Source organism: Spermophilus citellus (assembly GCF_964194105.1).
Source record: "Spermophilus citellus genome assembly, chromosome: 2".
NCBI lineage: Eukaryota > Metazoa > Chordata > Mammalia > Rodentia > Sciuridae > Spermophilus > Spermophilus citellus.
The window spans coordinates 33,382,009-33,442,956 of NC_138183.1; the positions used below are offsets into that span (position 1 = coordinate 33,382,009).

Sequence of the window (60,948 nt, forward strand, 5' to 3'; positions counted from 1 at the left end):
AGATTTTTAGGGTCTGTAATGATTTTCATGGAAACACCTCAATGGGATTGCTTGAGTTGAGGACTGTGCATTCCCAGCACCAAACATGGATCATCTGTTTGGCTGTGATGGTGTGCAGGTTTACACTTACCTGGGCTTAAATAAGGAAGGCCTGTTGCTGCGCTAGTCAAGGCTAGGGGATGCTCACTGGTCTCGAGGTCTGCGCTCTCATTCTGCATCTGCCACTTCCCCATCTGTGACTGCAAGCTATAAGCCTCAGTCTTCTCATCTGAAAAATGGGGGTCTTTAACTTATCTCTGAGAATTCTTCTAGCTCCATCCTGGTAATTCTGATGTTGCAAAATCCTGAATCCCATTGTGGGGTGGGAGAGGGGAATGATTCAGATGTATAAATTCACCCTGTGACCTCTGAGACCCTTCCCTGTCCATGTCAATGTCTCTCAGATGACTTTTCTCTAGTTTCTCAGGCTGTCAACTCAGAACTTCCAGAGCCCCTGGGAGCCACCAAGTTAAGGGTCTCAGAAGAGGTCTGCAATGACCTCTGTCTCAAGCTGTGCAAAGGTTACTACCCACCCATCCGTGTGATTGCGGATGTCACGGCAACATACCCGAACTTCATCAAACAGTTCCAACAGCCTGCAAGCAGGTGCTGGCTTGTTAAGAGAAATAATTTCTGTGGTTCTCCACTCTGACCACATTAGTCATTCAAGTGTTGAGGAACAATATAAATTCCTGACATTCCAGTTTATGTGACCGCTAAGATTTATTCCAAGCGACAGGTCATTAAGGTTTCTTCTCTTTATTTCTTCTCAGATCCACTGAGAACTCATATTTCTGCTCCATGTTATGGACTGCTAACAGCTCTGTTTTTGGACAGGGAGTCAGCAATAAATCTGAATTTAATAAACTGACAAAAGATCACTATCCCAGAGACAGTCTGAGCCCCTATTCCTCATCTCCTTTGATACAAGGGCTTTTGTACTGAGACATCTTCCACATAAAAGCCAAATTTGCCATCTAAATACTCACCTCCTGCCCCATGGATGCTATGCTGTCCTGAGGCTGACCATACAACTATTGATTTTCAGACTGAAGGCCCCATAACAATTGTGGTTATGGGGAGATACCTGAACTCCAGGCTTGGCCATTTGAGACCTTAGACATGTCACCCACTCATAGCTTCAGTTTCTTCATCCGTAGAGTGAAAATCAGAAACCAGTCCTCTATACTTCCTCAGCAATACTGTGAATATTAGATTCAAGTGAGGACAGGATGGGAATCACGAAGCTATACGCGACTGGGGAAAACTTGACTACTTCATGAGTTTTGAATTTCTAGCATGTTAGAGTTGGCAGCAATTTGGGGGATTCTTCTTTACAAGAGAAAACTGAGCTAGCAATAAATGGACAGCCACCTGCAGGGCACCTGGCTCCCCTTTTTGGTGTCCTTTCAGCCAACCACACCTCTCCCCCAAATCTCACCTGCTTGTTATTCTTGGAGGAAGGCTTGGGAGTTCTTTGAGGTTCCCTGGGGAAGCCTCATCCCACTACAGAGGCTGGCTTGGGAGGCTCTACCAACTTTCTGGCTGGGACTAGAGAATCATCAACATGGCCTTGTCCACCTTCACCAGCTGTGAGAACCTTGGGACAATTTGAGCATGGCTATTTGAGTGTCTACAGAGTAGACATTTGAGTGTGGCTATCTGAGTGACTTCCAAGTTAATTCAAGGAGGCCCCTGTTCTGGCTAAATCACAGACCGCATTCTGGGTAGTTGGGAAGCACCTATCCTGAGATCCTAGCACCCCTTCCAAGGCAGCAAGCCTATCCTAGAAGATAGAAGTCCAACCCCTTCCTTCCAAGGCTTTCAGATGTATCCTAAGAACATCAACAACCCCACTCCCCAAAATTGTGGAGCAGAATGAAAACTTTTGGAAAATTAGCATGCAAACAAACGCATGAAGATTTCTATAAACTTTTACCTTCAAACCCTCTATAAACTCCTGTCTGGCTTTATAAAACTACCATATATGAATTTTCCCAGTAAACATTGGAAGCAGAAATGTATAGACGTCTCTGAGAGCCTGTTTCTGGGTAGCTGAGATGAGCCTATAAAAGTTAGGCTATGTACTCTGCCTTCCTTTTTACTGGTCCATAATATTACCCATAAACCAGAACAGTTCTTATTTACCATCTTTCTTCCTGCAGATTTCTGCAGTCTCCAACCAAAACTGGATATACAGGTAGAAAAATGAATCAGAACCTGCAGCCCATGCCCAGCTCCTGCTGGCTGTCCTCCCTCAGCTTCCCTGACCCGGGGTGAGCTGAGTGCTCTGCTCCATGAGGAAAGACACAATTTCTGCCAATCATGCCATCATCCAAGTTGTAGCCATAGATGAAGTGAGAGAACAGAGTGGATTCCAGCCCATTCCCTGGTTGGAGCCAGTCCTTGCAGGCTCCAGTTTATCCTTGATGCCCACTTCCTGTCCATTGTTGCAGCCCAGCTGCCTGCCCTGATGACTTTAAGCTCTGGCACCAGAGGCGGAAGTAACAGCTCACAGACCCATTCCTACAATTAGATAAGGCCAAAACCTTAATGAACCCCCTAATGTATATCTCTCACCAAGTGGCTTTGCTCTCCAATTAAACCCCCCAAAATATAAGGAAGACCAGCATTACAGCTTGGATGTGAGATGTCTCCCAAAAGCTTGTGTGTGAGACAGTGCAAGAAGGGTTAGAGGAGAAATGATTGGGTTATGAGAATCTTAACCCAATCAGTGATCAATCCCCTTGATGGGATTACTGGGTAGTGACTGAAGGTGGATAGGGTGTGGCTGGAGGAGGTGGATCCCTAGGAGGAGGTGGATCCCTAAGGGTGTTCCTTTGGGGTATATTTTGTACCTGGCTATTGGGGTCTCTCTCTCTCTCTGCTTCCTGATCATCACATGAGCTGCTTCCCTCTGCTACTTCCTTCCATCATGATGTTCTGCCTCACCTTGAGCCCCAAGGAATGGAGCCTGCTGTCTATGGACTGAGCCCTCTGAAACTGTGAACCCTCAAACTTTTTATCCTCTACAGTTATTCTTGTCAGGTTTTTTAGTCACAGCAGTAAAAAAGCTGACTAAAACAGCCAGGTAGAAGGAAAACGAGGTCCAGCCATGAAGGGCCTGAGGGAGACACAGACTTGATGCCAGATCACAGCAGAAGGCAGGTGGTGAGACATAGGACTGGAGGCAGCCTTTGAGCTTCTGACTGTGCACTAACCAGCGCCTCATGAAACTGTTAACCTCAGAACCTGAAGAATATGGGACCAGTCAACAAACACGTGGCTTCCCATTATGGAAGACTGGCATATGCTGGCGTCACATGTACATGCACTTTGGATACCAGACACACAGCATCTCTCATCAGGAAGAACTTTAGTGACTTTCTTTTACTCCTTTTTCTGCCTTCCCTTAGAGGTGATGCTGGAAATTTCAAGGACTTTGCTATCCTAAAACATAATTTATATTGAGACTGAGATTCTCAGGAGGTGGCCCCTTAATGAAGGTCTCTAGCTCCATCTCTCAATTCCCTCTCTGGAGAAAAACAAGAGCTAGAATTTGGAGATTATACTTGAGACCAGTGGTTCACAAGGGAAGACAGCTCATGAGCCTGAAGGAGCCCACTCATTTGTGGTCCTGGAAAGGCCAGCCAAGTTCCCTGAAGACCTTCAAGGGAACAGGCTATAGGATGACTACTCTTGTCCATGAGATGGAGAGAGCCTGCTCCTTGGACCCAGACCGAAGCTTCCTCCCTCTGCTCTACAGGAGACCATGGTAGACCACAGTTGTTCACCAACCCTTAAGACCAGAGTTGCCAAGGGCTCACCTGCACTGGACAGATCCAAGAGATTTTACCTAACAGTGGACCTGACAGAATCATGAGCAGGCTGAGGAGAATAGCATTTCACCATTTCATTCTGTAACCAGAACAACGGAGACAGGTCACAGGATGACAAGCAGTGGCCCCACTAGAATGAGCTCATGGAAGACTCAGGTGAGAATGTCAAACAGCAGCAAGAAAACTTCCAAGGATCCAATCAGACAATTTTTAAAAACCACTTTCTAATCTAAACAATATAGCATTTTCATTGAAACTTCTACTACATAAACTGAAGGAGAAGAGAGTTGCTTCTGAAAATAGTAACTTATACAAGAAATACCTCACAACACAGCAACAAATACAAACAGATAAAAATCAAAAAGGGAAAAGACAGAAGATACTTGGAGGACAAAAGCAGGATACCTAAGTTGCAAGTGATGAGAAGAATAATTAAATGATCATAAAATCTAAAACCTAAAGGAGTTTCTAAAAAGTAAGGTAAGTTTTAATATTAAGAAAGTTTTTCCTAGCCGGGCGCAGTGGCGCATGCCTGTAATCACAGCGGCTCAGGAGGCTAAAGCAGGAGGATCGTGAGTTCAAAGCCAGCCTCAGCTAAAGCAATAGTGCTAAGCAACTCAGTGAGAACCTGTCTCTAAATAAAATACAAAATAGAGCTGGAAATGTGGCTCAGTGGTTCCCATTCCAAATAGGACTGATTAAAGAGAGAACTAAATACCTTGACAGAACCTAATCTTTTAAAAAGTCCCAAATGTCTCCACTCTGCAATCACTATTGTTTGCCTCTCAACTTACAGAAAGAAGAAATTAGTCACAAAAAAGGAAAGAAAGCTCAAATCAGACTAGCATCGAACATCCAATTTTTCAATTGCAATACAACAAGTTAGAATAACACCTGCAAGGAACAATAAATATATCTGGAGATATGCAAGGATTCTGACATTAGAAATATACCCATATGCCCTAGCTGAGGAGCACACTGGAGAAAGCGCTTGAACCTGTTCAAGCAGGAAGACGGATCAGAGCAAAAGCACCAGCAGGCAGCACCGAGGTCCTAGGTCACAGCTGGCAAGCACTGTGATGGGTTGGTGCTAGTTCTATCTTGATGGGTAAATGGTTCAATACCACCTGTATGTATGTTTGCATGTGTGTGTGCAGGCATGTGTGCAAATGGGAGTAATATGCATGGAGATTTTTATTTAAGGTTTTAAAGAAGAAATCTTAGAACAGAGAAAAGGGAAAAGCTAAACCTAGTAATAGACTAAATATTTAAACTAAATGTTTTAAACTATTTGAGCAAGATCTGGAAATAGAAAATAGGAGGGTTGAGAGTGAAGGAATAAAACATTTCTAATTATTTCCTTTCATCTTGCTCTTAGTAGAGATGGATGGGTTATAAAAAACAAGTTGGTGGAAGCAAGTTGATAATTGCTGTCATAATCAGACATAAGATGTAAGATGTTCAAGGATGATTCTTGGGACTAAAAAATAACCACTTGCCAAACTGAAAAGCTGAGAAATACTTCAAAATTAGTAAGAGGAAAAGGAAATGAATAATAATTCAAGCTAGCAAATTAATTATTTGATTGACTGATTAAAAGAAAAAAGACGAGACAATAACAAAGAAAAACATAGAAAACATAAAATTATATGGAAGAGTATATATTACCCTAACTGTAGATGCACTGAATTCCTCTATGAAAGCACAGTATGCTGAATGAAAATAAGATGCACACCTACAGAGACACCTTGCAAATTCAAACAAAATGGAAGCAAAAGCTTAAACATGTCACACAAAATGTAGGGAAAGTCAAAACAGCAAGCAGGAAAAAAGAAGGTAAAAAATAACAAAACTTCCTAGCCCCCCAAAAAGGTCATAGTTAAACATAAGACCCAAACTCATATAAATAAAAGGAGAATTTGATTTAAGAATATGTAGGGGAGACTGCTGGGGTTGTGGCTCAATGATGAGCATTCGCCTAGCAAGCGTGAGGCACTGGGTTTGATCCTCAGCACCACATAAAAATAAATAAATATATTCAGCACCACATAAAAATAAATAAATAAAATAAAGGTATTGTGTCATCTACAACTAAAACATCTTTTAAAAATTAAAAAAACTGTGGGGAATTTTAATATGCCATTTTCAGAACTGGATAAACCTAGGAGTAAACAAAACAAAGCATATTAAGAAAGGGAAGGCCCTAAAGCTAGACGTAACCACAGACAGCAATAACCACCATCCTAATTAATAAACAAACAGAAAACTTGGGTTTCTACAAATACAAAGAACATGTTTGCTTCTTGAACAATAAAGTAGTTACAAAAATCAGTTGTGCAATTGACCAAAAACAATCTTGATAAAATTTTAAAAGCAGAAATTTGATAAGCCACATTCTTTGCCTACCAATATGAGCAAAATAAAAATGACTACTTGGAAACTACAAAATGTCCTCCTATATAATGACTGTACCAAAGAAAGTATAAATTATCTAGAAAGTGACAAAAATAACACTTCTTATGAAATTTAACTAAAGCTATAGTATGACTAAAATACATAGACTTAAGTACCTATAATATATTCTGTATCATTTAAGAAGGTATGATAAAGCATTTTTCTCTGTCTGAAATTTCTTTTAAATCTACAATTACTTAGGTAATATATATAATAATGTATTATTATTCCAAATGCAAATATCTTTGAATAATTATACATTTGGGTGGCTATAACAAAATAACTTCAGACTGGTTAGTTTATGAATAACAAAAATTTGTTTCTCACAGTTCTCAAGGTGGAAGTCCAAGATCAAGTCACCACCAGATTCATTGTCTGGCAAGGGCCTGTTTCTCATAGACAAGCCTTCTTGCTATGTCCCAACATGGCAAAAAGGGGCAGGCAGAGTGCACCAAACCCTTTATAAGGGCACTAACCCCATTTATGAGGAAGGGGTCCTTATGACCAGATTGCCTCCCCAAGTCTCCATCTCTCCCCCATCACCTTGGGGGATGGGTTTCAACATATAAATTTAGGAGGGACACCAATAGCAATGATATACTTTCTGAGAACTTTTATACATCATAATATTTCCAATTGCCTCACGCTTGGAATTTTGGCTGAGTTTAATTTGGGGGTCACAAATTTTCTTTCAAGCTCTGTATGTATTAGCTCATGTGCTATATTGAAAATTACAGTAGTCAAACATTTAGCACAAACACAAAAGGCCTGAGAACCACTGACCAGAACATTATTACCAGGAAATCCTCACCTTTTGGGGTGCATCACACCTCCACCACCAGTCTTTCTACCTCTAACTAACTGTCATTAGACTATAATTAGATTAAAAGTAAGGAAATTCCAGAAAGTGTCTGAGTCTATCCTGTGTACCTTGTTTTGGATTTCCCATCTCTCAGGCCAGAGAGATTCTATCTTGGGTAAAAGCATGTACACACCAGAAACTACTGGCAGAATCTCTGGCGAAAATGATACTATAAGTGCTTGAAATATAATATGATGAAAATGAATTTGGCTTAAACAACTCAAATTTCAGTTTCAACATATTGAAATTTTCAAATTTATCTCACAAATAAATATACCAAATTCTTCTAGGAGTTTAATCACTTAAAATAAACACAGTCTTTACTCTGGAATTTCAAAAAAAGGGCATCAGGACACTTCAAGTAAACTGCCCCTTGACAGTCAATAAACCCTTACATAGAACAGAAGAACTTCGCTATCTATACTTAAATGTTCATAGAGCAAAGCAAATAATTTTATGATTTTTTTATTTATTTGTGTTTTTTTAAATAAAAATTACTATCTGGATAGCAAGGTTGCACTTTGCTTGTCAGTAAAGTTACCATATAACCTAAAAAAATAGATGAAAGTTTACAACTTTTTCCATTAAAAAGCACTCTTTTCAGATCCCGCATTGTTTGATCACCATCAGGAAACACTATCAATACTTTTTTCCAATTCAGTTCATTGACTTCAAATAATGTTGGCATAGCTTCAAAGACATCATCAGCTTCGATGATAGTCTCCAAGGCTTTGAAAAGCATCACTTTTTATTCCAATATCTCTCTAACCACAAATCACACATAAATAAATAATGGTGCCCAATTCCTGTCCTCTGTGGATTTGTCACAACTAAAAGCAAAATGAGCGATGATTGGCTCTTTTGCCAAACTTGAAGCCTGATATCTTTAACACATCAATTTGACACTTGACTATAGAAATAAACAGAAAAGAAAAGCCATTTTCTAGTATTTTAGCTCAATTTTATCTCCAAGTAAATTTTGGCAGTATTGCAAATGCAATACTTGAGGAGAATGATTCCATTTGTGGAACATTTTTAAAAATTATCCTTTGTGCTTCAAGGGGCAATTTCAGGTAACAGTTTTACTTTTAAATATTCCCCCTCCAAAGTTATGTATTGCAGGGCAAAACAATTTGTGTGAAAATGCACTGTCTTTTTAGTAAAAGCAGTATGATTTCATTTTAATATTATTCAATTTAAGAAACTTTTAATATATGCTTGCTCTTCATGTTTAAATCACTGTTATATAGGAAGTTGAACTTCTTACTTTGCAATGTATATGTACCACTGTGTATTGGTTATCTATTGCTGCTTACAAAGTCATAATTATAATTATCTTGCCCTTGTGAGTCATTTGATCTTTGGTATTATTTTTAAAGTCAAACAGCTATTGAACCACATCATGAAGTTGATATATACTGACATTTCTAGAAAGTCTTCTTGAATTACACTTTAAAATATTAATTTTGCTTCATTGTCTGGTTGGTGTCACAGACTCCAGTTATACGTATGTTGGTTCTTCTTTGCCTGCTATTTATACCATTTCAATTGCATTCTCTCTGGCCTTTCGTTCCTTACTTTATTTTCATTCTCTTTATTGTGTTCTGATTTTTCCTCAGTTCACCCTATTAAATTTTTATTTTAGTCCATTCTCTCTTGGGTACCTTATAATTTAGACTTGAATTCTGATATTATTTTGTCTTTAACTTACATTTCCTTCCTGAATTCAATCAATACTTTTTGATTTCTTAATTCAAAGGTTCTCTTTTATGTCCACATATCAATGTGAAGTTTCTTTAAAGGATGGTGCTTGTTTGTTTGTTTTTAGGTTGGAGAAAGAATCTGTCCTCAATTTTGTGTGTGTCTCTTTATCTTTTGAGACTCCTTTCCCCTTTCTCCTTTTCCCTTTCACCATCAAATTTCCAAAAAGCACCTTTTGTTACCTTTTTACATTTTCTTCCCTCAGAAGCAATGCCTTTTGAAAACTGCCACCTTACATATCATGAATTTTTAAGGTCCTTCCTTGTGGCTGTACCTTCAGTAGTTTCCAACTCAGAGTAGATTTTCCCTTTCTGGCGGTGAATTTAGATCAATCACAAGCCTTTCACTATCTCCCCTTTTCCCTCTCCCAAATAATGGTCAAAGCATGAAAGGCAACTTTCTGGAATTTGTGGGTTAGTTTGAAATTTGGGCATTCCCTTTCTTCTGGCTTTGCTAATGTCAGATTTTGGGTAGTTCTTCTCACCCTTTTTGTTGTCCTGTACTGTTTTGAGAGATTCAGAATTTTGTGGCCATTACCTCAGCTCTACCTGGGCTAATTTAGAATGCTTTCTGATAAGGAAATGTTGATTGATGCATACTAAGTTACAGTTACTTAACAGAAGTAAGTTCTGGGGTTCTATTGTATAGTAGGATGACTATAGATAATGAAAATCTGTGTTTTTCAAAAAAAAATCAAGAAAAAAAGTGGGGTGTTTTTGTTTTGTGGTGCTGGGAATTGAACCCAGGGCCTCATGCATGCCAAGTAAGCCCTTTTCCCAAGTTTGAGTGTTTCACCACAAAGAAATGATAAATATTTTACAGTACAGATATGCCCACCCACATTTGAATATGTGTACATTACGCAGTGTATACATATTGAAACATTATATGGCACTCCATAAATATGCACATTTTGATGTGTCAATTAAAAAATAAATGAAAATAGAATGCTTCCTTACTATATCTTTTGTGTGAATGCCACTAACCATAAAGATTTTACTGTCTTTCCTGCAGCTTTTACTAAGAATATATCAGCTATTTTATGTTTTCCAGAAATAAATTTATGTCATAACACTGAATATGCTCAGGAGTAGGGATGTAACTAAGTGGTAGAACACTTGCCTCAAATGTTTGAGGCCCTGCATTTGATCCCCAACACTGCAAAATAATAATGATGATGATAATAATAATAATTGCATATGCTTTTCAAATTATATACCCCCCAGCATGTAGATTCTGATATTTCCCTCTCCCTTGCCCCAGAAGACAACCTCCACTCTCCCTATTCCTTTGTTTCTAAGAATCACCATTCTAAATGTGGCACGTATCTATAGAATGTATATCATGCAGATCTATGGGTGATAGGATTCTGAAACCCTTCTGTGCTAGCAATGAAACTCCTCAGAGAAACCATTTCCAGAACCAAAAGATTTCATAAACTTCCATGACTTTGGGCAAGAAAAACATGGAACTCCGTAGATGTGGAGAAGTAAATATACATCAGATCAAATCAACACCCACACTGCCCACCACATGACTTGTTAACATCAGAACTTGACTATTTACATAATTATGAAGGAAATAAAAACAAGAATACTTTGAAAAATTGAAAGTGGTAAGAAAATATTACATGGATGGGGTAAGTCAAAATAAATGCCACATATATCTTTAGCACTCAGGTACTATAACTTGACAGCAGTATGTACATTAACTGGTAAAAGGTCATTTTAGTCCATTAATAGCAAAAAATTAATTCATAAACAGTTTTTCAAAATCCAATCTGTTTGTTGATAAAGGAGATGCTAGATCCAGCACTGACTGGAATAATGCTCTACATTTCCAACCACCTTGTTTTCTATCTCTACACTTTTTCTTCTGATTTTCTTATTATGAACAATTTTTACAAACTCTATAGGGAGGAAGGATGTTGGAACTCTGGGACCACAGAGCCACAGAGTCATCAGGCACAATCCTGTCATGAATATATTTCACACCCTTTTCCTCTGGCCTACACAGGTTCTCTTTATCTACCACAGGACTAAATATTAGAAATCATACCTTTGACCCCTGTTCAACTAGTCTCTACCCATTGCCTGGGAGAATGGATAGTTATGCAAGTCAAAATTCCAGTGGGCAAACACTGAGGTTTTGTTGTTATTTTTAGTTTTATTTAGGTTTGTTTTTGCCTCTGAAATAGATCCAAAGCACAGTTATGGACCTGGACTTGGTCCTCAGAGATGGATACACAAAGAACCTGTCAGCCTTCTGTCCCAGACTGTTAGTCCGTCTCCAGTCTCCTTGTCAGTTTCTCTGTTTTTCCAACACTGCAACCAGAACAGCACTGAAAAATCCTTCCTACCTGAGACGGGCAATCATCATCTGGTAGTTTCTGAGCAAGGAGCTGCTCACCACCTAAATGGAAAAGGGCCAGACATCCGAGGGGCAGCAGGGCATAAGAGAAGATAAGCGCATCAGAGGTAGGAAGCTAGGTCCCAGCTGGCTATGCCATGGGCTCACCATTTAAACTGGGCGTTTAACCTCCCTTCCCTGCTGTCTGACTTCAGCTTTCCCATCTAAACTAGATGCTCTCTGGGGATCCCAACAGCTCAGAAGAACTCAGGCCTCTGCTAAAATTGACTTTCATTAGAAGCTGGCCTCAGGGGCTCAAAGTGCCTGCATAGGCAGGAGAAGGGGCGGACTCAGAGAATGGAGGATTGAACCCCCCCACAGCTGAGGCAGGTGAGAGAGGGCAAATGAGCACCAGCAATTACCTTGGCAACGTGTCCTGCTACATACTGGTGCGAAATGGCCCATCACTTGGTCTGCTTGGATACCATCACCCATAGTGACCTCATTCTTCTTCAAAGAAGCCCTCTTTGATTTTGCACTTTTTAGATAGGAACCTCGAGTTCACAAGATAAAGTGAAAGGAGGGAGGGGTCAAAGATGAAACCTAGTTTCTGTCTCATCCAAGTACGTGGATGGTGGTACATTTACTAGGCAGGAATAGGAGGATGGGGAGAGACCCTGAGTGTCGGGTTGGACAGATGACCTTGAGAAACCATTGAGGATTCCAAGAGAGTCAGTTGGATACTAAGATACCGGTTCAAAGGAGACATCCAGACTGGGAACACAGAATTTAAAGTCATTTTTCTACAAATTGATAGATGTGACCATTGAGAAAGGCAGTATGAAATAAAGAGAAGAAAGGAGCCCAGATGAAACCTGAGGAATACCAACACTGAGAGGACAGGTAGAAGGGAACTGCTTGGCAGCCACAGAGATGGGGAGAACCAGGAGAGCACACTTCAGAATCCCCCGGGAGGGTCTCAGGAAAGATGCAGCTGTGTAGGAACAGGGCAGGTCCTGCTAAGGAGTCCAAAGATAAGAAGTGAAAATGTCCATGGATGCAGTGAGCTGAAGATGACTGGGGACATATTAAGAATGGGCTTTGCTAAAGTGATGGAACCAGAAGTTAGGGTGAAGTCAGCGGAGGAGTGAGTAGGAGAGGAAGCCAGCAGGCAGCAAGTGCAGCCAATGCAGCAGAGGTACTTGGCTGTGAAGGAAGAGGGACAAGCAGCGACAGCATGGGAGGTGGAATCAGTGGACACTTCGGCAAATGGGAAAGGTTTAGTGTAATTATATGTCTATGGAGCGACCCAGATGAGATGGTGTGGGCTCACTCGGTCCAGCCAAAACCCACTGAACAGCTGAGGAGGGTGTGGCCATTGGTGGCGAAAAGAGACCTCTGGAGACCTGTTTCAGAGAACTCATCCCTTAGGGCTCGGCACACTGAGTCCAGATATTTGTGGTTTGAAACACCTACCATGACCAGCCCCATCACCATGGTAACCTGGTCACTCTCAGGTGCACAGCATGTTCCCTTCCTTCTGTTTTTTGTCACTGACCTATTAGCCCATTGGTTGCTGCTCGTAAGGGTGTTGCTAGCTCATTGGATTATTACAGCCCTCAGCTAAATTTGCCCAGTGACAGACTACGCATAAAGGGCTTGCCTATGCAATAATAAAGTGGATCCAGTGCTCTGAAACTGGTCTCCAGAGGACTCTTTTCGACTCCATTACCACATCCACCTCAGCTGTTTGGTGGGCTTCGGCTGGACCAAGTGAGCCCATATCTCTGCTGCCAGAACAGGGACCTGAGGCAATCCGGTAAATGTGGGTGTTGGACCCCCAGGAAATAGAGGAAAGATGGGCAATTTGCCAACGCCTACTAAGGACGCGCAGCTGCAGTTGCTGTGCACCCTCCTCAGGTGTTCAGTGGGCTTCGGCTGGACAGAGTCCATAAGATGGGATGATGTACATGCAAGAGAAAAGGTCACTGGCTGTTCTACAGGAAGTGGGGGTAGAATCAAGATCAGAAGGAGAGACAGATGCCACAGTGGCTCAAAATTCTTAGAGCTGAAATTATGGAATCAACCCAAATGCCTATCAATTGATGAATGAATTGAGAAAATGTGGTATATATACACAATGGAGTTTTACTCAGCCATAAAGAAGAATGAAATAATAGCATTTGCTGGTAAATGGGTGGAAATGGAGAAAATCATGTTAAGTGAATAAGCTAGACTCAAAAAATCAAGGGTCAAATGTTTTCTCTCATATATGGAAGCTAGAGAAAAACAGAGAAAGAAGGCAGTAGGGGAGGAGATGGGATATAAAGATAGAGGGGAGATCAGTGGAGCAGAAGGAGAGCAAGACTGAAAGAGGAAGGATGGGAAAGGGGAGGAAATATGAAATGAACTAACAAAATCATGTTACATTCATATAAAGATACCAAAGGGAATTTCACTTTTATGTATATCTAGAAGAAAGGAAGTTAATAAAGTAGAGGAGGGAGGCTCGGGGAGGGAGGCTAGAGTAAGGAAGGAGGAGAGGAAAGCAGGGGAGAATGGGGCTTGGAATCAAATTTTTTCCATGAATGGTTTTGTGAGAATGAAGCCAAATACTATGTATAATTATAATGTACTAATCAAATAAAGTTCTTAGGACTGAGTTTCAGCCAGGGAACCTTGGACAAGTAAATAGCTAAATTTTTTTTTGTTTTATTTTATTTTGTTTTGTAATACCAGGTCAATTTTACAATTTCCTTAATGTTTCACCATCCTCTTTTGCTCTCTTTACATCTCAAAATTATTCAATTCCTATGAAACATGTTTAAAAATACAACCAACATCTACAAAAGTTATGGAACTTGAAGAAATATTATATTTACTCAAAGAAATGAAATTCAGGTATTTTAGAGAAGGACAATCCAGGAAACTACATTTTGTTGTTCTTTGCCAGAAAATTCTCCAACCTCATCTTCTGAGTGAAGGAAATCCCAATGGGAAAAATAACATCAATTTGTGTTGCTCATCAATCAGTCTTTTTCTTCAAAGAAGAGGCCTCACAGTGAGCCTCTGTCCTGGTCCTCCTTGGTCATCACCCACCTGGCCGCCCTAGTCATCTGACTCCTTCGAGCATTCCTGACTATCTGCTGCCTGTTCCCTTGCTCACAGGCAGTTTACAGAACCTAGAACGGGTTCAGAATCATTCCCACCACAACTCGAAAGAGAAAAAGGAATTGCCATGAGGATCTTCAAGCAAAAGGATTACCCTCTTTGAAGTCAACGAGCAGGAAGTCTTTCAGGGTTATGACTCACTTTCCCAGTATACATTCATGTAGAGATCCCCTCTCTAGCCACCTCTGCTAAGACCTTTCATGAAATTCCCAGAAAGATCACAGGGATGTATGGATAATGAAGACAAGTATAGCCTTTCATAATTAAGCCACAAATTCACCTAAGAGGACTCTATGGGTTAGTGGGGCCATCCAGTCCAGTCTCCCATCATCGGCTTCTCTAACAATGCCACTCCCATGTTCAAACCTCTTAAGTGACAGGGGGAATTCTACCTCATGAAGCTGACACAAGAGAAAATGGAACAGTACCTTTGAATTTCTAAAGGATTTTCTTTAGGAAGAAGGTCCTGATCCCAAGGGCAGAACCAAGGATAGAATCTCAAAGAAGCAGATTTCAACTTCCCATGAGAAAGAAGGGCTAAACAAACCTCGTGGTCTTTTTGGTCTTTCTCCTCCTTTCTGGTATGAAGGGGCCTCCTGTCTAGCCTGCATGTCATCCTCTGTGACTGTGGGGAAAGACATCCTGGAGTCCAGCCAACGCAAGTCGAGGAGCATCTTCTGCTTTGTGTTTCATTACGCTGATGGAGAAGCAGTGCTCATCCCATCCTTTTAAGAAAAACCTTCAGAATAGGGTCACATCTTACCTCCAACCACCTTATAACAAGGCCATTGAGTCCCAGACCCACTCAGCAGACTAAAACAAGATAAAGAATGCTGAGGAAGAGACCTTCTTGCCCTACGATTTGTTCAAGTGGGGGTGCTGAGAATGGGGGCTGCCTCTTGGTTTTACCAGGAGTCAAGATTCAGGCCCAATCAGCAGGGTCCCGCCCACCCCCACAGAGGACATAGCCCTGTTGATGAGGTCATACTTTTGTTTACACAAATGGAATCAGACTTACCTAAAGCCCCATGAGCTGCTTTTTTTTAGTAATGATTTGGGACATAATTAATTTTTTATTATTATGAACATCTCTCCCTATTTGTACATATAAATCTATCTCATTCATTTTACAAGCCAAGTAGTACTCCATTAGGAGGGTATACATGATTTATTTAGTAATTTGCTCTTATTGAACATCTGAGATAGTTCCAAGTCCTTCCAAAAACTCAGTAAAAATTTTTATACATACATGGGCATGCACTTCTGTTTATGTTCTGTCAGTTTATAAACAATTAGCACTTTTGTGCACACATCTCAGGGCATATGTATGAGTACTTTCCTTGAAGCTGAATTGGCAGGCCAAAGTCAATGAATGCATGTATTTAAAATTTACTGCAAAATTATCTCCAAAAGCCCCTACTGAGTTATATATTCTCACCAATGAGAATATAAGGGAACTCTTGCTTCCCTCCCTCAGATCCGCTACCGCTCTGGTCCTTTTTAATCTTTTGATTTTTGTCAGTTTATTAAATGGAAAGAGGGATTAAAAAATAGAATTACATTTCCCTGGTCATTGACGAGATTGAGCGTCTTTTATACCTTTGTTGGCTGTTTTCATTTCCTCTCAGTCACTTGCCTCTTCACAGTCTCAACTGGTTTCTGTGTCGTCTTTTATCATATTGATTCAGAGGGACTCTTCATATAATTAATTATTGATTAAAGCTGTCTCTCTAGTTATGTTATATGCTATAAACATTTTCTCCTGGTCCATCACTTGTCATCTGACTTTGCTTATCTTCATTCATTTTTCTAATTCTTTATTCAAAAATTCTAATTGATTTGTAAAGACTTTTTCTATCTTAAGGATATTGCTCTTGGTCATAAATCCTGAAAATATTTTTATTTTCCATTTTGTTTGGGACTTTGTTGATCTAGAGGAGATTTTATGTTTATTTAGGCACATAAACCTTTGTATATCATATGACTTTAGGAAGATGCTCCCCATCCTGACATGAGATCTTCACCAATATATTCTTCAGGCTTTCTCCACTATGAATTTTTAATCCATCTGGAATTTATTTTGTTGTGTAGTATGCCATAAGAATCTCACTTCTGTTTTTCCAAAATAGTTGGTCAAATTTCCCAATATCTTTCATCAAATTAGTCATCCTTTCCTCTCGGGTTTGTGATCCCAACTTACTCATACACTTAATTTTTATTTGGACTTAAAAGAGGTAGAAATGATTACAATCAACAGTCTTAACTTTATTGGCAGAGGAGAGATGAAATTATTTATTTTGGATGTGAAAGAAGAGTGTGGTGTGGGATAAAATCAGGAAAAGGCAATGAAGATAGTCATGGAATTTGTTGTGAAAAAGGAAAGTCTGAGGAAGAAATGGCAAAAGAGAAAACTACTGAGTCATAGAAGGAACCTGTCAAAAAAAGAAAAAGAAAAGACTTCAGGATAGCCAAAGGGAAGGAATATTTAGGAGAGTCTTAAAATAGGAAATGATGCACACAGAATTAGACTCCCAACCAAAGAGTCTTGGTGAGTCCCCTTGCCATCCAGCCTAATAGCTATCACAAAGCCTGGCACAGAGTGCATGCTAGGGCTTGTTAATTAACTAACAAATACAAAGAGCTGCCATTGTTGCTTTTTTATATTAAATAGCCATTTTATATTAAAATAGCTTTTTTTTCTTTTTTCTTTGGTACTGAGGATTTAATTCAGGAGCATTTTACCACTAAGCTACATTCCCAATCCTATTTTTGAGACAGAGCCTCACTAAGTTGCTGAGGGGCTCACTAAATTACTGAGGCTGGTCTCAAACTTTCGATCCTCCTGCCTCAGCCTTCTGTATTGCTGGGATTATATATAAATAGCTTAAAATAAAAGTGTTCATTATTTGAAAATTAGGGAGAAAGAAAAAGAAAATAGAATAACACTGGCTCCCTTTTTTTGAGCACCTACTATGGTCCAACAAGTATTAGCTGCTTTATAAATAAAATAAAGTCACAATTCCCATACTCCTGCCACCTGAGATAAAACATCATTTAAACCATGCTGTGTTTTCTTCCAATCTGTTCTTCTGATACAGATTTTATGACAGTGGTTAACATTTATTAAACCATTATCCTCATGCCCAGAACTAATAAATAGTAATAAAATAGTTAAATATTTGAAAATACTCTTTAAACCTTGAACTGGTCCCATGGGTCAGGCATTATCATTATCTTGATTTTACAGATCAGGAGGAATGGACAGGCTAAGCAATGTGCTCACTCTGTACATCCAGCTGCATAGGTGACACTCATTGTACAAGATTATATTGTGAATATTTCCGCATTAACTATTCCACAGAGGAATTCACTCTGTGACTGCAAAATATTCCATCACATTGGCATATCTTCATTTGTTTAACCATTTCAGAATTTCTATTCAGTTGTTTGTAATTTTCATAGAATAAATACTGCAGTTATGAATGCCCTTGTACTCAAAACTTGGGCAAGTCTGCACACTCAGATAAAAAAAAAAAAAAAATTAGCAGTGGCCTTACTGATCAGCTTTGTTCAAGCTCTTTCTATATATTATCCAATTTCCTTCCAAAAAGGTTCTACAATTTTATATTCCATTTGCAATGAATGAAAGTGCCTATTTTGTGCCCTAGTTGATGTTAGGTGTTATTAATTTAAAATCCTAATTTAAATAGGTAAACAATTATGTATCATAATTTTAGTTCATTTTTATGAGAAAGAGAAACAAAATAGATTTCAGTTCTTCCAAAAATTTTAATGAAGCCTCTGTCATACTCCAGGCACTGGGGCTAAACACAGGATAGTGATCAAGACCAAGCCACCTTCTTAGTGCTCACAACTTAACATAAGAGGTACATTAAACATGTACTTGATGAACTCCAACTGTAAATTCTATCATAAGTGCTTAGTGTTTATTAGTCCTTTTAAAAGTAAAACACTAACAGAAAGGCACGTGGCCCATGCCTGTAATCACAGTGATTAGGAGGATGAGGTAAGAGAATGGAAAATTCAAGGCCACCCTGGGCAATTTAGAGAGACCCTGCCTCAAAATAAAGGATAAAAAGGGCTGCGGTGAAGCTCATTGGTACAGCACCCCTGGGTTCAATCCTCAGTGCTAGGATGGAGGTGGGGGAGCACACTAAGAACTCATTTAATACAACAACATTCTTAGATAAATTCTATTTGCTGATGAGGAAATCAAGTCCCCAAGAGGTTTTTTTAAAAAAAATTGCCCAAGGTCATACAACACTTAAGTAGCAAAAGCCAGGTTCAACCCACACAGTTCCACTCCACTCACCCCACTGCCTTCCTTCTGCAGAAGCGCCTAAAAGAATGGAAAGATGTAGATATTGTTCCTAAGCTGATGAGAACAAGCAGTAAACAAATCAGAAAAGGCAGGGATTTGGGTCAGGGATGCTGCCATGAGGTCCTGAACCATATCTTTCCTCCCCTTTTTTCAAAGAAGTAAATGAGGGTAACACGTGACAAAAATCAGCAGATCTTTACACTGAACAATCAATCTGCAACAGTGCAAGGGAGGAAAGGAGTGGTCTAAATTCTCCCGCCCTGAGGCAGCAGAGGAAGGACAAGGGAGAAACCTCCACCTTCCCAGACCTCAAGGTATGGAAAAGATAAATGTTCAAGGTATAGCTGCATTGAAAACGGATAAAGTGAAGAGAAAATGGAAACTTCAGGGGGCTCCTTCCGTGTGATCTCTGAGTTGGGCTGCTGCCTGCGCCCCCGCTGGCAGAACCTGCGGTCTAGCAGGGGACCAACCAGCTCCATTCCTGTGGGCTGCAGCGCCATCTAGTAGACGTGGGGTGAAACGGCATCATAACCACCTTGACAGTCCTCTTGATTGCTTCAAAAGACAAAGCCACCAGGCTACAAACTGTGCTAAGGGTTGAAGTCACTGTGATGACAAAGCAAGAGTCTGCCCTTGAGAAGTTCATGGCTCATCTGGGAAGATGACTGCAGGATGTAGAGCAGGAATTTACTCAAGTGTTTAGGAAACAGAAGTGAGGCTGGCCCTCCCTGAACCCCAGAGGAAGGGGACCTCTGAACTCAAGAGGAAGTACTATTCCAACCAGCTCTTAAGACATGGGTACAGCAGAACTCAAAACTTCAGACAGTGATAATACATGGACTCTAAAGCCCAGAGACATGAAAGAATCTAGTGCATTCAGGGAACACTGGGATGCTAAGATCCCAGGCCGAAGCCACCTTACAGACATCTGGTGCAGCCTCCTTGCTTTAATGAATGAAGTCTCTGAGATTTGGGCAAGGAGGGACCTTGTGCAGATTCACAGACCATGTTAGGTTTTTCCACTCTTGAACCCACATCTCCTGACTTAGTCCCACACTTTTTCCACTGAGCCACAAAAAGAACGCCAGCCTCCTGCAACTTAGCTCCTGGAAAAGGTCATGTTCACCTGGTAGGACTCATTCATGAGGCTGAGCACATAGAGTTGACCTTGAACTGAGGAGAAGACATGCTTGTGCTCAAAACCACCTTCCCTAGTAACTAAGTGATTTTTGCCAGGTTGCTTATTCTTTCCAAGTCTGTTTTTTTTTATGTGTCAAATAGGAATAATAATAGTCCTCACCTCACATGGCTATTGTAAGTAAAAGAGTTAAGCCATGTTGAGTATATGGAACAGTCCCCAGCACATGATAAATGCTCAATGATTAAATACAAAGGACTACAATTTTAATATTGTCACTTTTTAATTGGTAATTTTATGGTTATTTTTCTTATTCAAATTATTATTATTAAACTAGTCCCCCTTTGTCCACAGTTTTATTTGCCTTGGTTTCAGCTACCAGTGAAAATGTTATATGGAAATTTCTAAGAATATCGTAAGTTTTAAACTGTGTGCCATATTGAGTAACATGATGAAACTCATGCCAGCCTGCTCTGTCCCACCTGACATGTGAATCATCCTTTTGTCCAGCATATCCACACTGTATATGCTACCCACCTGGCAGTCACTCCACAGCCATCTTGGTTACCAGACTTTCAAGGATATCACAGTGTTTGTATATAAAGTTCAGTAGTCTCCACAGTTTCAGGCATCACTGTGGATCTTAGAACATATCCCCCACAGATAAGGGGGAACTATTATAATTGATTGTTTTACCATTTTTAACCTTTTTGTTTTGTTTTGTTTACTATTTCTTATTAAGTATTTGAGCACTTACTGAAGGAAATGATGCTTTTCTACATGGAAAGAACAAATGCAGAAGCCATGTTCCTATTTTCAAAACTTGAAGGCCTCTGAAGGAATGAGTGGAGGTGATCAGGAGCCCCAGAGGGCCAAGCCAGGCACAATGGTTTGAGAGCTGCAGGTTGGTAGAACTGAGTTCCATGTAAAGATAAATTTCCCCCCGTTTCAGGGGCCTTGGAAGGAAAATACTTGCTTGTGTTGGGAAATAGTTAAGCTAAGACCAGATAACCATTTATCAGGGCTGTCTCTTACCTTGCATCGGGCAGGAAGTCATCTCATCCACTGTGCTACCCAATGCTTTAAACATCTAATTGAGCTCTGCTTTCTAGGGGAATATGATTTGGTAGGTCATCTGGGAAGACAACTGTCTATGTTTATCAATTTCAAAGTCATGAGCAATGCTCAAAGAAGTCAGGATCCAAAACAACCTTGTTTTTCAGAGTAATTCATTAGATTTTAGCTGGAAACGTGAGGAAGAGGCTGAGATGCCCACGTCAGACTGGAGACAAGGAAAATGGGTCAGAAGAACAGAAGACAGAGGTTATGCCTTACCTCCCAAGTGCTGCCTGGACAGTGTATTTTCATCTGAGAAGATGCAACGGGCTGTCACAGTCCTGATAGCCATATAGGGTATGGAGGTACCATCTTAGATTAATAAAATAATAGCACATAAAAAGCTAACTATTAATAAATTTATGCAGAGTCTGCTGTGTGAAAAGCACTTGGATTATAAAAGTAAACCCAAACACAGTCCATATGAAGCCAGGAGGGGGATGATCTCTAAAAGGGGCAATAAGACCTGGGCACAAAAGCTTGCCATTCAAGGCTGGTATTATAACACAGGTACATGGGCTTGTCTCACTCCCTCATGGGGTAGCACTGGAAGAAGTGACATTCCAGTTGGGCCTCTGTTAACCCATAAGATGCAAGGGAATAGTCTCCCAGAGGAAACACACAAAAGCATATTTTCCTAAAGCATAGACTGGGGTGAACAATGCCCCACTGCAACCAGATATGTGCATGAACTGCTGGGGGCAGGGGCTAAAAGAGCAGAGAAGAAACTGATCATCCCATAGCTCTATTCTAGGTGTATCCCCAAAAGAATTGAATACATACCTCCACATTAAAATTTGTGTGCCAATGCTCATTGCAGCTTTGCTCATCACAACCAAGAAGTAGAAACAACCCAACTACCCATCAGCTGACAAGTAGATAATGCAATGTGGCATATCTAGGCAATGCACTGTTATTAAGCATTCAGCAGCAAGAAGGAATGAAGTAGTCATTCACACCATAGCATGGATGAACCTTAGAAACATGTGCTAAATAAAAGAAGCCAGGCACACACAAAAATCACACATATTGTATGACTGCATTATTATGAAAGGTCTAGAACAGGCAAAGCTAAAAGGCAGAAAGTAGTCTAGGGCTGGGGGCGTAGAGAGGGGGATTAAGAGTTAATGCTAAAAGGATATAGGGTTTCTTTGGGGGTGGTGAAAATTGATCTGGTGATGGTTACACAACTCCATGAAGGTACTAAAAACCACTGGGTTGTACACTTTGGATGGGTGAATAATATGGTATATGAACTGTATCTCAATAAAACTGTAAGGACAAAAAGAATGATCCTTCCCAGAAGTTGGTGTGAGAAGCATGGAATAGGCATGGGGAACACTTGGTCTGACCTTCCCCAAGGTACAGAAGGGTATGTTATAGCCCAGAGCGGGAAAGGATGTGTCCAGGATCTTGCAGCAGGTAAATGACATCGTAGGGAGCCTGCTGCCCAAGCACCCTTCCCTCCCACTGCCCAGAGTCATGTTCCTGGTGCTTTTCCTCCAGCAGAATTCCCAGTCTCAGGAGCTGGAGTCTCCATAGAGATCTAGGGAAAGAGCAGTGGAGTCAGAATTTTGTTTTCTAATCACAAATTTGGAAGAAAGGCCTCAACTGAAGGGTGCATCCCCTTTTTAAAAGGCCCACTAGATAGATGGTCATCCGACAGCAGTGGAACATCCTGGATGACAGGGAACTCAGAGCCTCCAAAACCTCCCCTTCCCTCTTTGAATGGCTCTCCTGCAAAGGGAGATGGCAAGGGGCACACCTCAGCCAGACCTGGGCTCCTTTCCACACCACTTGGCTCTGCCTCCTGCCCCCACCCTACACACGATCTTTCTGAGACCCTAACCTCAGGCCCCTCTGATGTCTTCCCTTGGTCTGCTAAAAACAACTTATATTGATTTCACTAAAATTCAGTGAACACCCACCAGATGTGAGGCATTGTCCTAGACTGGGGTCAGCCAGCTACCACTTCTGGGCCAAATCAGGCTCACTGCCTGTTATGATAAAGTTTTTTTGAAACATGATTACATTCACTTGTTTACATATTGCCTTATTTGGGCTTTCATGCTGAGGGCAGTGTCAAGTACTGTGACAGGCAGTATAGTCCAAAAGCCTTAAATATTTACTACTGGGTTCTTTACAAAAAAGATTTATTGGTCCTCATGCCAGATGCTGGAGATAGTATGCAAGCAGAATAGACAGGGTCCTCTGCTACCATGAAGCCCAGAGATCAAGGCCTTGGCCATCCAGCCTTGTTCTTCCTCTGTCCTTTCTCTCATTACCCTCCGTCCATGAAGGAGACCTCTGAGAGTCCAGTGGCTCCTAGAATTTTGGAATTCATGAATCAGGAAAAATAAAATTTTTAGTGACAGAGGATAGACATAGAGTCATCAGGTAGGTACATTTTAAAAACCAATCTATCATCCACTATCACCACCCTTATATAAGGGGGAAATCTTAATATTAAAAAGCAGCCAGGATATCATCTAAAAATAATAAAGAGCAACTCGAGTTACGTTAGCTTTATGAACTTCATCATAATATTTTTACTTTTCTCCTTTTGATGTGTGACAATGTACAGTATTCACAAGTCCTTACAAGTCTGTGGCCAAGAACACAGGAGTCATTGTCTAGTCCGGGTGCCCTGGGGGTTTACTTGGTATTACCCTGATCTTCTATGACTCTTCCCCTGTGTCAGGCATCCAGAAAGCTCTTCCTCCTCCCCTCCTGCTCACTGCGCACAGTGCAGGAGTATAGGTTGGTCTAGCATCACCCAGAGTGCCTGAAGTCCAAGGAGGCATCCAGCTGTCAGAAGTACCCACGACAGATGTGGCTGCAGGCGTCTTTGTGGGCTACAGGGCAAGGCAGCTGGTCCCAGGAGTCTCCTGGCATGAGTCCCTTTCCCTTGACATGTCAGTGAGCCCACCACAGGTTGTGTTGACAGCTCTGTGGCAGAGGTTCTCACCCACATACCAGAGTCAAAGAGCACCAGCTTCCTGCCAAGTCTCTCATGTGACTGGGATGCTATGAGGGCCCCGGGTGGCCACAGTCAGCTCCCAGTCAGCAGGTAGTGGCGACAGACATTGAGGGAGGCCACCTCTTGGCAGGCAGCCCCAGGATAATGGGTACTCACTGCTCACAAGAAGCTTCTGGAATCCCCTCATACAATCCCAAGGTCTGTGGGAGATAAATCATGGCTCTATGTGAAGGTAAGCCCAGCAGTGCCTGGTGCCAAGGACATGCTTCTGCCTGACTCACTCCGAGGCGAGCACTGTCCAAGGCTCTTGGCTTCTCCTGCTCCATGATATCTGTGACCACTTGTAAAATCCTCCACCACGGGTGGGAGGTGAACCTCCAGAACCCTCTTTTTTTTTTTTTTTTTTTTCATTACAAATGGTGTGGGCTGCATGTTTCGGATAGTTTTCCACATTCAAAAATTATAGGTGTCGTTGATCTCCTGAGCTGGCCTACAGCAAAATTGTTTTGTTTCTTTGTTATTTTCATTCCATCCATTTGTGAGACGCAGGAAGGGGAAAATAAAGTTAAATTTCCAAAGGGAAACTAGAGGCCCTTGTTGAAAACTCCCCTTACACTCTTGAGGGAAACTGAGACTTGGAGGGAAGAGAATCACTCAAGACCCCAGCTGAAATTAGAGGTCAATTCTATATGGTCAGTCCAAATCTCCTCCCACTGAAAAATCCAGCTCAGCATTTCCTAAAATCCAAATTAATTTCCTTCTAGAAAGTGGGAGAGTGGTCACAGCCAGCCCAGCTTAGCTTAGCACAGTGAGGAAGGGGGGGCAGGAAAGCACAGATCCCACCGATGGTTAATGACCTACATGTACCCTTCACAGTAACATTTCTACTAGAGGCTGACAGGACAGAGCCCCAACTTTTCAATAATGACACCACAAAATATGTTCTCTAAACACTTTTGACATTGAGCCCAGATGGGGAAGCTGAGGCTTACAGAGGGAACAGGAACCTAGTGAAGGTCACACAGTCAGGTGGAAGGTGGGATTAGGGGCGAGGCCTCGGGGGTTCTGGCCAGCTCTTCCGGGCACTGGGTCAGACCATCAGCAATTGCTGTCCTGAAGCCAATGGCCAACCTTGAACTTGGGACTTCGTCTCAGCTTTCTTCTCAGAGAGTCAGCTGTTCTTTCAGACCATTTGGTGCCAGGGTGATATTGCATTCCTCTCTTTGGCCCCAGAGCCAGGGACATGCTCACTGCCTGGGCAGTAATGGGACCCTTCCCGCCACCTGATGACATCCCTGTGGCATGATTTCTGTGTTGTGGCCCTGGGAACAGCTGGCTCGGGGGCTGGCAGGCAAGGCTCTGAGTCAGGCTTGGCTAGTCCGGGAGGATCACCTGCCCTCCTGAAGGCTTGGGTTTTACTGCCCCCTCGCCTTATGTCACAGAGGACATGCTGAGCTCTCCCTGTGACTTGAGGACATGGGTCAGGCTGCCCAGGGCAGGTGGGGAGAGAACCCGAGAGCAATCCAGGCAGAGTCCCTTTCCTCAGGGCATTTTCAGGACACACAGCAGCGAGGCAGTGGTCCCAGCTCCTGTCTTTGTACAAGGAAGAACAGATGGTCTTGGCCTCAGAAGCCCCATTCCAGATCTCTGTCCAGCACGCCCTCACTCAAGAGCCTGTACAGGAAACCACAGACCAGCTCAGTACATGGTAGAGTTGAGGGCAATGCCATTCCCTACAGAAAGAGTCAGGATATCAGAAAGTACCACCCTGGCTATGGCCTAGATGCCCCAGTTGCTATAAGCCAAAGGACCTCAAATCTCATCCAGATCACACTCTTCATGGTACAGGAAAGAAAATGGAGGCCCAGAGAGGGAAAGGATCTTGCCCAAGGTCACATAGCAACTTAGAGCCAGGACTAATCTCATCCCGTAAATGTTTTCTGAGGACGGACTGACAGACCCCACCCAATGTCATGAGGAGACCATCACTGGGATCCAGCAGGTGCCCTCACAAGGTGAAAAATAAGAACAGATGCCCTGTGAAGTGTGCACCCTCTTGTCATTCAACCCCAGCTGATGGACAAGTAGGAACACATCTGGAGGAGGTGACCCAAACCAGACTTGAAGTCCCTGAAAAAGCAGTTGAGCTTGAAAAAATAAGGAAAAGCTCCTTGGTGGGCAGAAAGTTTCCCAAGACAGTCCAGGACTTCAGACCAAACAGCAGGTGTGTCATATACAGTCCAGAAGCTCATGGTGGAGCCTTGGCTCCTCTCTGCACCGTGCTGAGAAAGTCAATCATCATCTCCAACATGGACTGGTGACGTGCATCTCATACACTCACAGGACCCTTCAACACACCCAAAGGCCAATTCAAGACTCCTCAAGAGAGGCTCAGCTCCCACAAATCCAGTCTCAATCTCACCCACACATAGAGGCTGTGGCCCCTGTCAGGGAAGACACAGAACAGAGCTTATAAGAACAGTAGGCATAGAGAAAAGAGCCCTGGGCAGGAGCCAGACCAGACTGGGTTCAAGTTCTGGCTCTACCTCTTACCATCTTAGGCTTCAGCAAGAGAGTCTCTCTGAGTCCCATAATCTGAGGCCATAAATCCCCACTCCTCACAGGGTTGAGGCAAATATCAGATGACGGGGGAAAGTAAGCACCATGGAGGCTGCAATGGTTTTATAAAAAACAGTGACATGTTGAGAATTTCTGACTATTATTATTATGTCCCAGGAAGAACATGAGTGACATGACAATTGCTTTCAATAGCAAATGACCTCTGAAGAAATATTCACTAGGCACTTACTATGAGCCAGAAACAGTGCCAGCTTCTAGAGATACATACATAAATAATTCTGTCTCCTCTAAGACAAACTGCCTGGGAAGACAACTAGTAAATTATCCAATAAAGCAGAATGTGGCACTCAGAGGTATGAACAAATTACAGGGGGAGCACACAGGACAATATCCTGCCTGGGACAGGAGGCCAGGGTGAGAGTAAGGAGCAAGTGGCTTTGAAAGAGTCATTAAACTTGAAGAGGAACATTTAGGTACCCAATAACAGACCGTCACAAACATAAAACAAAAATTGACAAAACTGAGTGCCAGACACTGTGGTGCATACTATAATCCCAGTGGCTTGGGAGGCTGAGGCAGGAGGTTCATGAGTTCAAAGCCAGCCTCAGCAACAGCAAGGTACTAAGCAACTCAGTGAGACCCTGTCTCTAAATAAAACACAAAATAGGGTTGGGGATGTGGCTTAGTGGTTGAGTGCCCCTGAGTTCAATCCCCAGTACCAAAAAAAAAAAAAAAAAAAGACAAAATTGAGGAGAGAAAGAGACCATTCTACTATAACAGTTGGGAGACCACAATAGCCTACACTCTCTCCATAATGGGTAAAAACACCAGAGAGCAGATAGAGGAGTTAGCAACTTGAACACACAAAACAACCAGATTTAACAGACATCACAGAGTGCTACTCAAAAGAACAACAGAATACACACTCAAGTCAAATCACATGGAATATTCTCCAAGGCCATATGGTAGGCCATAAGAGTCAAAAGGTAGTCTCAACCCAAGTCTCCATCAATAGATGAATGGATAAAAAAAAAAAAAGTATATCCTGCAACAGAAAATGATCCAGCCTTAAAAGAAAGAAATCCTGACATATTCTACAGAATGAATGGCCTTGAAAATATTAGACAAATTGAAATAAATCAGTCACAAAAGAACAAATACTATGATTCCATTCCTATGAGATACTTTAGGGTAGCCAAGTTCTTAGAGACAGCAAGTAGGACGGTGGCTGCCAGGGGCTGGGGAGGGATGGGGAGAATGGGGAATCACTGTTTAACAGGTATAGGGTTCTAATTTTGAAAGATGAGAGAAGTTCTATGGATGGATGGTGGCAACGGTTACACAACAATGTCAATGTTAATACCACCAAATTGTATATTTAAAATGGTTAACATTAAGTATTATGTTGTGTATATTTTACCTCATTTTTTTTAAAAAAAATGATGATTATTTTTAAAAACAGAAGGAAGAGGGCATGTTCACAGCAGTCAAGTGGAGAAAAGCACCTAATAGAAGTGGCTGTGCAAAAGCACGAGGGCCAAAAGTGACTGGTACTCCTGGATGTGGCAGTGGCACCCTTATGTGTGCAAGGAATCCGGGAGCTGGAGAAGGCCCCTGAATGCCCTGCTAGGGTTTGGCTCCACTCTGTGGGCTCTGGGGATTGACACAGTCACAACCCAGGCTTAGGACACTGGGAGGAGTGTGGGGAGGGGCAACACCACCTCTAGACAGACTCCAGACAGACACGAGGAGGGAAACTTCTCAGACGGCACCAGTTCCCCAATCTGTGGTCACCCTCTGTGGTCACCATCCCAGTGCTGTGGTGAGAGTGACTCAAGCCACTTGCCTCATGGGGCCACCTAATGAAGGCAGGAGGGATTCCCCTGGAAACTTTGCTGCAGAGAAAGAGAGCGCACATAGTAGCAGCTACCTGGCAGGGCTTGGGTGGAGCGGGTTCTGCCCTGTGGTTAGTTAGCCCTACTCGGGCAGCCCCAGGGAGACTGAGCCCACAGGATTGTGTCCCATAAGCCCCGTGGTTCTTACCAACTGCAGGGCCACAAGTTCAGCTGCGCTAGCGTGCACTAGGTATGGAGGCGTGGGGGGCTCTGTGAAGTCTTTGAATCAAGCAGCAAGGGAAATTCCAGCTCTGTGGCTTAGAAGCAGGTGGCCTTGGGCAGCCCCCTGTCTCTATGTGGGTTTCAGTCACCCCTGTGTGAAATGAAGACATTAGACCTCCAAGTCCGCTGGTATGGCCCCAACACTAAGAAGGGCAGGAGGGTACAGACATTACTGCACCCGTCTTAGTAGACAAGCATGCACAGATACACACCCTACACACGCACCTCTGCTTTGGCAGCCTCTGGGGTTCTCCTCTGTGGCCTCCTTGCCCTCCCTGGCTCCAGCTTTTCCTCTTAAGAATAGGAGGAGCATTCTATGGGGCTCTGCAAACTATGTGTGGAAGGAGGGAAATGAAGCAAGACCTTTCTCAATGAACCCCCAGGTAAAATCATCTACCAAATAAAGAAAGCTCTGAGTAAAATCAGAAGCCTCTCAGCTAAAGCTAGCATGCCATTCTGCTCACTGCTTGGTCTCTCTGAAGGAAGCCATGCAGAAAGTATCACTAAACATGGAAGCAGCACTCTGTAATCCATAAAAAAATACAATTTTTATGTGTTTAAAATTTTTTAAATGTGTTTAAAGAGATGGAATATTAACAACTCTGATTTGATTGGTACACCCTGCATATATGTATTGAATCATCACATTTTACCCATAAGTTTGTAGAATTAAAATAACAAGTGTATTTTTTAAATTACAGTTAACATAAAATGTGTGTACATACAAATAAATATATAAATTATGTAATTATATTTCAAAGAAGAATTTGCTGAAAAATAGATTATCAAGAGGACACAGAAAGCTGGGATCTAATATTCCCAGCTGCTCAAGAGGCTGAGGCAGGAGAATCACTTGAGCCAGGAGCTTGGAGCCAACCTGGGCAACATAATGAGACTCTATTTAAAAAAAAAAAAAAAAAAAAAAAGGATATAGGACCCAGAATGAATGAATAAAGACAATGTGATCATCAAAAGCCATGAACTCAAATAAGAACCTAGTGGGTAAGACTCCATGAGATTACTGTGATATAATATAAACTAATAAAAGATACATAAAAATGGGGAGGAAAGATAAAGCGCTTCTTTGTGGAACGACAACTAAAAATTGCAGAAGAATGAGAAAGCAAATACCACAGGTTGGAACATGAAGGAAAAGAATCGTAAGCATGGGAGACAGAAAGTAAATGGGACCTCGGACACATGCTGAGTGGCAAATTGCATACTCCTGTGTCAAAAGATGGCCACTGCCCCACTCCATCTCTCCTCCCCACCCCCTAAAGTCTGACTGACTGTCTTCTCTCTTCGTGGTGGCTTCGCTTGCTCCCACCTGTACAAAGACATGTCCCAGGGCCCTCCAATTTAAACCAAAATCCATGGATGGGGCTCCCCGCTGGGGACAGACAGCAACATGGAACTGTGGCGCCCCATCACCTAGACAGAAACGGAAACAGGTCTTGCGGCTCCCCTGTTTGAGGCCTTGGAAACACGCCTTCTCTATGCTCCGTTATCTCACCTGTGCCACAGTGATTCAGACTCTCTCCCCGCTCACAGGGGTGCCGGGCACCCAGTTTTACCACATGAGAAGATGCGTGCAAACCTCAGCACCCCAGCCGCCACTGAAGGGGAATGGAAGCCACAGAGCCTCTCCGGAAAGGCTAGGCGCAGGGGCTGGACCTCCGCCAGGCAGGTCAAGGAAACACCTGCTTTGGAAACCTAAACAGGGCACCAAACCCTTTAAAAAAAAAGAGCCTTAGGCTGCAAGAACTGACTTAAATTACTCTTTATTGTAGCATTTCTTATATTTGAAGAAACACAAAGTTTTTATTACAGGAGAATGTGAATAGTGGCACCTGGGGACTTCTGGGGTAGAGTGTGAAGAATAGATGAGGAAAGGCAGACTTGAGAGGGAAGCCAACTTCCTTTCTCCCTTGGAGAATTTAACTTTCCTTCTCCCCCCACCCCCTACCCCCTACCCCTCTCTCCTCTATTCCCTTTCCCTCTGTGTCCTCTACCCCTTGGCTCCTCTCTCCTCCTCCCTCACCTCTCTAGCTTTTCTTCAACTGGGCAGGCAGCTTTAGGACACATGACAACACTCGTAACAATGACCTACGATCATTTCTGTCATTGAACAGTATTTCTGGTTTATAACATGCTTTCTCTTATCTGTCTTCTGATTCTCACACCCTTGGGAATAGTAATAGGAAAATAAAAGGCGACTGTAGCTGCTTCTGCCTTCTAAGGAGGGTGGTAAATTTCACATCAATGGGAAGATGAATCTCTGTGGCCCCTTGTACTTCCAGAGACTGTTAGTGGAGACAGTCGATGAAAAATCTGGCCATTTCTTCTTTCGTGGCTCCCTCCCTTCAGCAATGTGATGGCCTCTTAGTTTTAATAGAAAAATGAGCCATTGATTATGCAAAGGTAGGCCAAGAGTTGACACTGCTGGCTGCCTATCCAAACTTTACTCTTCCCTTCTCATATAGGGTCCTGATTTTTTTAGGTGTGGAAATGTGCCCAGCTTAATAATTAGATTTCTTAGCCACCCTTCCAGAGAAGAGGGCCATATGCAAACTTCTGGCCAATGGAATGAAGGAAAAAACTGACATACAGGACTTTTGCAAATACCCCCTAAAAAGTAGACTGACTCAGTGGACAAGGCCTTTACTGGTCTTCCTTCTTTCTTTGCCTAAAATATGGATGCAATGACTGGTGCTGCAACAGCTATTTTGTAATCATTAAGTTGCCTTGACTGATGACAGATTTGTGCCAAGAATGGCAAAACAGAAAAACAAGAAGAGACGTTAGTGAGCTCTAGAATGCTGCTATGGTTTGATAATTCCCCTCCAAAATTCAAGTGTTGCCAATGTGACTGTAGAAGAGGTGACCAGGTTATTAGGGCTGCTCCCTCATTCATAGAATTAAGGCTCTTTCACATTGTGTTTATCTAGTTCTCTCCCCAGCTCTGCTGCCACAGGAGGACACAGTGCTCAGCCCTTCCAGAGGATGCAGCCTCGCCAGTCAACCAAACCTGCTGGGGCCTTAACCTTGGACTTCCTAACCTCCAGAAATGTGGGATACAAATTTCTGGTTTTTTCTAAATTACTCAGTCTGTGGTGTTCTGCTACAGCAGCACAAAATACACTGAGACAAGTACTTACCTCCAGGCTTCCTTCACCTTGCTAAAGGCATTGTTTTACAGGTCTCTGTTGCAGCAAAATATAGTTTGTAAATGAAACAGAATTGATAAACTAAATTGAAGTGAAAGGCAGGGAATTTCTGGAAAAAAACTTTAGAGCACCTGCAGAAGGGTGCTCTAAAAAGTAGAGGAAACAAGCAACACTGTGGCCCAAACCTCTCCGTTTCTTCTGCTACACAAATGGCAGTGATTCCCCCTGCAAGACAGGGTGGCACATGAGAGAGCAAGTTGCTCCATCCACCAAGTGAATTCAGAAGAAAGGAGCGCTCAGAGCTGGTGAGCAGGGGAACACCCACAGCTATTCCCTTCCCTGTTATACCAGACTGCTAGGGCAGCTTGGCCTGCGACAAGGGGTGGATTTCAATCAAGACCATCTGCATCCGCTAGGACAGTTCTGCAGTAAGGAAAAGGATTACAGGGAGGAGGGACCTATTACAAATAAGGAAGCTGAGGGCCACACAGGTGAAGTGGCAGCTAGCTCCAAAACCAGCTGTTCCAAGTTCAAGGTGTGCCTTTTTCTTATTGTGCCATAGCCACAGCAGGAACTCAAGAGCAGCAGTGATTGGAGAAATAGACCAGTCACTAAGGCAACTTGATGCACCAGGTGAGTTCTAATGGCCAGTGATGGCCAATGTTATGGCCAATTCCCTTGTCATAAGCAGGTTTATGCATACATGTTCCTCTGTCTAATGCAGGTGTGCAGCCAAGCACATATAGGCATATTACGGCTCCTTGATTATTAATAAATGATTAAGGAGCACCACAGTGAAGTTTATAAATCTAGGTTTGAATCCCAGCCCTGAATTTACTACCTGTATGATCTTGAGCTAATCCCTTAACCTCTCTGAATCTCAATTTTGTCACAAGTATCAGAGAGGAAATGGCCAAATTAAGTTTTAAGGTCCAATCCTGATGTACCAACCTAAGCACTTACATAAAATATATCCTTAAAATAAGACGAGACCTATTCAGTACTGAAAATGACTTCAACATTATATTAGCATTCGCTGCATGACCATAAGAATCATTGTTTCAAAAATTGCAGTTCTTGGAACAATATGGATCTACAAGCAGATGAGCCCTGAGTGCACACTTACCTATTTCAATTCCATCCTTAAATCATCCCATTCTTGTGTTGATAAATATGACAGCACAGTTCTAACTCTTCATACTTAGGTATCTAGGTATATTTACGTTAGAAAATCTGCGTTCAACTTTGAAAATCATTTTCTTTAAGAAAAAATTAAATAGACACAATGGGAACTTAAAATTCATTCTGATACTGCCTCAATAGCACCAGAGCAGGTGACATGAAGCTAGTCACATCAGCAGGGCCACAGGAGGATTTTATTAGACAAATCAGATAGTTTACTAAAACCCCGAGGGCCTCCTCATCATAAATGCAGTTAGGCAGCCCCCAAATAATGGGGATGTGAGCACTAATCTCTTTATTCTGGCATTTAAAGAGCATAACGAGGTATCATTTATGAGTCCTCATGAACCCAGGCAAAGAGTGATTTCAATGGTTCCATGGGGATCTTTGAGGCCTTGTCTATAAAACGTGCCTAAATTAGCTGTCTTCCTCTTCATCCAGACCCTCATCTTCAGCTGCATCAGCCTCCCAAGAGCTGGCAAAGCTGAGTCAGGAGTCTGGAACCCTCACCTGTGAGAATGTCGCTCAGTTATTTGCTGAATTACCTACAAATGATTATTCGATCCTGTTCCCTGGCAGCTTGCACTACCACAGCTGCACAGGGAAAGGCTCCCTGTTCCCTGTCACTGGAAAACAGTTTAAACACATCACATCTGTCAACAGAGCTCCTGACTGACATACAAATTGACCCAAAGACAGCAGGGATTCCCCTGGAGCAGTGAGCTCCCCATCACAGGAGGTATCCAAGCAGGGTCAAAGGTCGAATAAGGGACTTTTTTGTTATCAAATAGGAGGAGGTAGGGAGGAAAGGGTGACCTAAAGGACTTTAATTTCCTTTTCAGCCCTAAAAGTTGGAAATTCACAGATTTACCTCAGACCAAATGCTACTTGGGTGTTAATAATATTTGTTAGTTAAGGCTTTTTATGTGCCAGGTACTGTACTAAACACTTCAAGTCTTTCATTTAACTCACATAAAAGTCAGCCTTCTATGTTATCTGGAATTAGATGCAATTTTCCACATGAAGGAGACTGAGGTAAGGAGGCAGCTGAGCCACAAGATCTCAGCTCATGAGTTGTCAAGAGAGCCTGAGGCCTTGGCTGAGCCCCCAGCCCTACCCCAAGCCTGCAATTTATACCTTTCTGGGTGCTTTGCCTGCACAGGGGCAGATTTACAGCAACCGCATCTCAGGAAGTGGCCAAAGCCCCAGCCTGGAGTCCTATCTCCTCCTGTGTTAACCATTTTTAGGAGTCTATACGGGGTGATAGGGCAGAGGGTAACAATTGAGGACAGGGGTCATAAGAGTACTGCATTAGGAACATAAGAAAGATGTCTGAAGATAAGAAATGGGTTTCCTAAAAGAGATGATGAAGGGAAGGGAACTGCTGGCCCAAAGTGTGTCTGTTCCTTTGAGCCACAGCCTTGGTTGCTTAGGAACCCTGGCTGAGCAGGATGCTTGAGATCAGAGTCAGCCCGTTGCCCCTCTTCACTGTCCCTCAAAGGGGAGCTACTGTTCCTAGATTCCTTCATGGCCTGAGCCCACCTGAGAAGCCTGGGATCCTCTGGCTACTCTCAAAGGCTGAAGTTAGAGTACAATGTTCAAAAAATACTCAAGAGGCTTGGTGCTGTCTCTCTCCTTCCCCCCTCTCTCCACCTCTCTCTCTGTCTTTGGGAGTAGCCTGGGATCCTCTGGCTACTCCCAAAGGCTGAATTTAGAGATAGTAGAATCTCCCCTGCCCCTCGCAAGGCAGCCCCAAGCAGCATTTATTCTCAGAAAGGCCTTGGGAAGAAGGATGGTCACTTTTCTTCCTCCCAAAGATAATTGAGGCAAAGTAAGAAAGCACCTGTGTTCAAAGGCAAATGACAACAATCAATCTCTCAGCACAGGGCCCAGCCATTAAATTCTTTGGGGAAACAACTTTAGGAGTTTAACGACAATCAAGAGAATGAAATTGAATTAAGAGAAATAGTAATTAAATCAGGAAAGAAGTTTTTGCAAAGGGGATGGTAAAGGAAATTAAAACCAGTAATGCTGAAAAATGTGGTGGGCAGAGCCGGGGAAGGGCGGGCTGTGGAGGAGAGGAGAGGGCCAACACGCCAAGCAAAGCAATCGGGGCTGGAGAGGCAAGCATTTGGCACCAAGCAAAGGGTTTGGAAATTGTTGTCCTTGAGACCAGGTGTCCAGCACTTCCAATCTGGGTCTAACTACGCACAAAACTTAATGAGGACAAGCCCTTCTGCAGGAGAATAGAAGCACCCAGTTAGATGAAGCATTTTTTTAAAAAGACAGTAAACTTGAAGCAGGGTGAGCAACTGTCCTAGTTTTCCCAGGACTGTTCCAGATTTAGCCCTCAAAAGTCCCATATCCTGGAAAATCCTCAAGTTCAGGAGGAAAACGAAGATGGTTGTCACCTTAACTTAGAAGCACACAGCCCAGGCTCCCAGCACTACTGTAGTCAGTAGCCACATGATGGGGGGTGAGTCACTCCACCTTTGTGGGCCTCAGTGTTCTCATCCATAAAATGAGGTCACGGTGGCAACCTGAACAGATTTAGAGAGAGAGACTGCTGCATGTCAAGATGTCTAGAAGAGTGTACGTGAACTAAAGCCTTGATAAATGGGAGTCAAACTGAAGAATAATGATAACAATATGCAATAAAGAGCAAACAGAACCTAAGGCATGTTTAAAATACTGTGACTGTTTCAGGGTCCCCAAGACTACCATGTGTTCAGTGATTATCCAGAATGACTCACGGGACTCAGTATATAGTTGTACTCATGGTTAAGTCTCAATGAAAGGACACACAACAGAGTACCGGAGGAAAAGGACTCAGGTGGGGTGGACAAATGCATGCACAGGCTTCCTCTACCTTGGCCTCCTGTGAGGGACACCAGCATGTTCCTTTCTCCAGAAGTGAAAAAAAGGTACAATCACCCAGGAAGCTTGCTAGGCACTCAAAACCCAGGGTTTTTATTAGTGGCTGGTCACAGAGGCCTCTTCAGACTGGAAGCTGCCAAAATTCCAAACTCTCAGAAAGAAAGCTGATGTCCAGGACAAACCACATTGTCGATCGGCCTTATCAGTTGGTAAACGGCTCAAATGCCAAATTTCCAGACACTGGGACCAACCCTGCAAAGAGGACTTCCCAAAAATAGCAAGTTATGATAACTCTCCTCAGCAAACAACCAATGGAGATCTTTCTAGGAATGCAAGGATAATATACACGAGTGCTAACTTGGATCTGCTCCCCAGGCTGCTGTTTTCCATCAAATCCTGGCTGGCCGTACCAGGTGCTCACTGGCCCAAACTCTACTGGTGGCACTATGCTTGTTAACCACTATGCTAGGATACCAAATTCTCTGACGACCAGCCAAAGCCATCTTGTTCTCTAAGTCAGAACAAGGGATTTTTCCTCCTTTCACCAACAGATGACCAAATCTCCAGACAAAACAATCTAAATAGAACTAACATTCACCTTGTACATCAACAGAGACTAGCCTGTTTACAAAGGGGCAAAAAATATATATCCATATCTAGTCAAAATGCTTGTGTTTCAGATCCAGGTTCCGCCTTTCTCAAGAGGAAGATAACTAGAATGTATAAAATCAATGATCAAAAAGTCGCTTTGAGAGAGAGAGATAATGCTGGTTTCTTATTTCTCAAGGAGAGGTGTTCAAAAAATAAGTCATCCAGGCTAAAGGTGGGGAAGAAGTTTCAGAGCAGAGATTAGGAAGCTGCATAGGAGATGCAGATGTGAAAGAACCAGGGAGACCAAGAGGGGGATTTTGAGCAGCACTGCTGGGAATTGATGGGCTTCCCTTTTAATACATTGTGTCTGAGTTTGCTAGTGCTGCCATGATGAAGTACCACTAACAGGGTGGCTGAAACAACAGACATGCACTGTCTCACAGTTCTGGAGGCTGGAAGTCCAAAGTCAAGGTGCTGGTGGGTTCGGTTCCTTCTGAGGGCTCTGAGGAAAGAGCTGCTCCTTGGCTCATAGATAATGGTCTTCCAATTCACATGCCATTCCCGATGTGGCTACTTATGTGCACACTTGCCCCTCTCAGGAGGGTTCCAGTCCTATTGGATGAGGCCCAGTTTAATTCGACTACCTCTGCAGATATCTTGTAGACAGATTAGGTCACATTCTGAGGTACTAGGGCTTATGACTTCAACATAGGAATTTGGAGGGACAAAATTTAACCCATAACAATGTGGAAAAACATAAGTAAAAATCATAATTTTAGTCACTTCTGTCAGAGAACTATTACTTGGCACACAACTTTGTACACACCATACCCCTGGAACAACTGACTTATAGAGATTATAAATAAAAGAACAAAAGAGAATAAATTCAAAACATCGTTCTGCCAGCTGCTTCTCCCTATTCTATTTCCCCTTAAATTCTCATGAACCTGTTGAGTTCCTCCTAAATTAACAAAAGTAATCCATTTCATTTTTACTAACCTTGAGGCCCTAACTCCTCTCCATGACTAACACTGCCCACCGGTGGAAACCCCCCAGTTCATCTGCTCCCGTAGCCTACCATGTAGGGGGCCAGTTGGCCACAGCCAGGCTCAAGATAATGTTCACAACACAGCACTGGGAAGAAGCCCCCAGGCAGGAAGAAAGAAGCCTAGTTCTGGCCTCTACTCTGGTATAGACATGACATAATTTCAAGTAAGCTGCTCCCTCTCTCGGCCCATCTCCTCTGTGGTACAATGGAAAAGAGCCATGAACTCTCACCTCTTCCAGCTAGGGGATCCCAGGACCCCTGAACTTTCCTCTGTTGAACAGGTGACCACACAGTATGATTTTCCAGCAGCAGTCCCTCCCATCACTGCCCACGCACTACCAACATACTAGTTCGATCTGTGGTCCCAACTACCTAATGTCACCAATGGCAGGGGGGCTTTGAAAGGGCTCCCTATCTGGTATCTCCATAATCATGTAGTTATTTATAATTGGTAGTCCCAAGTGGGAACAGGATTTTAGCATTCGAGAATGGGCTATAGACCTCCTTCCCAGGTCACTTCTAAAAATCCCACTAAGAGGGCATGGCACGTAGACCTCAGCAAAAGTTTGCTGAATGAATAAACACCATGCTTCCCCCACATCACAGAGCCATAGAATGAACACAGAAGAACTGAACTAGACAACCAGTTCCTTCACACTAAAGCTACTTAACGCCTGAAACAGATCACATGATAGTGTGGCATTTCCTTGAACTGTATTACTTTTTAAAGTGCCATTGTCAAAGTCTGTGTTGTGACACCCATCCCTTACCCACATCCCAATTCTTCAGAATTCCATCTGTGTGACTCTAGTGGGTAAGTCCAAGATGTGAAGTTAAGTCCCAGCTTTTTCACTTAACAACTGAGCAGCTTGGACTTCAGTTTACTTCTGTATAAAATGGGGCCAATAGCAAACTCCTCATTTGACTGTTAATTAAAAAAAAAAAAAAAAAAAAAAAAAAACAGCGCACAGTGCACACACCCATAGTTCCAACTACTCAGGAGACTGAGGTAGGAATACCTGAGCCCAGGAGCTTTGAGACCAGCCTGGGCAACCATTATCTCTAAAATTATTGAAAATACACACTTAACCATTAGCTACTTAATAAAGCACTATTATTTCTTTTTCCTCATCTAATCTTCCTTTTTGGTGGAAGTTAACACCCACATACTCATTTACACATAAAAACAATAAGCCCTAGAAAGGAAGTGAGTCACCCAGGATCTTGCAACTGTTAAATTGTAGGCCCAGGTCAGAAACACTTCTAAGTCCAGAAGATGGGGTACAGTAAGTTTGGAAGACCTAGAAATGCACCCAAAGAGTCAAACAAACTTGGCTCTGGCCTGAACCCTCTTCCCCCAGCATTGGAGGGAGGGACAATGGCTCTGGAGCCCACAAGAACATGGCTCCATGCATTCAGGAGCTCCACAGTTCCAAATGTTTGCTGTTCAATGAAGCCAGCTTTGTGGACATTTTCAACTTGATACCAACATTTGCATGATTTCAAAATGTTTTCCAATTCTTCCTATGGGAGCCCTGGCTCCTGGCACCTGGAGAAAAACTAAAGTATAAACTAGGAAAGGTGTGAAAACTGGAGCTACAGGCATTTTAGGCACAGAGCTGCCTCCTCCAGCCCAGATATCCTAGTCTGTCTGTCCTTCCCTAGTCTCAAGAACTTTGGACTTTTTCCCTAACACCATTTCTCCAAACCACAGTTAGAAATTAACTCACTTTCCCAATTTTGTTTAATTACTTAGAGTCAGCACCACTGGCTTGTGGATCCACTCAAAAATGATCAGAAGGATAGCCCATAGTGAAGAGTGCTGGAGAGCATTCTTTGGGCCAACATAACCTTAACTCAGGTAAACATCTAATTTGTTAGGCTTCTGGAAAAACGATGATTAGCTTATGGTTCCCTGGAGCTCAGCAAACAGTAGTCTAGAAACACCTATTTAAAAAGCAAGAGACACAAAATGTGTTTTCCACATGAAATGAAATGACTTTTCAGTCTTAAAAAAAGGATCTTGACATGGATGAATCTATAAGCAGGCTACAAAAAGACAAATACTGTGATTCCACTCATATGAGGAACATAGTCAAAATCATAAAAACAAAAAGTGGGGTGGTGGTTACCAGGGACTGTGAGAAGGGAAGCTATTGTTTAACAGGTAAAGTTTTCTTTTTGCAAGGTAGAAAGAGTTTTAGAGGTAGATGTTGGTGATGGCTGCACAACATGAATGTACTAATGCCACTGAACTGTTCTCTTAAAAATGGTAAGATGGTAAATTTTATGTGTATTTTACCACAATAAAAATTGGGGAAAAAAAAGAACAGCTTGAACACTTAAGATTCTCAGTAATGGTATTAGCATTGTACCACTGAGTCAAAAGCAGTGACATAATAGATGTTGTCTTATCTCTACACCCAACTCCCAATTTTCTTTCTCCTCCTTCTGTTGAATGAAGCATCTCCTCGTTCTGCCACTGAAAACTAGCATCTTCTTATAAATCACTGGATCAGAAAACTCAGTGGCTTTCAACTATCCATTCACTAGAGACCCTGGCTAAGCAGAGGAGTGCAACAAGGATGATGCAGCCCTTGCCACTAAAGAGCGCCCCCAAGTGGCTGCAGCATCCCCGCCTCCAGGGAAACACACACACAATTTCTTTAGCAAATTAAGGGCATAACTTTTCACCATTATTAGTACTGCCAATCTGAATATCAGGGGGAAATTCCCTTATAGATACTGTCATATTTAATTTATTCTAAATGAAATCAAGACTTTTCTCTGCATTTCAAAAATGAAGACAACTGCTTTGTGCAATAAGCAATTTGCAGGATACAAGGCAACTAGTTTTTCATCAATTATTTCCCAATAAAATGTCATTTGTTAAGATTTGTAACAGCACAGATACTAACACATTGCTCTAAGAAATGTTTTATAGCCAGATGCAGTACTGCTAAGGCAGGAGAATCTGAGTTCAAAGCCAGTCTCAGCAACTTAGCGAAGCCCTCTGCAACTCAGTGAGACCCTATCTCAAAATAAAAATATACAAATGGGTTGGGGATGTGGCTCAGTGGTTAAGCCCTGGGTTCAATCCCCAGTACCAAAAAAAAAAAAAAAAAAAAAAAAAAGTTTTATAAAGATACATACTTCATCATTTAAATTTAACACTTTGGCCACTTATGGTTCTATGGACACAGTAGGACCACACAACTACTATGTGGTTATGATTTTTTTAAAGAACTTGGATACCATTTAACTGTTCAAAGAATTTTTAAAATTGGCTTTAGTTGGCATAGTGGCACATGCCCCTAATCCCAGCTAACTGGAAGGCAGATACAAGTTCAAGACCAGGCTCATCAACAATAACTAGACTCAGTTTCAAAAAAAAAAAAAAAAAAAAAGAAAAAAGAGAAAAAAATAGGCTTAATGTATGAGAAGGATATATTTTTAAATTGTCTGTTTTTCAACATATCTCTTCATTGTTTTGTGATTTTGTTGGACAATAACAGGTCCAACAGGTTCCACCACTTCTTTGGAAATTGTGGTTTAGAGTCCTAGACTCCTGGAACGTGCTACCTTTGAGCAACTCTTGGTAATTCCTCAGGCCTAACAGTAACTGAATACTTAATCAGAGTGTGGCAGCATATGCTAAGCCAATCTTCAGAAACTTTTATTTTGGGATTGAATTATATCAACTCATTGTAGAAATGCTAATATCTCACTCTGATTATAAAGGTCTTTAATTCTCAAAGTGAAAACAAAATTGTATTTGATAAAATCTAATTTATCAAATAAATCCCTTTAAAATAGGTTTAGAAATAAGAGTTAAGTGTGCTGTACAGAATTAAGAACTGGGAGAAAGAAGAGGCAAGTTATTATCTATGGTTTTAGAGACAAAGAACAGAATGAGCAAATATTTCATCCAAGATTTCTGATTTCTGACTTCCAGGACTGTTCCCCTGTACCAGCTGCCTTTGAACACAGATCTGCCTCATGGGAGTCATAGGCACACTCCTTGCAAACTGCAGAATACCCAAAATGACAATCACCAGGACAGAAATAACTTGAAGAAAACAAGACAAGGCCAATTAAAGTATCTTGGATTTGAATGACTACAGGGTTGTATAAACTGCCAGCCCAACAAAGAACACAATCTCCACAAGACAAATTTTCTTCATACTCACTTATAAATCTAAAGGTAAAGAGAATAAAGGCCTTAACAGTGAGGCATCAGCAATGATTTCCAGTATAAATGAATTACAAAGTTTATTAGTCATAGAAAAAAATGATTCCTCAATATCAATTCTTGTTCAGTTCCCTGTAAAACAATAAGCTTACAGAAAATTTCTTTCTCATGAACAGAAAATCACTATACTTTTGGTCCAAGATATGTTGGGTTTTTTCCTTCTTCTTCAGTTGACAGATGGATGGAGCCGAATCTATGAACGAGTGTACTTGCCCCAAATGTGCAACATAAATACAGAAGCGATGAACAGAAGACTCATAACCAATACTGGAACAGGGCCACTAGAAATAAGAAGAGAAGGCATGCTTACTTTAGTGATAATATAATATTATATTTAATACTAAAAGATTGCCTAGGAGTAAAGCGGGAGGAAGGGGGAAGCACTTAAGATGCATCCAAGAGGGAAAAGGCAAGTAAACCACTTTTCTCAAATTAAGACTCATTTAAAGACAAACTTCATTGTTTACTATAATGTATTAGATATGCGAAAATGAGTATCACATTATATAATTTAAAAGTGTTTTTAAATATATGATACCATTTGATTTGTACATCAAATTCATGACAAAGGAATACAAGTATTAATCTCATTTTATAAATAAATAAAACTGAGGCTCAGAGAGATTATTATCATCCTAAAAACACACAGCCAGAAGACCAAGAGAAACTTATAGACTCAGGTGTTCTGATTCCACACATATGTTCACTTTGCCATCTCAACATTCCCATCTTCACAAAGCAAACACTCTAGGCAGCATGCAATGAGTCTGACATATATTTATATATTAATGTAGGAAGAAAAGAGATTTTACTCGTCTGCCTGTTATGGTTTGGATCTTTAATATCCCCAAAAAAGCTTTATGTGTTAGACAATAGAGGAATGTTCAGAGGTAAATGAAAAGATTATGAGAGCTATTTAACTATCACTGGATTAATCCATTTAATGGATTAATGAAGCAACTACCAGATATATTGTAGACAGGTGGGGCATGGTTAAAGGAAGAAGCTCACTGGGGTGGCGGCGTGGCCTGAACTATATCCATCCATGCCCCCTTCCGATGGCCTGCCCCCAACCACGAACTGAGCAGCTCTCCTCTACCACACCTTTCTGTCACGATGTTCTGCCTCACCTGGGGTCCAGAATGGAGTTGAACAACCATGGACTGAGACCTTTGAAACTATGAGGCCAAATAAACTTTTCCTCCTCTGAGTTGTTCTTGTCAGGTATTTTGGTCATAGCAACAAGAAGCTGATTAACACAGCCCTTCCCTAAATGGAATGTTTTTCCAATTGGGAATTGTTCATGGGTTCATTAAAGAACTCCCTGATCTTCACAAGCTATGAATGTGCATTTTAGGCCCCCACCTCTATGTCTCTTCCTGCCCATACCACTTTTGGGGAGTTCAAGATGTCTCACTTCATCTTCCAGATACAAATGGGGAGTGGAGAGTAAGAAAGACCATAGAAAAGAAATCTTCATAATCGTCAAGGCAATGGAAGAACCCCAGTGAGGTAGCAGGAGTAACAGAGACCATGACTGGACAATGAATGATGCACAGAGATTAAAGTCTTCGCTACACTACTATTTTGTTTTTCCAAAATACATACAATTAAGGGTGTAAATAAATTTAAAGGCATCTGTACAGAGACTATCCTCACACTGCACTGGATCTTACTTACTTTCTTTAAGGCAATGTTGGAGCGGCATCAGCCACAGGGCATAATGCTGAGGGAACAGCTCACAGAATTAAAGTGCTAGGACTTGGAAACCTGCTCTGTCACTCACAAGCTGTGACTGTGGCCCCCATTACTTACCTTCTTCAAGTCTGAGTTTCCTCATCTATAAAGTGGAAACAATCACAGTATCTCTCTCTTTTTTTTTTAATTTATTGTTGGTCGTTCAAAACATTACAAAGTTCTTAATATATCATATTTCACAATTTGATTCAAGTGGGTTATGATCTCCCATTTTTACCCCATATACCGATTGCTGTATCACTTATAGGATGGCTGAGGTATAAAGTACATTAACACACATACAAGACTGACGTATAGTAAGCTCTCGTAAAATGCTGTCAACATTAACTTGAAAATAACTCTGAACTCCTAGAATGAGCCAAAAACAAGCTCCAAGATGTTGCTTGACTATTCCAAGATGTAGATTTGTAGGTAAAAATTCCCAACTGTGTCCTTTCACCAAAAATACCTATTCTCAGATATGATAAGAATGTGGTATGACATCAAGGAATAGTCTCTACCAATCCTGGGGTGGGCACTCACAAGCCTGGTTGCACCACAGCAAGGAGCTCAGAGCAAGCACAGGAAGATTTACCCACCGGAAAACAGGTTTCCTACCCACTTGAGAAGGAAGAGTTTAAAATAAATCCCCTGGACATCCCAAGAGTTATCAAATTCAAAATTCCTCTCTGAAATACTCATACCAAAAGGTTGTCAGTCAGAATGATACTAACTCACATATCCCTAACTCCCTAAGTTATGTCCTAAATATATTCTTATATTTCAAATCTCCAATATAACAGGGGAAAAAATCAATACATGAATTAAACCAAATATCAAGAATTCTAGGGAAGCCCCATAAACAATCTGTAATCCAAGTAAAGCTATTAGTCCAATTAAACTAATCCAATCTGTCTCTTTTCTACCAGACATGTAAATAGCATGGGACTTAACAGAATATCTGGTTCCATCTTTTTCTGTGTCTTCAGCACGTCACTTTGCCTCTCTAAACCTGAGCTTTACCATCTCCAAATGGCATTATCTCCCACCTCACAGGACTGCTGAACAGATCAAACCAGAAAGTAGATACTCAAGTTCTTTGCAAAGCACCAAGTGCAATGCAAATGAAATTTGCCATTATTATTCCAATTCCTCACCCACTGGGTTTAGTCAGGGAAAAGATATAAGTAGCAGTGTTCTGGAGCCTACTCATCAGGAAACCTGATCTGAGACTAAGTCTGCCACAGTACCAGAAACCCTGGCAAGCAAGAAAAGCCAGGTATGGTCTCCTGGATGCCCACTTCCCATCACCTAGTGAGCACTCCCCAAGCCTGAAAACTTGGCAAGTGATTAGTTCATCTTCCCAAATCCACTCACCACCCACCAAAGGCAAGGTGACTAGAGGACTTTGGGTAACGTAATATAATGGGAAAACTTCCATTAGGCCTTAATATCAGTGAATGCCTCCAGCAGAATGCTGATAAATCACCTAATTCCTATTTGAATGGTTACTCCTACTTCTCAGTGTGGGGCAAGAACACTGAAGAAATTGAAGAGCAATCATCTAATTAAGCAGTATCCCCTCCAGTTCTCTCTGTTCCTATCACTTACTCTGACATAGCTACATGATGAGCTCCCTCTCCTTTCACTCACTCACTGAAGAGCTGTCATTCCAGGTCCTAACCTGCCAACAAGTGAAAAATAAGCAAACCAAATTGAGCCCAACTGACACAAACGAAGCTGTTGTGAGGAGCCAAGTGCCACATGTGGCAGAGACAGACAGCACTGCTCTACTCTGCCACACTGGACAGATACACAAGGTCTGCTCCCAAGACTTACACTTTGAGCCCTGGTGAATCTTCTGTGTAGAATCGCCACATCCCCCCAGTGCCTGCTGAAGTTGTGCGGCCTGCGCTCCTTGTTCCACAGCTGGCATTTTTCCTGTGAAAGAGAAAAATGTTACCAACAGATTTTTCTTGGAAATTCTTTTAATAGCATTATAACAAATGCTACCATGATGTGGTTAAAGAATCAATAAGAAAAATTTTTTTGCTATTAAGACTCAAATTCCTGCTTTTACTGTCTGATCATAACCATTATGAAGTAAGCACCTGTCTCATGGCAATATATACAATAACCCTAAAAGGTAGTTACTATTTCTCATTTCAAAAATGAGGAAGAAGGTTAAGCAAAATGTCTTAAGACCATATGCCCAGCAGGTGGCCAACAGGGAATGTGGACCCAGTTCTAACCCTAGCACCCATCCATTGCCCACCATATACAGTCTTCTAATTTGGACAGCGCATTTCAGTTTCTGTATACATGTATTTTGGTGAAGTCAAGTAATAAACCTCTGTTTTAAAATGCCCTAAATCTATATAATCAGTCTTAAAGTCCTACTTTAAAAGATATTCAAATTACTATATTTACTAAAAAAAAAGAAGAAAAAGCATAAGCTTCAGTTATATCCAGGTCCCCAAAATGGAATATATTTTATGAAAAAGAACTTTGTAATTTATTTATATACTGTCCATACATCTTGGACAGAGAGATAGGATGTGAAAAATGGAGAAAACACCCAAACAGAACTGTCCCTCCCAAAGGGACAAGGCTTATAAGATGAGGTACAGGACAGGCAGCCCTGGCAGACAGCAGACAAGCAGCATTGATACTGCTGACCAGGAACAGGCCCAGGGAGTCCATTCCCTCCTCTCTGGGGTCATCCCTCAGCCACTAGGGAACCCCACCCAGCAATTATCCACACATTATCACAATCCCAGCTGCTCATCCCCACCCTATGCTAGTATAATATGGAGGTAAGTAGTAAGTGGTGGAAGGAGAAGTCAAAAGGAATCTTTCCAGCCCTCTTATCACCAACTTAGAAGTCCTAAGTGAGCAGAAATAAAGAGCAGAGAGGGAAAACCCTGTCTTATTCCCTGCCCCCATCATTAACCAAGTCCCAATATACACTCCCTTAAAATACCATTCCAGTAGATGTAGACTGCAGGTTCTAGATTTTTGAAAAAGGGAAGAGTATATTGGGAGGAAATGCAAGTGAAAACCCAATCCCTCTTGCTTTCCTCCCAACTCTGGTCCTAATGGCCACCTCACTCTGCTTTTACATCACACTCTAAATGCAAAAAGCATTGTCTATAGCTTTCTCTACTGATGAGGGGATGAATCAAGGTCTACTTCCAGTTTGGGTTCCAGCAGGAAAAGCTACGTTCATGACATAACTCTGAAAGCAATTAGTGTCAAACAATAATTTTGGTCTATGTACTAGAGAATTATATTTCAGACACATTAATTATGGGCTACTTGGTCAACTGGGCACTTACAACTCTATTTATATAACTGTTTCTATGGAAAAACTCATTGTGAATAACAAATATAATTTACGGAATAATTCATGCACTTTGAAAAGCTTTCACTCACAAAGATAAAGCCTTTAACCCACATTGCAGGTACCTGAAACTTTCCTCCTTGTTCCGAAAGAGAAATGTGACTTAGAAGGTAAAACCCATTGTCAACAGGGTAAGTCACTGGCTCAGCCAGGACTAGGACCCACATTCTTGTCAATATTCTCTCAATTTCCTGCCTTCAAAGTTGGAATTACAGCACTCCCAGCAGAATCAGTGTAACCTCTTTAATATTTCTTACATCTGGTGGTACATGGGACAAAGCAGAGGATTTGAAAATCAGGGCCCCTAGAAATACCAAAATATAGTCAAAATACCTCATTCCATCACTAGGAACTAAGCAGAGGTTAATAACAGAGCCCACTTTAATCTCTTAAATTTCTATTTGGGATCTATTTTACCAATTCTTTCTGGCCTGTAACTGCCTTCCTCCTTCTATACCTTAACAAAATGATTTCCAGACCTATTTACACACTTTGTTCTAACACAATGACTTGCTGGCTGTTTCTCAAACAAGCCAAGTTCACTGACCTCAGTTTTATACTTAACCATTCCTTCCACCTAGAAGTCTATTCCTCTCCTGACCACTTCATGATTTGCTACCTTACTTCTTTCAGTTCTCTACTCAAATACCACTCTAAACACCCTATCTAAAAACACTATCCACCCGCACCCTATCCCTACACTCTCTATTCCCCCTCAGCTTTATTTTCTTCATAGCCTTTACTGCCTAAAATTATGTTACTTATTTGACTTGCAAAATAAATATGCCACAAATATGCTTGCAAAACAAATATATGGCATACAAGGTTCATGAGGACAAACCCTGACTATCTTGTTCACAGATATATCGTTCAAGCTACAACAGTGTTCGGCATGTAGTAGACCCCTAATAATTACTTGATGACCATCTTAATATACTACCATCTTAATATTCCTGAATCCCATTAATTCTGCTTGAATACTGTGTAGCACTTCAGAGTTCTACAGTTTTTAATGCATTATTGTTACTTTTCATCCTCACAGAAAGTTCCTTTTACTTTGTATCAAGCAGAGGAAAGACTCCAACTCCAGCCCAATATCATTTAATTCCTGTATCACTTCTATTACTTCATTCATGTAGAATGCAAATCTTCAAACTATAACAGCATTATTATTAACCATTAGCTTCAATTTTTCTCAAAAACTTACAAAATGTGAATATGTTCTTAGCCAATACTTATTACATTACATTTTTGAAGTAATACTTAACCAGGACCAAACTTGTAGAATAGACTATTGCAGGGTCTCTCAATGACATAAAAATATTCTCAAGGGCTGGGATTGTGGCTCGGAGGTAGAGTGCTTGCCTAGCATATGTGAGGCACTGGGTTCAATCCTCAGCACCACATAAAAACAAAATAAAAATATTCATCTATAAATAAAAAATAAATTTAAACAAAATGTTCTCAGTTATGGTAGCCCTACCATACTGAACCTAAAAGATGACATCAACTTTTTTTTCACAACTTTAGAAGTTGCATTTATCCACTCATGTGTTACTTCATTCTTATTTATTATGTAAAGAAGTTATGAAAATAGCACATTTATATGGATGAGTTAAACATTTGCTGTTTCTCTAAAAACTCTCAAATCGCCAAACTTCCCTGCCTCAGTACTGCCAATTCTCTCTTCAGGATACTCTTTCTGACAGGCCTATTAGAATTTCTTGTACTGAGTTGAAATATTTCATGTACTTTCAAATCATCAGTTTTAGATTTTCTTCCATAAATCTAGATTTTCTATCTTAATCATCTCTCTTCACATCCTTAAGGAGAGTTTTCATAGATCCCAAGTTCTCCTCCTCTCCAGATGCCACTTTACTAGTTACTTCAAAAATCCAAAAACAATAGGGTTACTTGATCCCTTCATTAATTCATCATTTTGTTAGGACTTATAGAAAATGGGGAGAGAGAAGACTTGTGCAGTTGCTCTATCAAAACCTAAAGGAGGAGATAAATGTGGAAACATAAATGGTCTTAAAATAACATGAACAAAATGATATTGGGGTGGGGGGATAGTAGCTACTCTGCCTACTGTCAGAGATCTCACAAGGAAATAACCTGAGCTAGTTTGGGAAAATAAATATAAACTGGGGGTGAGAAACCAAGCTAGGAGCTAGTCAGTTCAAAAAAAGATTTAAAAAAAAATTCACTAATGGTAGATTACAGAAGAGATGGAAGAGAGAGGTTAGACTGGAAAGACCACAAATCCTTGGTGTCGCTCTTTTCTAAATGATCAGCAAGGAAAAACTAACAGAGAAACTAATCAGAAGAGTAAAGCGGACTGGAAGGTGGATTGGAATGGAAATGGCTTGGACAAAAAAGTTAGCCACTAATGCAAAAGTAGATGAAAGGACACGGGAAATGGAGAAGAAATGAACTAATGAGAAGATTTTTCATGCAGGATTTAAAGCCTAGTATATGACTGCACGGAGAGCATGAGAAAAAAAATGATGCTTAAGTTTCTGGTATTGAGTGAATGACTGCATGGCAGTGCCATACGGAAGTAAGAAGACACTATGGGGGGGAGGCGGTTACAGTGAAAGGAGAAAGTTTTGCCACCAAGTTATGTTAAATTTAAGTGTGTAGGGGACCTCCTGATGGAAATGTGAGGGCAAAAGCTCAAGTTCACAGACATTAGCTTAATGACCTCATTTTTTCAAAGTTGTCCCAGATCCTATTCCAGTTTAGTTTTTATTTTTTAAGAGTGGCACCCCCTAACTGAGCTCCCTCCCAATGGTCACGTCACCTCAGGCTCATCTTGCCCTTTTAAGTTTTACTATCCAAAGGTCTCCTCCCCTTATCCAATGAATCTCAGGGCACAACTCTCCGAAGTCAGCCAGAGGGTGGGCCGCGGAGATCCTCACCTCTGCCGGACAGTGGATCCCGCCGCCCGGGCCGCCACCGCTTTGCTGGGAGAACGCCCAGAAGAGCCCACGTTAGTGCCACTGGGGGTCGGACCCGGCTGCAGAAGGAGAAAAACAAGACAGACGGTGAACGTCGCGGGCCCACCCCGGTCCGCTGGCTGACACCGCCGAGACCGGCACCCGCATTTGAAGCTTGGGGAAGCAAGGGAAGCAAGGGAACCCCGGTGGAAGAGCGAGACACAAGGCAAGAGGCAGCACTCCCGGGAGAGGCGGGACCAAAGAGAAGTCTGGGGCCGCATACCATGCTGAAGGTAGACAGGGAACTGAGGAGACGGCAGGAAAGTTGCCGGACGCGTTGAGAACCCACGGATAGAGAGACTGGCCCAGGCCCCGCCCCCAAACCTGCTGGCAGGGTCCTCGCTGACTCCAAGGACGCTAGGGTTGCCCCACGATGTGCCTGTAGAAATCCTGCTTGTAACGACTTGGCTGAGTGGAAATCACAGACCGTCAGTATCCTTTCCTTGGTTAAAAGCTTCCTTCACGGGGACAAATGTCTCCCACAGGGAGGCTCTAGCCAAGTCAGACGAGAAATTTTCTCCGGCAGTTACTAGGCGACCACATATTTGTGCTGATGTGTCCTAACGGACGCACGCGCGGCGGGGCGGAGTCAGCCCTCAGTGGCCAGCGGGTTCCGGGGGCGGAGCTTGCGGGAAGCCCTCTTTCGGGCTCGGGGTGTAGACGCGGCTTCCGGGCCATGGCGCAGAGTCAGGATCCGGGAGGGAGTTCTGGGCCCGGCCCGTCGGTGCTGTTCCTACACCCAGATCTGGGCGTCGGCGGCGCCGAACGGCTGGTGCTGGACGCGGCGCTGGCGCTGCAGGCGCGCGGGTGTAGAGTGAAGATCTGGACGGCACACTATGACCCGAGCCACTGCTTCGCTGAAAGTCGCGAGCTACCCGTGCGCTGCGCTGGAGACTGGCTGCCGCGCAGCCTGGGCTGGGGCGGCCGCGGTGCTGCGGTCTGCGCCTACTTGCGCATGATCTTCTTGGCGCTCTATGTGCTGTTCCTCGCAGATGAGGAATTCGACGTGGTTGTGTGCGACCAGGTGAGGAGGCCACCGGGCCTCGGAGGGAGGACCGCTGCCCAGTGTAGGTCGGAACTGGCCTGTAGACCGGGATTGAGACTGTTTTCTAGTCGTTGCGTGTCGCAGGGCTCACATTCCAGGAAACTTTTATCCTGGAGCCCTGAAGTGGGGCCAGAAATCTGCATTTTAACCAGGTCTTCGGGCGCTCTGCCACAGATGGGACTTGGGGATAGCCCTAAAGCACATTAGCATTAGCGGTCCACTTCTGTCACCTTTTACATCTAACTCGTGTGTTGTCTTCCCTCTTTTCCATTATACTCCTTGACTCTGCTTCCAGGCCACCCTAATCCATCAGCAATGTCTTGGTGTTAAAACACGAAGCTGGGAGGTCGAAGCAGGAGCGTTGTGTGTTCAAGACCAGGCCGGGACAAGATTCCGTCTCAAAATTCAAAATACATTAAAAATAAAACACTCAACTAAACACATTATATCCCCGATAAAACTTTAACATGGCTCCTTATTGGTCTTTGAGGGAAAGTCCAAATTCTTTACCTGTGGCTATTCTAGACTTTTTTCCAACACTCAATTTTTCATTTTAAAAAGTAACATTTCTTCAGGACTTTTAATATTAAACTAAAATTTTAAGTAGTATTAAAGAATACAATGTAAAAGTTCCCCATCCCGGTCCCTTAAGGTAGCCATAGTCAACAGTGCCTGTATCCTCCCAAAAGTTGTGGCTATACCAGTATGTGTGTATCTGTTTATAGATACATCTTATTTGTACATAATTGGGATTATGACATACCTACTGTTGAGCACTTTGCTTTTTTTCAGCAAAAATCTCTTATTTGGAGAATCTTTAGATATCATTACAGAGATTCACTTCATTTTTTGTAATGGCAGGAAATGCACTTTTGTTTGAATTTAACATAATTTCTGCATTCTATTGAAGGATGCTGGTGGTGTGGTAAACATTTCTACACTTTTTTGTTAACTTCTGCAAACATCCTTTGAGTGAATTCCTTGAAATAAAGTTGTAGGTCAAAGAGCACTTCATTTTAAATGTCAGTACTGGTCACCAAATTTGCTTTCTAAAGAGGTTGTGTGGCTTAAATCTCCCTCAGTCTGTGATAGAGCCTATTACTCTGTGCTCTTGTCCACATTGAATATCATCAACCATTTTAATCTTTGCCAAACTGATAAGTGGAAATAGCATCATATTTGCATTTGTTTCCTTAATTATGACTCCTCAATTACTTTTTTGATCATCCTTGCTTATGTGGAAGTCATTTCTTTTCAAAAAATGCAAACATTCCAAACACCTGCATGTGTCAGCCAGTTGAGATATACTGGGTAGAGAAAAAAAGGGGGCTTGGAGGTAGGAATATTCAAGTTCTATATCTGCTGCTTTAAGCAGGTTTGTATATATTTGCACAATATCCCTAAAGCTCACCTTCTTCAAATGTTTTTGTTTTGTTTTGTTGTTGTTTTGTGGTGCTACGGACTGAATCCGGGGTCTTGTGCATGCAAGGCAAGCACTCTACCAACTGAGCCATATCCTCAGCTCCTTCAAGTGTTATGCAAGTGAGCGGGGGATTAAGTGATTTGTAAAGGTTACCCAATAGGAAAATCTCTGGTAATGTTTCTAGTTCATTCTCAGTAATGATTTTGATTGATATTTATGGAGCACATTCTGTATATTAAATTCTTAATATAAATTGGTAAGTATAAAAAATCAGTACATTTCATAATCACAAAAACTATACTAGTTTTTTGTCTAATGATGGTCACCATGTTACATAAGAAGAAACAAATCCAAAGAGGGGTTGATTATTTGATCATGGTCACACAGTTAATAGAACTGAGATTTAAACCCTAGCAATCTTGATTCCAGAATCTATGCTCTAAACTACTGTTGCTCATTTATTAATTTCTTAGGAGGAGAAAGATCCCACAGCTACCTTGTACAACAAGGTAGCCACATATGGCTGTTGAGCACTTGGAACATGGCAAGTCTGAACTGAGATATGCTGAAGTATAAAATATAAACCCGATTTTGAAGATTTAATGGGAAAAACAAGCATTTCGTTCATATTTTTTAGAATTGATTACATTTTAAAATGATTAAAAATATTAAAATCAATTTCATCCTTAAATGTTGAATGTTGCTGGGTTTTTATTTTATTTCTGTTGGATGACACTGGGAGGAAACCACTGGACTTGAAGTGTTGAATGTTTAGCACACATTCTGCAAATGTCTGCTGCCCTTCTATATACTAGTCATTGTACTGGACTTAGAAAGGAGGATACAAAGCAAATCAGAAGTGCCCATGGAGCCACCCACTGGTAGGGAGGGCAGGTTGACTGTTCTTCTGCTGTGGTTGAGGCTGAGTTGACCAGTCACTTTATCTGCTGTTAATTTTTGCTTTGGTTAGGTGTCTGCCTGTATCCCAGTGTTCAAGCTGGCCAGACGGCCTAAGAAGATCCTGTTTTACTGTCACTTCCCAGATCTGCTGCTCACCCGGAGAGATTCTTTTCTTAAAAGGCTATACAGGGCCCCAATTGACTGGATAGAGGAATACACCACAGGCATGGCAGACTGCATCTTGGTCAACAGCCAATTCACAGCTGCCATTTTTAAGGAAACCTTCAAGTCTTTATCTCACATAGACCCTGATGTTCTCTACCCATCTCTGAATGTCACCAGCTTTGACTCAACTGTTCCTGAAAAACTTGATGACCTAGTCCCCAAAGAAAAAGAATTCCTGTTCCTCTCCATTAACAGATATGAAAGGAAGAAAAATCTGTCTTTGGCACTAGAAGCCCTAGTACAGCTACGTGCACGATTGACATCTCAAGATTGGGAGAGGGTTCATCTGATCATGGCAGGTGGTTATGATGAGAGAGTCCTGGAGAACGTGGAACACTATCAGGAATTGAAGAAAATGGTCCAGCAATCTGACCTTGGAGGGTATGTGACCTTCCTGCGGTCCTTCTCAGACAAACAAAAAATTTCACTCCTCCATAACTGCACATGTGTGCTTTACACACCAAGCAATGAACACTTTGGCATTGTTCCTGTGGAGGCCATGTACATGCAGTGCCCAGTCATTGCTGTTAATTCTGGTGGGCCCTTGGAGTCCATCATCCACAGTGTCACAGGGTTTCTGTGTGAGCCTGACCCCTTGCACTTCTCAGAAGCAATAGAAAAGTTCATCCGTGACCCTTCTTTAAAAGCCACAATGGGTCTGGCTGGAAGAGCCAGGGTGAAGGAGAAGTTTTCTTCTGAAGCATTTACAGAACAGCTCTACCAATATGTCACCAAACTGCTAATATAATCAATTTTTTTAAGCTCTATGATACAGTTTTGGAAAAAAAAAAGTAGAAATCCAGAATCTAGCACAGAAGAGATTTTTTTAATAAACCCAAGTCTTGAATGTGAGCTCTTCTTCCTATATACCACAAATCCCTGTCTCAGAAAAAATATTATGCTATGTATATGCAGTGCATACTATCCTGTATCTTTTATGCTATCATCAATCCAAGTCTTACCAGTTTGAAATTTTAAAAAGTACAAATCCATCTTCAGCAAAATATTGTAATTATATTTTCTCTGGATTATTGTTTCTCTGCATGTGAATTTTGAATTATATTATGCCTTAATTGGTTTTGATGGTTTAAGTATATCATCATCAAAGTTCATTAATTTGACTTTACGGCATAATGAGAACGGGTTACTGTAGTGTTAGGAAATTTTGTTAGACTTTTGCCTAGATCCACAGCAAGAGTGCTCTATTTTTTGTTTTTATTTTTTTACAAAGATGATATTGTATTTTTGCACACTGAGACATGACAATAAAAGATTTTTATCAAAAGAGGAGACAAAAGATTAGGTTTTGGCTTCCTTGATCTGTGTTGGTATTAGAAATATAGGTAAGAGCCAAACCTGAAATTAGAAAGCTGAGTAAACTGGATGTTGACCGAAGAGGTCACATTGTCACAACGTACAACATGCATTTTGTTTAGGACCCGTTTTCTGATGTTGTCTGAGTTGCAGCTTTGTTAATATCTGTTATATTAATTAGATTCCTACTAAGTAAACATAGTACTCAATTATCTGTCAAGGCCTGGCTTAAATGCCACTGCTGTGAAGTTTGCCTTGACCCTCCACTTACCTCTCAAACTGGAGGTAATGTCCCTTTCATATATTCTAGGACTCTAACCAGTATTCACCTATTGGTCTAAGTACAAATAGTAAACAAAGCAAAATTTTCAGTGTATTTAAAGATAGATTAATTTTTTGAAAACTAGCAAATATTACTAGTTAAGGGCTCCATGTTAATCATCTCTTAGGAGCACAGACTTGAGAGCCTAACAGCCTGTATGGCCTGAGGAAAAGTTATCTCTGCACCTCAGTTTCTTTATCTATGGTAAATAGGATAATGTCCTGTCATACTTTCCTCATAGTGTGATTATGACAGATTTCAATAATTTAAAGTACTTAATAGTTGGCACATAATGTTAACTGCTGCTATTTTGCAATTTGGGGATATGGAAATTATTACAAGTCTCATGTAGGTTCATTCCACACTACCATATTTTGGGGGGATTCTTTAGAGGTTGAAATTTTAGTTTATAATTCATCATGTGCATCTGTATCACAAGAGTATTTTAGCCAAATAACACCACCAAAAGGCATTCTACAAAGTGAAGTGCCAAATCAATTCCATTTTCTTTGGCATTGTGGAAGTTCACCACCCAGTAAACTAGATGATTCCCCATTTTGTGGTTTGGTGTGCTGTGTTTATGGAATTGGGTCTTTCCAGAAAATCTGGTGACTGGCCACTGGGTTTAAGATGAGCAGAATTAATAATTGTCACCCCTTCTGCTTATTTGACCATTATTTTATGCAGATCCTTTCAAAATGGAATAGATGTGATCATAGAGCTTTAGTTTAGCTTGACTTCATTACCCTCAGCCCCGGTGGTGACATTAGGTCTTCACGGTCTGAGAGGATTGCAAACCCTTGCCTGCCGTGAGCTTTCAGGTTTTTTTTTTTTTTTGGGGGGGGGTGGGTACCAGGAATTGAACTCAGGGACACTCAACCACTGAGCCACATCCCCAGCCCTATTTTGTCTTTCGTTTAGAGACAGGGTCTCACTGAGCTGCTTAGCTCCTCGCCATTGCTGAGGCTGGCTTTGAACTTGCAATCCTCCTGTCTCAGCCTCCCAAGCTGCTAAGATTACGGGCGTGTACCACTGCACCCAGCAAGCTTCCATTGGCTCCTGATTGGATGCCAGCTAAGAATGGAGTTTTGCATATAGGATGTGTTCAAATTTCTAACATGTGGATTAGGGAAAATCAGTGTGGAACTTTGGAGGTGACTTGTCAGGGACTTCATCAATAATAACCCTAGTGCTTAAATAATTGGCTCTTTGTTTGCTGGGTACAACAGGAGATACAGAGAGGACAGCTCATTCCATCCTCTCATTGTCTTGGGGGTGTAGATATACTTCCCTTTGTAGATAAGTGTAGTTTAACAACTTGCCTGGGTCACAGTTTTTGAGGGATAGGCAGAGTCTCAAGGCTCTGATTCTGAAGTCCCACCTCAGCAGGCCCCATGTGTGGTCATGTTGCACATAAATGCAATTCACCCACCTCCCCCTGCACCTCTGCAGGGGCACTTGCCCAGATCCACCAGTTCAGAAAGACTTTGTTCTTCATTTTCTCTTTTCATCTTTGGGGCCATCTGTGAGATGGATATAATTCTCTGTTTTATGCACAAAGTTCAGACAAGTGAGAGTACCAAACAACTGAAAAGGGACTGAGCCAGGTGTCAGTGTTACCTGGTCCATTCAGGACTCCACACAGAGCAGAATTTCTCAGCCTGCTTCCCTTAGACATGAAGAAATATTGTATGTCTCTCATACATACTCGTCCAGTGGGGGCTGGGGTGGTCATGTTGCACATAAATGTAATTCACCCACTCAACTAAGGGGGAGCAGAATTGCAATTCTTCCCGCCTGACAGTGATCCAGTGACTGACAACTGAGCCCCTATCGGTGGCCTTTAGAGTCTGCAAAGCTCATTCCAAGTTGTCCCATTGGTAGGTAATAGATGTGAGCAGTGGGAACATGAGGTTAAGGGGATGATTCTGTAAACTGGGCCCACTGAGCTGACTCCCACATGATTTCTTGTAAAAGGCAATTTACTTGCAGCCTTGGCTTAAGTCAATAGAAATGTTACATTCCTCAGCATACAACCTGTGATCTGCAGGACAAATCCAGACAGAAAGTCTCCCTGCTGGTAAGAACACAGGTTACCTAAAGGGCGGGGGGGGGGGGGGGGGGGACTTTCGTTATCCTTACCCAGACTAGATTCCAGAACTCAGGGAGACAAACAAGTTCCAGTTAGAATCAGTGTGGGCTGAAGTGACCCAAAGCTGCCTTGGACCTTTACCATGAGCAGTGGGGCCTTGGAAGTCTGAGGCAGTCCCGCTGTCAGATGTCAAGAGGTAGACTGGGTGGGACTCTGGAAACTTTTCTGGACACTCTTTCCCCTGAGTGTCCCCTTCTCACCATTTCCTATCCCTTCTGATAAATTCATCTGTTGCTCAGTGACATGTCTGAAATCTTTTCTGACATGATCATAAGAACCAGCATCAGGAGCTCCATGGCTGCCTCAGCTCTGCAGCAGGTCCTTGCTCTGTAAGGCCAAGTGCTCTTCGCAACATCCCTCCGGGTAATTATTACAAACATTTTTACAGGTGGGAAACCTGAGGCTTAAAACCAGGAGGCAATAGAACAAGAGTTCAAGCCTGGGTCAGTGCAACTGTGGGTCAAGAGTTCTTTTAATTGAAGTAAGAACACCTCCTTCACAAATGCTTCACCTTCTAACCTGCCCCAGGCACCCGGTTCTGTCTGCAATATTCTACATCATCTCCTCCTGTTTTAGTCAGCTTTTAGCTACTATGACTAAAAGATCTCACCAGAACAATTGTACAGGAGGAAAAGTTTGAGAGCTCATGGTCTCAGAGGTCTTAGTCTATAGAAGATGGGCTCTATGCCTTGGAGCTTGAGGTGAGGCAGGACATCATAGCGGAAGAGTGTGGCCAAGGGAACCAGCTCACATAATGATCAGGAAGCAGGAACTTCATTCTCCAGATACAAATATATACCCCACAGCCATGCCCTCAATAAGCCACTTCCTCCAGCCACACCCCACCTTTCTCCAGTTACCACTCAGTTAATTCCATCAGGGATTAATTCACTGATTATGCTAAGGCTATAACCCAGTCATTTCTCCTCCAAACCTTCTTGCATTGTTTTACATGTGAGCTTTTGAGAGACACCACATCTAAATCATAATACCTTCTTTAAAGGAAATGAGGCTCCCAAACACTACTGTCCCCTTTACTCACCCAGTCAACCCTTCTGCCTGCCACTACCAGCGTCACTAACTATCCTGTGACTTCCTTTCTTTGTATTTCCAGCTCCCAGATTCAAAGCAAACTGGGACCCCAATGATCACCCAACTGAATTTTCTTTTGCATAGATGGGTAACAGGCCCAGAAGAGAAAGGGACCTTCCTGAGGTGACAGGACAGTTGCAGCCTCCTCTATCTTCTTTCTGAACCCCTTCCATCGCCTCTTCTTTTATCTCACACACACACACACACCCCTCATTTCCTGCCACTTCTAACTTACTCCTTTGTTCCTAACCTCAACCCTCTACAGCTTTGTTCCCTGTGTGAGTGCCACCATTCAGACACTAGTGCCCTCATGACTGCTAACTCTGGGGTGGGGGCATTTCCCAGTGACAGACCAGTTTCCAACTGTCCTTGGTTAAACAGTTGCTCTTGGGAGGGAAGAGAAGGAAGAGGATTTTATCTGCTGATTCTGAGTCAACAGTCTGCTGGAACAACACTTAGGTCCTTGTCAAGAGAACAGGGGATTAGAGGAGGGGCAGAGGCTTGAGGGACACCACATCTAAACCATAACACCTTCTTTAAAGGAAATGAGGCTCCCAAACACTACTGTCCTCTGGTTCTGTTATCAGAGAGAAAAGACACTAATGGAGGATTATGATGGACCCTTTTAGTTCAGGGACCTTCCCTAAACCTAGTGAAGCAAGGCTGAGAAACAAGGTGCCATTAGGGTTTGCCAGGTTTATGTCAGTAATTTAACCTGAGAGGAACCAGGCCAGAAAACTTTCGTTTGTCCTTTTGTATTTCCTGATAGTCCATAAGTTAGTTTTCTAACCATTTTTGATATTCATAAATTAGGAGGGGTTTTCCCAACAATAAAGTATGTTGGTGTAACGTGGATGAACCTGGAGGACATTGAATTAAGTGAAATAAGATCTCACCAGAACAATTGTACAGGAGGAAAAGTTTGAGACACAGGAAGACACAGACTCCACGATCTTTTATAGAGAACCTAAAGAAGCAGGTTCATAGATATAGAATAGAATAGTGGTGGCCAGAGGATGGGGAGAGTAGTGAGGTGGTGATGGGGAGATTGGTGAACAGGTACAGTGTGCAGACAGGAGGGATATGTTCTAGGGTGCACAATGGGGTGACTATGGTGAAAATATTGTATTGACTATTTCAAAATGCTAGAAGACAGGATTTTTATTATTTTCACTACAAAGAAATGATAAATGTGTGAGGTCATGGAAATGCTCAATACCTAATATATATTATACAATATATCCATGTGTCAAAACCATACCATATGCCATAAATGTGTGCTGCTTAGAAAAGGGAAATGCTTGGGAAGCTACTTGATTGGATCAGACAAAGGAAGAGTTACACAGTTGGTCTAGGTGAAATGCAGGGATGCAGCTTTAGGCTTGAGATGAAAAAGAAACCAGGAATTCAAATGCCACCTGAACACCCTTTCTTTATACAGTATATCATTGTCTTTCATTGTAGACTAGTTTCTTATGGCAGGAAATGTGGATAAGATCTCCCTCTCACTGGTTCTGTTACCAGAGAGAAAACACTAATGGAGGATTATGATGGACCATTCTTGGTTCAGGGACCTCCCTAAACTTAATGAAGCAAGGCTGAGAGACAAGATGCTATTAGGAATAGGCAGGTTCATGTCAGCAACCTAACCTTGAGCCCAGCAACTGGGGCCCAGATTCAAGATTACATAACAGCAGGAATCATAGCCGCAAGAGGAGTTGGGGGAATGGGGTATTATAGAAAGAAGAGCAAGCAGTCCCCTAAAGAAGGTGACCTGGGCGGGCAAGTAAATGTTCTCTCCAGTGCTCAGAAATAGAAAAGCCTTAATAACTTATATCCAAGGGGCCTAGCAAGCATCCATCCCTTCCCACACACCTTCTGTTCATTGCTTCCACTTCCATAATAAATCAATTTTACTAATATAATTTATGACCTACCTTGTGCAAGAAACTAAACTGCACATAAATAAATAGTTTAATACTCTTCAACTTCTCTGTTACTCAGCTTTCTGTCACTATGACAAAACACCTAAGACTAAGCCAATCAATTTAAAATGAGGAAAGTTTATTTTGGCTCATAGTTTCAGAGATTTCAGTTACATGGTTGCTTTTTCCTGTTGCTTTGGGTCTTTGCAAAACAGCACATCATGGTAGGAGCATGTGGCAAAGGAGAACTTTTCATTTCATGGCCAGGAAGCCACTTATGTTTATAAGTGAAAAGAGAATGGGCTAGCATGCCAATATCCCCTTTAAAGGCACACCACCAATGACCCACCTTCTTTCCACTAAGGCCCCATGTTTTAAAGGTGCCATCTCCCACTAACACCACAACCTGGAAACCAAGCCTTTTATACATAAGCCTGTGGGAGACTTTTAAATCCAAACCACAGAAGCTTATATAATTCTGTAATATTTGATATTCATATTCCCAGGCCTGACTTTCTCTTTTTTCACATTTGAAGAAGTATA

General features: G+C 42.0%; 2 protein-coding genes and 1 long non-coding RNA gene across 3 annotated transcripts; 2 read left to right on the forward strand and 1 right to left on the reverse strand.

The window, feature by feature from the left end:
• The first annotated feature begins 23,749 nt into the window (after nt 1-23,749).
• LOC308643048 lies at nt 23,750-41,724 on the forward strand. Its single transcript, XR_014020691.1, has 3 exons — nt 23,750-24,283; nt 39,370-39,474; nt 41,569-41,724. It is a non-coding gene; the product is annotated as an uncharacterized lncRNA (long non-coding RNA).
• A 135-nt stretch (nt 41,725-41,859) lies between these two features.
• On the reverse strand, nt 41,860-50,439 carry SEC61B (SEC61 translocon subunit beta). The gene is made up of 4 exons (XM_081282656.1): nt 50,231-50,439; nt 49,930-50,027; nt 45,442-45,543; nt 41,860-42,146 (listed from the first exon to the last, which is right to left on the reverse strand). The coding sequence occupies exons 1-4, from the start codon at nt 50,231-50,233 to the stop codon at nt 42,059-42,061; spliced, it is 291 nt and encodes a 96-aa protein (XP_081138782.1). The 5' UTR covers nt 50,234-50,439; the 3' UTR covers nt 41,860-42,058.
• Nucleotides 50,440-50,640: 201 nt separating this feature from the next.
• Nucleotides 50,641-54,897, forward strand: ALG2 (ALG2 alpha-1,3/1,6-mannosyltransferase). The gene is made up of 2 exons (XM_081282655.1): nt 50,641-51,031; nt 53,446-54,897. The coding sequence occupies exons 1-2, from the start codon at nt 50,684-50,686 to the stop codon at nt 54,346-54,348; spliced, it is 1,251 nt and encodes a 416-aa protein (XP_081138781.1). The 5' UTR covers nt 50,641-50,683; the 3' UTR covers nt 54,349-54,897.
• Nucleotides 54,898-60,948: the final 6,051 nt, after the last annotated feature.

Coding starts and splice junctions, on each gene's coding strand:
- ALG2 (XM_081282655.1), top strand. CDS start 50,684: ATGGCGCAGAGTCAGGATCCGGGAGGGAGTTCTGGGCCCGGCCCGTCG. Junction 51,032..53,445: donor ACGTGGTTGTGTGCGACCAG/GTGAGGAGGCCA, acceptor TGCTTTGGTTAG/GTGTCTGCCTGTATCCCAGT.
- SEC61B (XM_081282656.1), bottom strand. Junction 45,544..49,929: donor GGATCCACTGTCCGGCAGAG/GTGAGGATCTCC, acceptor TCTCTTTCACAG/GAAAAATGCCAGCTGTGGAA. Junction 42,147..45,441: donor GATTCACCAGGGCTCAAAGT/GTAAGTCTTGGG, acceptor TCTTATTTCTAG/TGGCCCTGTTCCAGTATTGG.